We start from the raw sequence: 72,089 nt of genomic DNA, 5'->3' as shown, positions 1-72,089 counted from the left end.
GCGAGTCTGTTCTTAATTGTGGCAAAGAGAACATCAGCGAGACTCATTCTATTCTTCATTTCTTCCCCACAGACTGACAAAAAAAATGGGTACAGTAGTTTGTGCAGGCTGCAAGATGAGGCCACAAGACGAAAAAAGCTATGCACAATGTCATCACACAGGCATCTGAGAAATACCAGAAAGTCAGAGTTTTATACAAAAAATAATCTGTGTGCACATACAAATATGGAGCACAAACATGCCTTTTAATTGACATGGCAGATGTCCCCGGTCGGTCGTTCAGTCGCCCCAGCCAGACTCAGCCAGGAGACCAAGGAGTGGGACTGCAGTGGAAAACAAAACTGTGTCTGGAGCGACCACGACCCACCCCTCTCTTGCTAGGCCTCACAGACTAGGTCTGGGGTTGGAACCCACAAGACTGAAACACAAATCACCATTGTTGCCTAAACAGGACAGACAGACAGACCAATTCACAGGAACAAGTTGTCTTGGGTTTTTGGGGGGATGTTTTTTACCCAGTTCATCATGGTTGTTGTGTTTGTCTGCTACTGTCTGAGTAGAAAAGTAATTCCCGACGATGGCTCACCACTCATCCTACTGGGCGACTTTAACTTCTCGACGCCTGACTTCAATTAATTTAATTCCACCGCTTTCTTTCCACTCCTTTCCTCTTTTGACTTCACCCTTTCTCAGTCACCTCCCACTCACAAGGCAGGCAATACACTTGACCGCATCTTCACTAGAGGCTGTTCGCCCTCTATTCTCACTGCAACACCCCTCCATGTCTCTGATCACTACTTCGTTTAATTTTCTCTCCATTTCTCCTCCAACCCTACCCACTAAGTCCCTACCCTGCTACTCTCTCCTCTTCTATCCTATCGTTCTTCTGCTAAATCCATTCCCCCCGTCTCCGGACTCTTCGACCCTACACTCCTCCCTTTCAGCATCCTTTGACTCTCACTGTCCCCTTTCTTCACGGCCGGCCAGACCTTGCCCTCCCGCTCTTTGGCTGAGTGACTCACTGCGTGCTAATAGAACAGGGCTGCGGGTAGCTGAGTGGAAATGGAAGAAAGGACCTAACATCCTTCCACACCCTCCTCTCTACCTTCTCTTCCTCTGTATTCACTGCTAAAGCCATTTCTATCACTCTAAATGTCAAGCTTTTGCCTCCAACCCTGGGAAACTCTTCTTCACTTTCTCCTCCCATCTTAATCCTGCAACTCCCCCCCCCCCTCCTCCCTCGCTGCGGACGACTTTGTCAACCTCTTTGAAAAAAAGGTGGACAACATCCTCATTCGCTCAGCCTACTGAGCCAACTGGTCCCACCCCCACAGAATGACCATACTACACCTTGACCTCTTTCTCCAGATGAAATCCTGCAACTCAACAATTAACAACTCAGATTAAATCCTGCAACTCAAATCCGGCCGCACAACAACCTGCCCATTTGACCCTGTCCCCTCCTCCCTTCTCCAGACCATCTCTGGATACCTTCTCCAATTCCTCACGTCCCTCAATCCACTCATACCTGACCACTGGCTGCATGCGTTCCTTCTGAATTCAAGATGGCCAGAGTCGCTCCCTCCTCAAGAAACCAACACTCTAACCCTCTGACATCAAAACATGTAGATTGGTATCCCTAAATTATTTTCTGTGCTGTCTCTGACCAACTCTCTCATTACCTCTGTCAGGACGATCTTCTTCACCCTAACCAGTCAGGCTTCAAGGCAGCTCACTCAACTGAGACCGGTCTCTTCTGTGCCACAGAGGATCTCTGCTCTGCCAGAGCGGACTCTCTCTCCTTTGCTCTCATCAACCAAGATCTATCCTCTGCCATCGACACCATGAACCATCAGATCCTACTCTCCACCCTTTCAGGATTGGCCGTCTCTGGCTCTGCACACTTCTCTATTGCATCCTACTTGGCAGTTCATCCCCGACCCCCCCTCTGGATAAGAGAGTCTGCTAAATGACTAAAATGTCAAATGTAAAACCCAAGGAGTGGTTACTGGTAACTTTGAAAGTGAGGCCCCTGGAGAACTCAACCTGTAATCCTAAATGACTTGAAAGTAACCAAGAGTAGATGGGAAAGTGCATTCATGAGGAGGAATTAACAACGAAAACAACTTCAGGAAGTGACTTCATCATGAACTAGGCCGAGCAGCTTAAAGAACCTCAGTGGCTTGAGGAATTTCCTTGGGCGAAATGTTTGCAATGGATACAGACAATAAGTAAGAAAATGAATAGCAGTCAGTTGGTTTCAGACTGTTGTGCTTAATTCAGCCAGAGGGGTAAGAGAAAGGATCCAAGTCTGCCTTGAAATTCTGGGCTCGCCATGGTAATGGGATCTCCTGTTTAATAGTTTACTGCAGTGGGAGAACTGAGCAAGTGGTTTCCATTCTCAGCACTGCTGGTAAACGTATTTCCTAGTGGCCACAACAAAGGGAAAGACAAGTAGGGTGGGGGGCCCGGTCCAGTGTTCGCCCCAGTGTGACTATGGATGAGGTCCCAGAGTTTACCCAGTCTGACAATGGATGGTGGCCCAGAGTTCTCCTAGTCTATGATGGGAATCTCAGGGGATGATGGTCCATTGGGTTACACTAAACCCTTGCTACCCTCAACTAGTCTTGCATGGCCATACCTCCAGAATCACGTTGTTGTCACCCCTCCCCTGGAAGTCTTGTTCTCTACAAGGCTACCCACACCGCTTCATCTATACACACTTAGAAAAAGAGAACCCTTTGAAGAACTTGTTTTGGTTCCTTGTAAAACCCTTTCCACAGAGGGTTCTACATGGAATCCAAAAGAGTTCTACCTGAAACCAAAAAGGGTTCAACCTGGAACCAAAATTTGTTCTACTATGGGGACAGCCAAATAAACGATTTGGAACCATTTTTTCTAAGAGTGTATCAACTCCTATTGCGCATTTCCACTGAGGATTTAACCCAGTGTTTCACCCAAATGCTTTAATCTTTCTGTTACCATCTATGTGGCCCGGCACCAATGTCTGACTAGGCCATGGCTCTGGCGGATTTAGAGCCAATGCAAAGACTTGGGTACTTCTCAGCCTGCATTTACATAACAATGGCTAACTGTAAACTTTCACACCTTCTCAAAAAGCAACAATCTTGAATGATGCAGAGGTTGTTGATTCTGCTCCCCACAAGTCTTCAGTGTCGCACTCCTGATGACAGCACAATAACAGTAGAGCTTACGTTCAAATCAAATCAAATCTGTCACATACACATAGTTCGCAGATGTTAATGTTAAGTGTAGCGAAATGCTTGTGCTTCTAGTTCCGACAGTGCAGTAATATCTAATAAGTAATCTAACAAATTCACAACAACTACCTTATACAAACAAATGTAAAGGATGTGCATATAAATATATGGATGAGTGATGGCCGAGCGGGATAGGCAAGATGCAATAGATGGTATGAAATACAGTATATCCATATGAGATGAGTAATGTAGGATATGTAAACATTATTAAAGTGGTATTATTTTAAGTGACTAGTGAAACCTTTGATAGATCCATTTATTAAAGGGGCCAGTGATTTGTGTCTGTATGTTAGCTGCAGCATCTCTATGTTAGTGATGGATGTTTAACTGTGATGGCCTTGAGATAGAAGCTGTTTTTCAGTCTCTCGGTCCCAGATTTGATGCACATGTACTGACCTCACCTGGATGATAGCGGGGTCAACAGGCAGTGGCTTGGGTGGTTGTTGTCCTTGATGATCTTTTTGGCCTTCCTGTGACATCGGGTGCTGTAGGTGTCCTGGAGGGCAGGTAGTTTGTCCCCTGTGATGTGTTGTGCAGACCGCACTACCCTCTAGAGAGCCTTGCAGTTGACGGCAGTGCAGTTGCCGTACCAGGTGGTGATACAGTCTGACAGGATGCTCTCGATTGTGCATCTGTAACATTTTGTGGGGGGTTTAGGTGACAAGCCAAATTTCTTCAACCCTCTGAGGTTGTTGTGCCTTCTTCACCACGCTGACTGTGTGGGTGAACCATTTCAGTTTGTCCTTGATGTGTATGTCAAGGAACTTAATACTTTCCACCTTCTCCACTACTGTTCCGTCGATGTGGATAGGGAGGTGCTCCCTCTGCTAATTCCTGTTGTCCATGATCATAAGGTGGAGGCGGAGGTGATATGATCCTTGACTAGTCTCTCAATGCACTTCATGATGACAGACGTGAGTGCTACGGGGCAATAGTCATTTAGTTCGGTTACCTTTTCCTTCTTTGGTACAGGAACAATGGTGCCAATCTTGAAGCACATGGGTACAGCAGACTGGGATAGAGAGAGATTGAATATGTCCTTAAACACACCAGCCAGCTGGTCTGCGCACGCTCTGAGGACACAGCTAGGGATGCCGTCTGGGTCAGCAGCCCTGCGAGGGTTAACATGTTTAAATGTCTTACTCACATTGGCCACGGAGAAGGAGGGGGGGGGACCTGCAGTCCTTGCTAGCGGGTCACGTCGTTGGCACTGTATTATCCTCAAAGCGGGCATAGAAGGTGGTTAGCTTGTCTGGAAGAAAGACGTTGGTGTCCATGGCGTGGCTGGTTTTACTTCTGTAGTCCGTAATTGCCTGTAGACCCTACCACATATGTCTCGTGTCTGGGCCATTAAATTGCAACTCCATTTTGTCCCTATACCGACATTTTGCTTGTTTGATGAGAATAACTACACGGTTTATATTTGGCCATATTTCCCAACCTCTTTCCATGGTTGAATGTGGTGGTTCGTGCTTTCAGCTTTGAACGAATGCTGCCGTCTATCCACGGTTTCTGGTTGGGGTAGGTTTTAATAGTCACAGTGGGTACAACATCTCCAATGCACTTCCTAAATAAACTTACTCACCGAGTCAACGTACAAATCAATGTTATTGTCTGAGGCTTCCTGGAACATTTTCCAGTACACGTGATCAAAACAATCTTGAAGCGTGGATTCCGATTGGTCAGACCAGTATTGAATGGTTCTAGTCATGGGTACAACCTGTTTGAGTGCAATGTGCTGGTCGAATTTAGGTTGCCTTGTTCTCAAATTAGCTTTGTTAAAATCCCCAGCTACAAGAAATACAGCCTCAGAATATATGGTTTCCAGTTTACATAGAGTCCAGTGAAGTTCTTTCAGGGTATCTGCTTGGGGGGGATATACGCAGCTGTGACTATAATCAAAGAGAATTCCCTTGCGGTCGGCATTTGATTGTAAGGAATTCTAGGTCAGGTGAACAAAAGGACTTGAGTTCCTGTATGTTGTTATTGTTATAGCATAAGTCATTAATCATGAGGCATACACTTCCGCCCTTCTTGTTTCTGTCGGTGCAACGCATGAAGAAACCCGGTGGCTGTACCGGCTCTGACAACATAGCCCGAGAGAGCCATGTTTCCGTGAAACAGAGAGTGTTACAATCTCTGATGTCTCTCTGGAAGGCAACTCGTGCCCTAATTTCGTCCACCTTGATGTCTAGAGACTGGAAATTGGCGACTAATATGCTCGGAAGTGGTGGGTGTTGTGCTCGCCTTCTGATTCTGACCAGGAGGTCGCTCCATCTGCCTCTCCTGCGGCGATGAGGTTGTTTTGGGTCGGCCTCTGGGATTAGATGTCCAGGGTGGTCCAAACAAAGGATCCTCTTCGGGACAGTGGTATTCCTGGTCGTAATGTTGGTAAGTTGACGTTGCTCTTATATCCAATAGTTCTTCCTGGGTGTATGTAATAACACTTCTGGGCTAAAAATGTAAGAAATAATACATTTAAAAAAATTACTGCATAGTTTCCTAAGGACTTGGAGTGAGGCGACCATCTCTGTCACATAAAACACTGGCGATGCCCTGGTGTGGGGGTAGCCATCCCCCGGCCCTGCTACAAAACAAGCCCTGGCCTCTGGGTAGTGTTCTGTCATGCTAGTAGTCAGGTGGCTATAGTGTCTGAGCACTTCCCAGGTTTGACGAAGTTTACAGGCTACAGCTAAGGCTAAATTATTAGCTATCTTGATGGTCAGATTGACCTCAACAGTTATTCCACACAATTAATGGCGGTGTCTCTAAAACAAGGATGAAATTGTGGCGTCATGGTCAGCAGCCATTGCGGAGGGCGAACTTAAACTTTCACTCATATTGAAATGAATTATAGGTCATATATCATAGAAATCTGGAAACACTGGATAGTTACTTTAAAGGTCGACTTTGGGAGAAAAAAACCTCACAAATAACGGCTTTAAACTGCATAACTGATCAATGCACCATCATACAACGTTATTGATTGCTTAGAAAAGTGGATGAATAAGATATTTGGCTACAGAAGTGTCATTTCTTACCAAGTCCTACAGCTTCCATTCAAAACCAGATCCTGTGAAATAATATCAACACATACTGGAGGAGTTACTGGCTAGCTACAAGTGGCTAGCTTAGCTAAGGAACTAGCTTCGTCGGTCATGACGTGAAGGACCAAAATGACTCACCGATGATCCACCAAAGGCATACCCCATTCCTGTTTGAACATTTTTAAAGAAGAGGAATTGGACTGTTTTTGTGCCCAAAGTAGAAAACGTTCAAGCAGATTTCCTGCAATACATTTTTTGTTGCCATTGTTTATGCTATCTAGGGGGCCCCCAACCTCCAGGAGTCAGGGGTCTCCTTTCCCATATATTTATTATTGGGGGGGACGAATCGGCCTGTTCTGAATATTGTGGGGGACATGTCCCCCCATCTCCGTGGCAATTACACCAATGCTCTAAAACGTAGCTTTATATTGCTGAAAGATGTCTTGTGTCTTGTTTATGATGGAAAGCAAAGAGAAAAAAGGGACCAGTACATTCAATCACACTGGCAGCATAGATTATAAGAGCCATTTCCTTCCCTTTTTTCTCACTATGAACAAACAGCTCAGCTCCACACACTGCACACTTGAGGTAGGAAACTTTGTTCCTTTGTTGAAAGGTGGTGTGTTGGGTGTGGCAGCTCAAAAAATAGATCCTAAGTCATGGGTGATTGAGTAGCATGGACTGCCCCTTTCCCTGGCCGGTGGCAACCTCTTGACTCTTAACGATTAACCACGCTCACTTTGTGCAAAAACAAAAACATATTGACGGATTTTCCTAGCTACGATTATGAACAAAGAACAGACAGGCATGCTTTTCAAAAGGAAATGTGACACACTAATTATTATGCAGCAATAGTGGGCCAAGTTGTTGTTTTGAGTTTTTGTGCTGATATTCCTCATGCCTATTTGACAACTTCAAAGTTCATTAATATCAGAAACGACCATTGTTTTATGGTTAACAAGGGCTGTCTCTGTGTGGTTGCTGGAGAGAGCTAAACAAAGACATTCGCAGAGTGATGCAGAAAGTGAAACTGAACGTTGGGCAGTCAAAGCTCTAACAATGGCAACAGAAGAGATAGAGCGAGGGGAACACTCTGACTGTCGTTAATTCTAAATGTTCTGTTTCTGCCGGCCTAAATTCTTCCCCCAGGGATATTACTGTTGATTCCTGTGAACTATTGAATAATCCTTTGTGTCTTAATCCCGAAAATGAGGGTGTAGTAGGGTGTACCGTATACCGAGACAGTGGTTTGGAACGAACATGCAGATGTCTTGTTATGCAGAAGCATCCACTTAGGATCCATCCCTAGTCAGTAGATATAGTCAATAGATGTGTCCATGTTGCTTTCCTGCATATAATATATTACATTGTTAGAAATTGCAGATTATGACGTATGTGTAACACCTACAACCTGACCGTGGATGGATTGTCTCTCCTATGCACTGGTAGGATCCTGCTTCATTAGGCTATCTATGCAAAGCTGAGACTCTCACACACGGAGCACGTTTTGCTCTATGAGGCGCACAAGCTACACAAGAGTCGTTAGAAGGTATGGGGTTCTTCTACATAGAAGATTGTAGGAAATCCCAGGGTATAGTGTCTGTAATACTGGACTAAGCTCACATAGTTGCTGTCACAAACTAATGTCACTGATTAGTTGAATATTAATTTCCCAGTGAGCAAACATTTTCTGTACATACAGCCTTCATCATTTTGAACAGATTTTTGCTTTAGTGGACACTGATTATTTTTATTGACGTTTGTCAATAACGCTCATGAATGCAACTATTTATGTCTATTGTTTTGTGTTCTACTTGTAGCTCTGGTTGTCCTGAAAATGAAATGGTGTAACACTTCATTGTGGGGCTAAATATAAGGGCTGGACATGAGATAAATGAAAAGCCCATTTTTGCTGGGAGCTCGGGACTGATATGGTTAATTTAAAGGTACTATGTCTCACTTTGCTTTCCCCTTGATGAAGCTATGCAAATTGTAACAACACTTAGGCTGGATATATAAACAACTCTCTCCCCTTCCCCGCATCCAATTTCCCGGCAACATGGTGGAAACTCACTTTCAGTTTGGTCCACCAGCTTCAAACAGCTGAAAATGTATTTTTTTGTTTTGGAAAATATATTTCACAGCGATTTAGATGGTACAATTATTCTCTACACTCAAATGCTTGTTTTCTCACATAAACTGAAATTGAGCGAACAGTGTAGAATTTCACCAAACAGGAAACGGCCATATTGAATTCAAGCCCCTGTCATTATTGGTTGTGCTCGAGGAGGAGATTGCCACGCCTCTCAGTGACATTGATGGAAGAGAGGGAGGGTGCAACTTTCCCATTTGACAACAGAAGCGGACCGTCTTTTGTTGTCAAATAGAAAGGCTGCATTTTCAGAATGCGATTTTGTTTGGGCACAAAATATTTTTGTGTGAATAACATTTATGGGAAACAATATCATTTAACTATTATGGAGATACATTATGGACATTTTCTGAAATATATTACATAATGCTCCTTTATGGTTAGGGTAAGCCATAAGGTTAGCAGTGTGGTTAAGGTTAGGTTTAAAATACACATTTTGAAAGACAAATTGCAGAAATGGGCAGGATTCATGACTTTGTGGATATGGAAGCTAGTGACAATACTCCGGGGACCGTAAAACCCTTGCTATTATAAGGCAATATAATAGCCTCGACTAACCAATGGGATAGCTGCTGAAGAAAAAGCGGCCTCCCTTACACTAATGCAAGACAATTATAATTATCACTGACCTTATGCATAAAGGCGGGGGTTAGGAGACAAAGTTACCTTGGACAACCACAGGGAAAACTGTAGGCACGACTGGTGAACTGTCATCTCCAAGCTTTCCAGCGGCTCAAAAGGCTGATGTGAAATAGCATCTGGCACAATAGATAGGTCCCAAGATGGGACTAAAGACTTGGAGACCGGGCGTGGGTGACACGCTCCCTTAATGAAACAAAATAACAGAGGAAACATGAAACAATAACGGTGTTATTGTCGAAGCCGATATGACTTAACAGTGGAGAATTCCTTCCCTCTGTCCAAAAGGTCTTGCAAGAAGCATAGAACCGTTGGTAGCGAATGATCTGTTTTTGGTCACACCACTTCTCAGAAATGCATCACTTGTTCCATTGAACCCGTTGAAATCGTGTGGCTTCATAACAAACTGCAGTCTGTATGCCTTTGTAACTGTGGACAAGACCCATGTGCACCAGTTGCCTGCTTTTGCGGCTAGTCGCCCACAAGTCGGATGACACTCGCCTGCCAGTGGTGCTGATAGGGCCCTCTGGCGGCATCATGGTGAGTTGCCCATCTGCACCCTTGGCAAGACACGGACGTGGCAGAGACTTTTTTATTGAAAGTGGTTGGGTCAAAACACTGAGGTTCGGAGACAGTGCAAGGTGGAGATTGACATTTGTCTTCCTGCCCAAGCTACTTGAATGAGAGCCAGGGGGAGGGCTGTGGCATGGAGGGCACTTAGGGGTAGAGTGAGCTCCCTCCGTCTTCCCTGTGAGCAGATATGAACCACTGCACGAGGGGCAGGGTTGTAGGAGAACAGATGTGCCTCTCCCCCACTGTGCTCAACCAAGAGTGGACAGGACACAATGTGGACTGTTGACTGCCCCTCTCTGCCACTGGGGATGTACCCCTAGGTCAGTTGGGTTAGATGCGGCTGCAGCGAAGGGCCACTTTCCCCACTGCAGGCCTCTGTTAGGAGGCTTCACAGTGCAGAAAACCCTGGTGTCAGCATGTAGCCTTCTTCCTGCCATGAAGCCTTGGCTCGTGGAGGGGTAGACCGGGTTGCCATGGTTCCTGGGTCTACGGGGCACCCTCTATCTGTCAAAGTTCGCACTTCTGCAGTATGGCAACAGTCACCCCAAACAGATCCTTCGGCTCAACAGGAAAGTCAAGGAATTTGACTTTCTCCTTGTCCGAGTGATTGTACAAGTTGAGCCACAAGGCTCTCTCTCCCACCACAGCAAGGATGATGGAACACCCACAGCCTTGAATGGCACCTATGAATGCCCAGAGTTTAAGATCTGTAATGACACAGATCTCCTCCCAAAGGGCCTAGCTGGCTGGCTGTGCCAATCACTAGTTGATTACCCATCTTGGCCTGGTACTACAACAGGGACGTTACTGAATGTGTCGCAGACACGTAGACTTTCTTGAAGATGGATGTGGAAAAGTGCTCCTTCTCCCCAGGGAGAGAAGTGCCGGTCAGTTACGTGGCACTGGGGTTGAGGTGGTTGGCCAGGGATGGCTAAGGGGTTTGCTGAAGCCCAACTCTTCCATGTCCTTAACATCCATGTTAGCAAAATGTCTGGTTTAGACTTTGAGTGACAAAGGTTTGTCCCAGTTGCTTTTAGATTCTGCAAGCTAAGACTGCTGGGAGGAATTACTTTCCCAGGACGGTGTGAGAGGGGATTCTGCTCCCGTCGAACCAGTCTCTTTTGGCGCTGCCACCCGCTATGGGTGCAGGCCACTCAATACTGAGCCTGACCGCTGCCCCTTTTGCAGACATCGATTTGCCTGCATTTCTCATTGGGCACTGATGCTCCGCTGAGGGCGGAAGAGGGCCTTGAGCAGTCTGCCTGAGACTCCTCTTCCTCCTTTTCCTCCTCTTCTTGGTGGAAAAGGTTCGGCATGCCCTTGTCATCTTCCTCATCGATGACAAGGGCCCCACCCTGCTCCCCAGCTACTAGATCTTGAAACAGCAGGTGGAAGTTCTCGGGGTTCCCACTCATCCCCTCAGCCCAGGTGGGTTGGGGTTTTGGGGGTTAACCTCGGCTGAAGGCTGTGAGGAAGATGAGCCTTGTGGAGGGGCTGCTCTAGGCAGTCTCAGTTTGAGGGCGTTCAAAAGAAAATCCCTACAGTGCACCCAGGACTCGGGGTAGCGAGTGCTGCCTTAGCATACTCAAGCCACAAGCAGGCAACACACAGAGAGTGTGTATCCTTCCCTGCTATAGTGGCCCCGCATGGACATGGGTGTGCCGGTGCTGCGGCAGGAGTCCTGCTCGGTTGTCCCTGTGCAGCGGCAGCAGCCTCCATGGTTACAAGAATAGTATTCCTTGTAGTAGGAAGGAATGCACGTGTGGTGAGCTTGCTTTCCAGCGAGCTAGCCAGGTCAGCCTAAGCCTTGCAGCATGGGCGTACCAAGTGTCAATAGTTAGCCGTAAGCTAGCACTATCAGGAGAAAGCGTGTGTCAATAGTTAGCCGTAAGCTAGCACTATCAGGAGAAAGCGTGTGCTTTGTTCCTGTCCTTCAACGAGAGGATAATCTAGAAAGAGAGCATAGGCTGGTTGACTTTGTTCTTCCCCACAACAATTAGGCCTAATATGTTAACCCCTCTATAAAGAGAACTCACAACAGTTCATCATAGCATTACAAAACCTTGATAGATGTGATAAATGTAATAAAACCATCAATCATCAAATTATCAATCGTGACAATGTCTTTACTCACAACCACTGGTGTGAAGTTCAGCGTGTCCACCGGTGACCATCAACCTTTGTTGTTCTCTCTCTCTGTGTAGGAACATGCAAGGCAGCAGCATGGTCCTCGCCCCCAGGCTAGCGCTAGTGAACTGAAACTCAATAGCGAGATAAACGTGGTAAAGTTTTACACGGGGATCTTTCTCCTTCGTTGCCAGAGGAACTCAAGCCTTTGCCGGTCACAAGAGTGCTGGTTTCCTTGTGGGATCGTCCCTGATGAGGTAGATTATTTACACAGCGGTGATGCTTTCAACATACATACAAAAACTAGTGAAATAACCTGAACGAGTAAACTTAGACCCAATCGATCACTGCAAGTTTTATTATACTCAAACTTTTACGATATGCAAAAACAGAGATCTTGGCGTGCTCGATTTCCCGTGCCTGTGGTGGCTAGCTCTTTTAGCCTCTTTTGTGATTTTCCTTCACCCTGCCCTCAGACCAATTCCTCACAGCTGATTGTCCATGGTTGGTATTTCCACTGGAAGCCCAGTGACTGGCAGTGGGAGAGTACGGAGCAAGATGGAACTGGCCGACATTCTGCAAATTTTCTCATTGATGAAACATTTGATCTCAGTACAGTTTTATGTTCCCAAAACAAGAATCATATACAAACAGAGTGGACTAAGTTTGTAGATTTTACCCTTTGCCAAAGTTTTAAAAAATGACATTGTTTAGGCGTGCAAGGGCAATTTGAGTTATTGCACATGCACACTTCACAGAGTAGGTGTTCCCTAATGTATATATGCAAATACATGCTAGAACGAACCAATAGGATCTCGCTAGTCAGTTCTTGACTCTGCCCACCTCCTTGCTTGTTCTGGCCACTATGCTTCCCTTTGCTCCCTTTGGAAATGACAGGTTATGGTGTTTCTTGGGTTAGTTATACAAATCATTGCCTATACCTCTTTAAAAAATCCGGTGCAAATTTCTCTGGCATATGGAGAGCGATAAATTAAGTATTGTGTGTAGACGCAGCTCCAAACACTAGCAATGTCTCCACACACTAACACACAGTTAGCTACAATTTATTTCAAGACATTTTGCTAGATTATATTGCCTTAAAAGACATCCAGTAATTGTAGCTCAAGCAAGCTTCTCAGCTAGATGTCTGGTTAAGTAGCTGGGTAGCCATCTGGCATAGCTAGCAGCCTACAAGTGAGCGATGAAGCTAGCTAAGAAAGCCTGCTGAGTGAAGAAAAATACACTAAAACAGAGGACATGTGCAAGAGGCACAGAGGTAGGTCAATTGGCACTTGGTAGCTAGTTATTGGATGTTGTTGTGGGAATAACTTTGCCTGCTATGATTTTCAGGAAACCATTTCCTCCTATTTTATATGTGTATTGTGTGTGTGTGTGTGTGTGAGGAGGTCATTCTGCCACTCCCAATTTTTAGATGAGATAACACCCCTGCTGGGTGAACTTGTGCATAAGCAGAGTATGTGGATAAATTTGGAGCTAGGCTGAAAGGAAGTCTTCCCTCTTATTTCGTACTCCCTCATCAGTCATTATTACCATAGGTTAAGTGAGTGATTTGATATTTCATTACTGGGTGTGATTCCAGTCAGTCAGTGTAAAGTGCTGATTGCCAGTGTCAGGTTCTGTGGGCAGGTGGCCTAAACTGTACAAGTTCAAAACAATTACACGGCTGACAACACTTATCAAAACATACAGTGTACTGGTTTTCTTGTAACCAGATGTCAAAACAGCATGGTGACTCCCGGGTTATGTCCGAAATGGCACCGTTCTCCCTATATTGTCCACTACTTTTGACCAGACAGCTCAGTGGGTCTGCAGTGGGAGGACAGTGGGGTGTGTGTACGCAGCCACAGAAAAAGCAACACACTCTTACACAGACACAGCAAACTCTCAAGTTGTTTTCACTACAAGAAAGACTCAAACGTTTTGGTTCAAATGGTTGGTGATGTCAGAGGAGTCTTAGTAGAGGCATGGCGGGGCTGTCGCTCAACGCGGAAGGTTTTATAAACCGTTTTCTCATAGGATTCCTTAATGGGTGCAAAAGTGCAAAAACGTACAAAGTAATCTGCTGTAATGGAGCAACTGTGGTTTCCTCTCCAAAAATTAAAGTTGATCAAGACCTATTCCATATATTGATCCTTGACCTTTAACTCAGCAGACTTGTAAGGTGACGCCTTGTGGTAAACTCCACAGTTGTCAAATTGTGAGTTGTTTCTGTGTCACAGATCAATTGGACCAAAGACCGATAGTCGATTTCATTTATATTCATAATTACAAGTATACAATGTGGCCTGTCTGATTGTCAACCTCAGAATGGGCCTCCATGCTGCTTGCCTAGACACACACACAAAAAAGCCTTTCACATTGTAAGAGCTCTGGCTACAGAGAAAAAAAATACTTTTGAATTCCCATTATTGCTTATTTACAAACCTCGCAGCCAGTATGTCATTTGGCACATGGCTATTTTCTTCAATAAACAATGTGCTATTATTCTTATGAAGAACATATTTGTTTTAAATGTCACCCCGAGCAATGAAATAGAAAAAATATGTGTCTGTAATGAATAGTCATGCTAAAGCCATCCATCCTCTCATCCCATCAACCCATATGAAAAGGGCCACTTTACAACCTGATGTCACTATCTATTTTAGGGTCGTTTGCAACACTATGAGGTACTCAGACCGTCTCCTATCCATCTTTCCCTCCATATGATATGCATCTAGTTAAGCTCTGCGGACGTCACCGTGCGTCTCTCCTCCCAAAATAAGGAGTGGCGGTATGGTGTTCTTTTCAGGAGCTACAACAACAGAAAGACTGTGCTCTGAATTTTCATGAGTACGGCCCGACTCCCTACTCCCCGATGTGATTGATCCAGTGTGTACTCTGGCATCAGGGTGAGTTCAGCACTGGTCATAGGGTGGTTAAGTCTGGAGCAGTAAGTTATGGAGGGTCACAACTCGGGTGTTTTATGTTGTTCTTTGGGGTCAAGGTGGAGCCCGCTGGGTAATTGGTCCACTGTCTCTGCCTCAAAACCACAGAGAGTTTCATTGATCATATGAGAGGGGATATTGCCATGGCCAGGTTCCATGAAGGCCTAAAGAAAGGAATTAGCACAATTTGTGTTGGGTTGGTTTTCCACCATGGTGAAGCAGTTCAGTCCTTGTTAAAGCAGTTGCAGTGGACAGAGAGTTGGGTAAAGGAAGAGTTGTGTTGTATGTGTCTGCCATCTATTGGACTACTGTGAAACACCAAGTAGAAAACCAAAGAGAAGATGGGTGTCGCACTGTACTGACATTTTAGTTGAGAATGTCAGTGAAGTGAATGTGTTGGATGATTTTTTACTACACTCAGGTCTAATATTTACTGTATGTTACATACATTATTGCAGGTTTACATACATTTCTGAGTCAATACAACTACAGTGAATGAGGGGATCATATCACTCGGTGTCAGTCACTACCACAAAAGTTGCGAGGAATAAACATGAATAAGTGTCCACCAATTTTTTTAAATTAACCTATCATCTTCAGAATGGATGAAAAATGACTGTAAGGTCATGTAAATTAAATATATACTACATGACCAAAAGTATGTGGACACCTGCTCGTTAAACATCTCGTTCCAAAATCATGGGCATTAATATGGAGTTGGTCTACCCCATTGCTGCTATAACAGCCTCCACTCTTCTGCGAAGGCTTTCCACTAGATGTTGGAACAGTACTGAGGGGACTTGGTTCCATTCAGCCACAAGAGCATTAGTGAGGTCAGGCACTGATGTTGGGCGATTAGGCCTGGCTCGCAGTCGGCGTTCCAATTCATCCCAAAGGTGTTCGATGGTTTGGGGTCAGGGCTCTGTGCATGCCAGTCCAGTACTTCCACATCAATCTCGACAAACCATTTCTGTATGGACCTCGCTTTGTGCATGGGGGAATTGTCATGCTGAAACAGGAAAGGGCCTTCCCCAAACTGTTGCCACAAAGTTGGAAGCACAGAATCATCTAGAATGCCATTGTGTGCTGTAGCGTTAAGATTTCCCCTCACTGGAACTAAGGGGCCTACCCTGAACCATGAAAAACAGCCCCAGATCATTATTCCTCCTCCACCAAACTTTACAGTTGGCACTATACATTCTGGCAAGTAGCGTTCTTCTGCCATCCGCCAAACCCAGATTCATCCGTTGGACTGCCAGATGGTGAAGCGTGATTCATCACTCCAGAGAACCACTCCAGCTGACGCTTGGCATTGCGCATGGTGATTTTAGGCTGATGTGTGGCTGCTTAAACATGGAAACCCATTTCATGAAGCTCCTGACAGAACAGGTCTTGTGCTGACGTTGCTTCCAGAGGTAGTTTGGAACTCAATAGTGAGTGTTGCAATCGAGGACAGGCGATTTTTACGCCTTACATGCTTCAGCACTCAGTGGTTCCATTCTGTGAGCTTGTGTGGCCTACCGCTTCGCGGCTGTGTCATTGTTGCTCTTAGATGTTTCCATTTTACAATCACAGCACTTACAGTTGACCGGGGTAGCTCTAGCAGGCCCGAAATTTGACGAACTGACATGTTGGATGGGTGTCATCCTATGACGTTGCCACGTTGAAAGTCACTGAGCTCTTCAGTAAGGCCATTCTACTGCCAATGTTTGTCTATGGAGATTGCATGGCTGCGTGCTCGATTTTATACACCTGTAAGCAACGGGTGTGGCTGAAATAGCCAAATCTACTCATTTGAAGGGATGTCCAAATACTTTTATATCTATAGTGCAGATGAGGGTAGGACATTGGCATTCTAGTAGTATCCATCTAACAGCAACATTTTTGTGTTTTCTGTAATGAGAAACAGTGGTTTGTAACCTTAAAAAAATACCCCAACCTTTATTAAAAGAACTCACTTATATCCTATAACATATGTTGCGGTGGTAGCCAGGGTTGGCCGCCAGGAAAAAGCGGGATCAGGCGAGTGCAGGAGTCAGCCCCAGCACGTGCCTCCATGGGCCCTGGTGTCTGTCCTGGCTCCTGCCACAGCCTCTCCTCCTCCACTGAGCCCTCCAGGCTGGGGATCAGGTCACCTCAGTCCCCATACCCCTTTCCTTCTTCCCCCAGAGCCAGACACCACCATGACAACTCACACAGAGAGCCCTAACCACCACAGTGCCACAGTAGAGTACATAAACAAACAGGCCAAACCAGTCCAGTCCACACAGGTCTTCTCTGCTGCTCTGCCATTATGTCGACTCATCAGACCCACGCTAGCTGGTTAGTCATAGGAGCTTCCAGTCTAAGGCAAGCAGCTCGTCTTGGCTTTGCAGAGGGAATCTGGCAAGAGATGTTTGCTCATTTGTCCCCACACATGTATGTGGTTTTGTAGTGCAGCAGCGCAGGGAGTAGGGACTGCTGCTCCAGCCTTTCTTGACTGTCCATATTATTCAGCTTGTTGGAATCTGTGCTGTCCTCCTACACACTCTACTCTGCCCAGTACAGTCTGTACACGCTGTCCCATTGTCCAGCTATACTTAGCTACTCTCACACATCTACCCAATGTGTCTGTCCTATGGTCCTTCAAATAATCCCCCACGTCAGACAGTTTGTAATGTCCTTCCAGATTGGCTAATTGCCTTTACCTCTGTGGGTATGTCTTTACAGATGCTGGTCTAACCATCATATAATTGTCATCTGTTTTCTTGTTTGCGCACGCACGCACACACATTCCAAATATTCCTCCTTTCCTTTTCACATCTGACCACAGGTCTGACCTCTTGGCCTCTATCTTATCAAATCAAAGTTTTTTGGTCTCGTACACGAAATGCTTGTGTTTCTAGCTCCAACAGTGCAGTAATTCCTAATAAAAAAAGAACAATAATCCAGGGAATTATCTCCTCAGTACCTTTAGAGCCGTCCGTGTAGACAGGCTGGGCTCCTGATGAATGTCACTCCTTCCTCCATTGTCTGAAGCATTGGAAAGCTCTGCCTGGGCCTCAACCACGGGGATGATTACAGCCCCATCGTTAGAACATTGCTGTCATCTGCTCCACCAACAGCGTCTCATATCCACTAGGCTGACTTAGTGAGAGTAGAGAGAACCGTTCTGGTTCAGTGACTAACCTAATTAGGGCTGTGGTTCCTGGTTCCTAGTGCCTATGTACCCTTTCTCTCTCCTCTGACTCACCCTTTTTTTCTGCACTCTCAATCACTGTACCAGAAATGACTTCTGTCCCACTTTTCCTCCAAATGAACACAAGTTAAATTCATCAACCAACCTGAAGCTTTCCCTCGCCCGCACACAAAGAAAAGGCTTCATAAGTAAAAACAAGATGGTTTATTTCATACCGTAACACCTTTCGCAGTCTATAAAGTAAGAAAAGGAAATGTAAATACACACCATGAACCTATGGGTAAGTGTTACATTCAACTGTTAAATCCTTCAATGGTTTTTCACCTCTCCATATCTACGCATGCCCTTTCAATTCACAATCACATTCTATTGTCTTTCAGCATGACAGCATGCTTACATTACACAATACAGTATGTGAGTCTTCACGTCAAGCTCTGTGTGCCAGATGCATGCATCCACTCATGGCTTGGCTTGTTACATCAATTTCTATTACATGTAAACTGACTGGGAAGTGTGCCTTAGTTTCATACAATAAAAAAGTGATTAAGCAGCTTGTGGTCTGTTCATCTTAATGGAAACGGAACGAAAAATGAACAAAAGTTAGTTACAATGTGTTGCGTTGGGTTTATCAGGAAGGACTTGTATTATACCTCCCAATGCTGTGCATGCACATCTTTGTAGTTATACACCTAAATAATCTTCCTTTTCTCCTCCATGCACTCAGAATTTGAATTTATCTTCATATTAGGACGGTAAGTTATAGTACGGTGGCAGTACTGTGTGGTAGTAATGTGTAATTGGTAGTACTTTGTGGCTATTATGTGACGGTGCTGGTAGAACTGTGTGGCTATGTGTGGTGGTGGTGGTGGCATGTCCTAAACTCAGAACCAGAACTCGGAAACGAAGATGTGGACATTGACGATGTTCCGATGAGACACCACCCCAGAGGTGACATAGTTCATAGCCAGCTTCAACACCATGTTTAGCGAGCCAATCAGGGGCTTGACCTGTCGGACGACACCTAAGGGAGACACAGAGGGATAGTCAGAGAGTGAAGGGTACCAAACGTACTGGGTAAGGGGGGGGTGTTATGACTGACCATCAAGTTAGCTTAATTAAAACAGTTTTATTTAGTTTGCAGTCATCCTTACAGGGGATAGGAAGCCTTTCTCTACATTTTTTGCATTCCTACTCGTAACATACTGTATGGAAGTAATAGGCCCATTCTAGTTCTATCTCGGGACATTCTAGAATGAAAAGTGGCAGCAGGGATGGATCGATGTTGTTTTCTTCTCATCACGTGCAGCAATACTATTACTGGAGCCTGGTGACGTGCTGACCTCATACGATGAGAGGAATGTCAAACCTATTGATGTGAATCAGGCTTTTATTTCTCTCCTTCATCCCTCCCTCCATCCACCCGTCCCCCACCTTCCTCCCTCCAACCGCCAACCTCCCTTGGAGGACAAGCAAAAGAGACACTCTCCTATCACGGTAACAACGTGGGGAAAACACAACACCACTGCTTTAGACCGAGACCCAAGAATGACCGAATGCACATGGAATTTGTTGGAAGCTCTTTTTAAGTGAACATGCGATTACAGGGTGAAAGAACGACCATGTTTATCCAGGCTGTCAGCAGGCCCTTTCTCTGCGGAGGGCTGGTGACATTTCAGCTCAGTCCTGTTTGAACAGCCATCGCCCAGCGTGCAGCCAGGCAGCACAATCACTGCACTGTCCATTCACTGTTGTCTTTCTCTCTATCTATCCATCTCTCTTGTTCTCTCTCGACGGTTTCTCACACAGAGAGACAGGTATTAGATTAAGTAGGTATTGGTCTCATAATTCAAAAATGTATTGAATTCAATGCGGTAAAGTCTATCAAAAGTACAGCCTGATGAATTATCTTGAATCAAATCAACAAGATGTCCCGCCATCACTCAATGTGACTCATGAAAAGCCTTTGTACCACAATTGTCATAAACCAGTGAGAGACATTTGGTCATGGGTATTTCCATGTTAAAAGCCCCATGAGCACTAACATATGAAGTTCATATGAGCACATAAAATTTGATGTCAAACGAAAGCTAGAGAAACTAAGGCTTTTATTCATTTTTCTACGGTTTCCATCCTAAAAATTAGGAATATGCGAAGGCTTTGACTTCTGGTCAAACAGATGGAAAAGGGGTCTTAGAAAACAGAAAAAGTCATAAAAGGGTATTTGAAATAGATCAAAACACAATCATGTTGGAGTAAAGACCCCTACCAACTAATATCAACATTTTATATTTAGTTTTGCAGAAATTATTTGGCTAAATATACGTTGACTAAATATTGCCTATTGTCTTGTCATTACAAAATCAGTAACATAATGACTGCAACTGAATTGGCTACAGTGGGAATTCATTGTAGTAACAAACCACAGTTGGGTCACCTACTACTGTCCTCCCTTCCACTGGCATTCTGTTATGACCGGTCCGGACTAACCAAATGTGGTCTTGTTTGGAGGTGGAGCTCATTCAAATAATAGCCCTTGTGTATAATAATACCCAAACATGGAAAGGAAGATGTAAACATTTTTCTACCATGAAGAGAAGGACATTCATAATTATGCATTTCTGTATAGTACAGATCAAAGACCCATGATTTCATTCTGTTACCATCAGTCTGTTAATGGGTGTTAATCCACTTCACTTACAGATGTAGAATCTTAATTTGAGCACTCTTTCGTTGCTGAGAATTTTCCTGCACAGAAGGAAATGCAAACTTGTAGTGTATTTGAGGTTTTAAAATGTTTCTAACGTTTGTAATTTCTACATTGACATTTCAGACTTGATTTGCCCCTTAATTATAATCCACATAGTTCACATTTCTGTGTTCACATAGCTGTAGCAAACTGGCTCAAATTAAGAACCTACATCTGTATTATAGTTCAATAACCAAAACATGTTTGTTTTTTTCAAACTTAAGGTGTTATATCATAGCTGGCACCCCCTTTTTCTGCAGATATTTAAGGGTTTTTGTTAAACATGGTCACATAAAAAACAGGGAGATTTTACCGTCCATCTGTTACCAAACTTTACATCTGCACTGTTCTTCGAGTAAATGTGATTTTGGAAACTGTTCTGTGGAAATAAAAATTATTCCTTGTGCATAGAGTTGCATGGTTTGTTTAACTTTGCAATCAATGGTTTTTGTTTGGCATACTTTTAAAGTGAAAAATCAGAGTCTCAGCATCATCCTGTTTCTGTGGAATTGCCCTCATTTCTCACCATAGGGCAAACGATGAAGATCAAGGGTGAGCTGGTTGCTGCAAATGTCCTCTGGGGTGGACACTGGCATGGTGTGGGGTTAGAATCTAGACCCTCTCTAAAACGCTAACATTATTTTCTCTTCTCCTCTCTTGCCTTCTCCCTGTCTCATCTTCTCCTCTTCCTAAGGGCGCCTGCCTGATGTTTGTGGCACCATCATTGAGGCCCGCGAGGGTAAATGAGTCCCATGTGTTGGACGACGGGAAGCGGACTGGTCTGTCACGCGATACAGCCATGAAGGCAGACAGGCATTCCTTCAGGGATCCATCTTTAGACGGCAGCAAGAGAAGCTCAACCAGAGTCAGTCTTACTGAGCCTACCCTCTCGTCCCCTCTCCCCTCATCCTTCTCCCAGTCAGTCTGGATCCCTGCGGCCACACAGAAGATTCCAGAAGATTCCAGCGATAAGCGCCTGAAGAGTGTGGAATAGGGTCCTTCTTACCAGGGTTGCCCCCTTGTTTTGGTGTTTTGGGACTCTGTTGCGTAGTGACACAGGGCTGAGGGGCTGAGGGGAGCGGGACGGGGGTTTTATTGTTTCCAAACCGTCAGCTTCATCAGAGAGAAGGAACCTCTGTGTGAACTCAACGACAGTGCTGCAGCACTAATGTTCAGAAAAATAAAGGACATGGAAAAACAGATTGGGGCTTTGCGTATATGAAACAATTATTATCATCACCAGCAAATCGAGGTGGTGTGCTGTTCAGTTATACAAGTGCCAAATATTCACTCAATACGGAGAGATAATGTAGACATACAGTTGACTGAGTTTGGGAATTGATCCACTGCATGCGAGTCGTTGAAGTACAACAAGATATACTACCAATGCAACATGTGCACTGTGTGCAATGCATGAGAAGAAACAGAGTTCATGAAGTTCAAATTTGCCCATGTAACTTCGAAGTTAGTCAGTTCACAGGGTTCAATATTGGATGAACTGGAAGACCCAATCAAGACGAGCGAGAGCGAGACGAGCACAATGAAACATATCATTCATTATAAATACAGTATGGAGCACCACAATACGGCATGGGTTTCACTTTCACAATAGCCCTGTTTTATTGGGAGTAGAGCAATGGTTTCAGATCATAAATGTGACCCGAATCCAATGGAGGCTCTAAATGTTTTTTATTACAGGGGTCAGCCGGGGCCAAGTTTGCTGCTGCCGCAAACAAAATATCTCAAGGACAAATGAAAATCAGATGGACAAACAAGCGAAACGTTACATTATTTTAAATTTACACGATATAAAAAAAATACACTAGACAATGTAGGATTCAACTAAATGTTGCCATGAGCATCCACAGTCAAAACTCCTCAATATCTAAATGGCATTGCACAACTCTGTTACGCCTGTATCCTCCACAAAGACAAGGCATCTACAGTGACAGCTGGAGCTCAACATACTAGCTATGAATCTGAGGTGAAACCAAACCACCACAACCACATAATCATTGCAAACATTTCACTCGGTCACGAGCTGTGGTGAGGTGAAAACCTCAAAGCTACCAGGTTTTACTTTGATGCAATCATATTTTCAGTACCTGAGGTGTAGGCCATTACACATAATCAATAAAAAAGACCAGATCTCTCACTGATATCATCTCTCCTCTACTTTGTGTATCTAGTACATTCCAGGATATGATTGTACGCCTACAGTACGTCTGAAAGGGCTCTGCTCTGCTATCCCTGGGAGTGCGTTGAGGTAGTATATCTGGGAGTCCGTTGAGGTAGTATATCTGCCGCAGGGTGCAGAGGTGACCCCACCATGTTCCAACCTCCATCAAACACACAGCTGCACAAACCCCCTGTTCCCCAGAACATTCCGGCACACCATAACATAGCCTGTAAGTAGAAAAAAAGCATTAACACTAGGCAGTCATTTTGACTGCATATGAATTTAAAATTGAAATTTCTCTTACATTCTTTTAAAGTCATGCTGCCCTCCTTCCTTGAATTTTCCTAAATAAGTATATTTAACACACATATGTTGTTAGAATTTAGATATCACCATTGGTGATTTTAGCATGTAAATCTTGGTAGGGCAAACTAAAGCCACTACACCACACAACACTAAACAACACATTAACAATGAAAGCTCATACAATATTCAATGATTACTTTCCTCTAAAAATAGGTTATAGGCTACACCACCATGTCAGAACAGTAGGCGAAATTAAGAGGGGAAAATATACCAAATTATTAGGGTGAAGCACATGAGCTCCTAACAGCGTACTACACAACATACACTTAGTATTACATTCTCAGCTACAGTATACATATCTCCCTGGCATATTACATCATCTATGCAGCAGCATACAATACATTTTTGGACTCACCTTGTTGTGATGTGCTCACTTGAATTGGAAGGTGGCGCGGCGGTCCTTCGTGGACAGATTTTGTCATTAAACTTTGTCATCAAAGTCTGGCATTCTCTGGATTTATGGTGCTATCAAGACCACTGAGAACTCTGAAAAAACAAGGTTGAATCATGATGACGTCAGTGATCTTCAGGTCATAGCTCTTGAGCACTGATACGTTTCATCTATAATTTATTTTCATTATTTCTCTTCTTATGACAAGGATTAAAGAAGATTTTCCAGTAGATTGTCGACTTGATGATGACTGCTAGCTAAGATTCAGTCCAATCAAAGCTGCTGTAGATATAACATGATGTAACGTAATTATATCTGTGGCCAATGACCTTGAGCCTTCTTGGATGGGCACTTCTAATGTATCTCTATGGCAGCACCCAAGAGGCTTGAATTTTCAGAGCTCTACCCTTAGATTTGGCGGTGACGTAGTGTCCCCACGAGTGACAGAACACGGAGTCGATCACGGCGCAAATAGAGAACATTACCAACCCCTACACTCCATATTTTCCAATTGGCTGCCCCACCACCAGAGAAAGCACTGAGGTAGTCTGAAACACCTGCATATTGGAGCGGCCATACTCAAGAAAGCAAAAAAATATAATAATTGTTAACTCAATCATTATTATTTAAATTATTATTGCAAACAAATATTAATAACAAAATAACATGCAAAACAGGCAACCCTGATTTTTTTAAGCTAAAAATGTGGGGCTCAAAACAGGATAACTGGATAACACGAACGGAATTTGTGTTATAAGAAGTTTTATGGGGACAAGTCATTTCTTTCCCTGGATTGCCAAAAAGTGCCTTTTTCTAATCATCCTACAGTCACATGCAGGTAAGACATTTTGATTTCTATCAGAGGAGCATGGTGGGAGGAGCTATAGGATGACAGGCTCATTGTAATAGCTGGAATGGAATCAATGGAACGGAGTCAAACGTGGTTTCCATGTTTGATGTGTTTGATACATTCCATTTATTCCATTCCAGCCATTACAATGAACCCGTTCTCATATAGCCCCTCCCACAAGCCTCCTCTGAGTTCTATATAGTATCAGATAGAGCAGATGCTGAGGTTTCCAAAAGACTTACCCTTGCTAAATACATTTCAAAATGTAAATTTTTTCCATGAATAACCACTGTTCTTTTGCGCTCCACACGTGAGATCCCCTACAGTAACATAAACTAATAAAAATGTTATGGTGTTCTTTGATTGTTACCCAAGACCTTCATGAACACAACCAAAGGATACTTTTTCTGATAGGATATGGGAAATGTACTTACACTGCTCAAAAAAATTAAGGGAACACTAAAATAACACATCCTAGATCTGAATGAATTAAATATTCTTATTAAATACTTTTTTCTTTACATAGTTGAATGTGCTGACAAAAAAAAATCACACACATATTATCAATGGAAATCAAATTTATCAACCCATGGAGGTCTGGATTTGGAGTCACACTCAAAATTAAATTGGAAAACCACACTACAGGCTGATCCAACTTTGATGTAATGTCCTTAAAACAAGTCAAAATGAGGCTCAGTGGTGTGTGTGTGGCCTCCACATGCCTGTATGACCTCCCTACAATGCCTGGGCATGCTCCTGATGAGGTGGCGGATGGTCTCCTGAGGGATCTCCTCCCAGACCTGGACTAATGCATCCGCCAACTACTGGACAGTCTGTGGTGCAACGTGGTTGGTGGATGGAGCGAGACATGATGTCCCAGATGTGCTCAATTGGATTCAGGTCTGGGGAACGGGTGGGCCAGTCCATAGCATCAATGCCTTCCTCTTGCAGGAACTGCTGACACACTCCAGCCACATGAGGTCTAGCATTGTCTTGCATTTGGAGGAACCCAGGGCCAACCACACCAGCATATAGTCTCACAAGGGGTATGAGGATCTCATCTCGGTACCTATTGGCAGTCAGGCTACCTCTGGTGAGCATATGGAGGGCTGTGTGGCCCCCCAAAGAAATGCCACCCCACACCATGACTGACCCACTGCCAAACCGATCATGCTGGAGGATGTTGCAGGCAGCAGAACGTTCTCCACGGCGTCTCCAGACTCTGTCACGTCTGTCACATGTGCTCAGTGTGAACCTGCTTTCATCTGTGAAGAGCACAGGGCGCCAGTGGCGAATTTGTCAATCTTGGTGTTCTCTGGCAAATGCCAAACGTCCTGCACGGTGTTGGGCTGTAAGTACAACCCCCACCTGTGGACGTCGGGCCCTCATACCACCCTCATGGAGTCTTTTTCTGACCGTTTGAGCAGACACATGCACATTTGTGGCCTCCAGGAGGTTATTTTGCAGGGCTCTGGCAGTGCTCCTCCTGCTTATCCTTGCACAAAGGCGGAGGTAGCGGTCCTGCTGCTGGGTTGTTGCCCTCCTACGGCCTTCTCCACGTCTCCTGATGTACTGGCCTATCTCCTGGTAGCGCCTCCATGCTCTGGACACTACGCTGACAGACACAGCAAACCTTCTTGCCACATCTTCGCATTGATGTGCCATCCTGGATGAGCTGCACTACCTGAGCCACTTGTGTGGGTTGTAGACTCCGTCTCATGCTACTACTAGAGTGAAAGCACCGCCAACATTCAAAAGTGACCAAAACATCAGCCAGGAAGCAAAGGAACTGAGAAGTGGTCTGTGGTCACCACCTGCAGAACCACTCCTTTATTGGGGGTGTCTTGCTAAATGCCTATAATTTCCACCTGTTGTCTATTCCATTTGCACAACAGCATGTGAAATTGATTCTCAATCAGTGTTGCTTCCTAAGTGGACAGTTTGATTTCACAGAAGTGTGATTGACTTGGAGTTACATTGTGTTGTTTAAGTGTTCCCTTTATTTTTTTGAGTGTATTAGACAGTTAGAATGTTGCAGTCAAAATGGCTGCTCATTGGCGTAGTAAGGGGGGTATTTTAAGTGTTAAATACATGGTAGCAGAGGAGACACTGCCACAAAACAAAGTGAAGCAAATGTCAGGAGGCTGCGAAGGATACAATATTAAAGGGTTACATGTAAACAGTACAATTTCGGGGTTTTCTGGTTTCTACAACTCGGCGAGGAAGTGTATGACAAAATCCAAAATGAACGGGTTTAACACCAGAAACAAATGAAAAGCATGCGTCGGCCTTACCACAGTATTGTATAATGACACGCTGGCCGTGGTGCGATGCATACTCCGTGCTGTAAAACCATTGGACAAAGGCCAGGCAGAGCACACTACGGCCCAGGCCCAGTCCGCTCTGAGAGAGGCATAGGATTAGCATGAAACCCCTTGGGGACCGGACCATAGGGCACGGGCCTGACTGGCCTTTCTTGTGTGTTTGGTATAGCTCCTGATCACAACCAACTGACCGACGGTTGGGCAGTCCAGCCAGGCTGTCTAAACAGTCCCTTGACCACTCCAAAGGAGACGTGAGCACTGAACACCCCCAGTCTGAAAGGCCAGCTCGTGTGGTTTGGTATTTCAAGGTCATTTAGCAATGAGTCACAGTTACAGATCAAATGAACCGTTGGACGCATGCAATCATGCTCCACTGCTTGTGACATCATTGAAAAAGTAGCTACAGTAGCTGGGAGGAAAGGATTGCTGCTTTTCTTGGACTTTCTATGTTCAGTGGTTGTTTAATGGATGAGTAGCATTGATGATATAGTAACATATAGTCACATTATCTTTATTGTGACCTTCACATCGTAGTAAAAGTGACCTTGCACAGTAACCTAAACTACCGCTGAGGAGCATAGGACAAATTAGACAAAAGCAATCTATATCTAGAAACATGACATTAAAACCTACAACAGAAGTTGATGCTGGATTTGGTGGACTTCCTGGAAACATTGATTTCTCAACATGCGCATTTCCTGAATGTCTTTTGGATCCATAATTGATAAACGGATACAGTATGTCAGTATCCCTGGATACCTTTCATCACATTATCTGTATTGGCCAAAAATATATACATAAAGCAGTGGTGGTCGGTGCCATTTAAGATGAGGGAGGACGACTTTTTTTCATGAGACTGGCCTTATTTCTATAACAGCATACTGGATGACTCTCATTCATATTCCATTCACCTAGTTCAATGTAACAGCGATAGGTTTAGGCTACTACATAATATTTAAATGTTCCCTATACCCATCCTGAGGTAGCCTACGAATGAAAGTTTACAACGTAGGTGCAGATGGGTCGAGAGACAAATATGTGACATTCAATACCGCCTAGCACACTCTTGCCTGCATCTAGCTGATATAGGGTGTAATCATTAGTCCAATATTTGCAAACGAGAGTTTCTATTTGTACAAATTAAGGTATGTTAATCCCCGTTTTGTTCCATTTGCTTCCGTTTAAGAAATGTTTTTCAACAGAATTTGCGATCACACATAAACACAGTTCACTTTCATAGCAGCCACGTTGTATTCCTTCTCGCATCTATGCGCTCTCCTCCTCTCACCTCTTCCCTTCGCTTGTTGACTTCAAATGCACAACACATCAGCTATATGTGACCAGGTGAAAAAACCTTTCCAAGCCAAACTTATACACACAGCCAACATCGTTCTCACCATATTCGCTAATGTAACGTCATAGTCAGCATAGCTAATAGAATTAACACGTTACTAAACCCACTACAATCATGCAGTAACATTACAATGTACAGTCAGTAAGCAGTTACACCGGTGGGCCCCAGTGGCAATAAATTAGCAATACCAAAAGCTTACCTTGACTTGGAAAATTTCCAGTGTTGTATTGGAAAGTTAGCCATTAGCTAGCTAACATAGCATCCCTCAGTTTGAGCAGGGTGTTTGAGTAGGCTAAACTAGCTAGCTGCATTTGATAGCTAAGTAAGTGTACCTCGAAGTGAAAACAAATAAGGAGATCTCTCTCACTATTCCTCTTTTGCTTCTCCTTCATTTTAGAAGATATTAATTTGTTCAAAACTATTGTCTTTCTCTCTCTTTGAGTCAACACAACTCACAACATTTTATACACTGCAGTGCCAGATAGATGTAGGTTATGCTTTCAATACTAGATTCATTCTCTGATCATTTTATTGGGTGGACAACATGTCTGTTCATACTGCAATAGTTCTAATAGTCTGGAGGGTGCCCTCTGGAAGTTGTGTAAGTCTAAAGAAGGCGGTGAGAACCATGAGCCTACTAGGTTTCGTATTGAAGTCAATGTACCCAGAGGAGGATGGAAGCTAGCTGTCCTCCGGCTACACCATGGTGCTACCCTACAGAGTGCTGTTTGTATATGTATTTATTATGGATTCCCATTAGCTGCTGGCAAAGCATTACATTACATTACAATACATTCACAGATTTCACAACATACTGTGTGCCCTCAGGCCCCTACTCTACCACATAACTATAGTACTAAATCCATGTGTGTGTGTGTGTGTGTGTGTGTGTGTGTGTGTGTGTGTGTGTGTGTGTGTGTGTGTGTGTGTGTGTGTGTGTGTGTGTGTGTGTGTGTGTGTGTGTGTGTGTGTGTGTGTGCGTGTGTCTGTGCCAATATTTGTATTGCTTCACTGTCCCCGCTGTTCCATAAGGTGTTTTTTTATCTGTTTTTTAAATCTAATTTTACTGCTTGCGTCACTTACTTGATGTGGAATAGAGTTCCATGTAGTCATGGCTCTATGTAGTACTGTGTGCCTCCCATAGTCTGTTCTGGACTTGGGGACTATAAAGGGACCTCTTGTGGCATGTCTTGTGGGGTATGCATGGGTGTCCAAGCTGTGTGCCAGTAGTTTAGACAGACAGCTTGGTGCAATCAGCATGTCATTACCTCTCACAGATAAAAGTAGTGATGAAGTCAATCTCTCCTCCACTTTCAGCCAGGAGAGATTGACATGCATATTATAAATATCTGTAACGGCAGATTTCATCCTCTTCGTCTGAAGAGGTGTAGCAAGGATCGGACCAATACGCAGCGTGGTAAGTGCCCATGACGATTTTAATAAGAAAAGCCTGAACACTATGAAATACAAAACAATAAACGATAACGTGAAATAACCAAACCGAAACAGTACCGTGTGGCGACAAACACTCACACGGAAACAAACACCTACAAACCAACAGTGAAACCTAGGCTACCTAAATATGGTTCTCAATCAGGGACAACGATAAAAAGCTGCCTCTGATTGAGAACCATATCAGGCCAAACACAGAGATAGAAAAAACATAGAAACACAAACATAGACTGCCCACCCAAACTCACGCCCTGACCATACTAAATAAAGACAAAACAAAGGAAATAAAGGTCAGAACGTGACAATATCAGCTCTCTGTGTACATCCAAGGGCCAGCCATGCTGACCTGTTCTGAGCCAATTGCAATTTTCTGAAGTCCTTTATTGTAGCATCTGACCACATGACTGAGCAGTAGTCAAGGTGCGACAAAACTAGGGCCTGTAGGACCTGCCTTGTTGATAGTGTTGTTAAGAAGGCAGGGCATCGCTTTATTAAAGACTACTACTAAAGACTACTACTGTATCAATATGTTTTGACCATGACAGTTTCCAATCTAGGGTTACTCCAAGCAGTTTAGTCATCTCAACTTGCTCAATTTCCACCTTATTATTACAAGATTTAGTTGAGGTTTAGGGATTAGTGAGTGTTTTGTTTCAAATACAATACTTTAAGTTTTAGAAATATTTAGGGCCAACTTATTCCTTGCCACCCACTCTGAAACTAACTGCAGCTCTTTTTTGAGTGTTGCATTGATTTCAGTCGTTGTAGTAGCTGACGTGTATAGTGTTGAGTCATCCACATACATAGACACTCTGGCTTTACTCAAAGTCAGTGGCATGTCGTTAGTAAAAATTGAAAAAAGCAAGGGGCCTAAACAGCTACCCTGGGGAATTCCTGATTCTAACTTGATTATATTTGAGATACTTCCATTAAAGAACAGCCTCTGTGTTCTGTAAGACAAGTAACTCTTTATTCACATTATTGCAGAGGGTGTAAAGCCATAACACATACATTTTTCCAGCAGCAGACTATAATCATTAATGTCAAAAGCTGCACTGAAGTCTAACAAGACAGCCCCCACAATCATTTTATCAATTTCTGTTGAGGCTACTGTCGACCTTCTTTGCAAGATAATGTGTTTTAATCAATTATTTGGTGATGTGATTATATTTAGTATTTATATACACTGCTCAAAAAAATAAAGGGAACACTTAAACAACACAATGTAACTCCAAGTCAATCACACTTCTGTGAAATCAAACTGTCCACTTAGGAAGCAACACTGATTGACAATACATTTCACATGCTGTTGTGCAAATTGAATAGACAACAGGTGGAAATTATAGGCAATTAGCAAGACACCCCAATAAAGGAGTGGTTTGCAGGTGGTGACCACAGACCACTTCTCAGTTCCTATGCTTCCTGGCTGATGTTTTGGTCACTTTTGAATGCTGGTGGTGCTTTCACTCTAGTGGTAGCATAAGACGGAGTCTACAACCCACACAAGTGGCTCAGGTAGTGCAGCTCATCCAGGATGGCACATCAATGCGAGCTGTGGCAAGAAGGTTTGCTGTGTCTGTCAGTGCAGTGTCCAGAGCATGGAGGCGCTACCAGGAGACAGGCCAGTACATCAGGAGACGTGGAGGAGGCTGTAGGAGGGCAACAACCCAGCAGCAGGACCGCTACCTCCGCCTTTGTGCAAGGAGGAGCAGGAGGAGCACTGCTAGAGCCCTGCAAAATGACCTCCAGCAGGCCACAAATGTGCATGTGTCTGCTCAAATGGTCAGAAACAGACTCTATGAGGGTGGTATGAGGGCCCGGCGTCCACATGTGGGGGTTGTGCTTACAGCCCAACACCGTACAGGACGTTTGGCATTTGCCAGAGAACACCAAGATTGGCAAATTCGCCACTGGCAACCTGTGCTCTTCACAGATGAAAGCAGGTTCAGACTGAGCACATGTGACAGACGTGACAGAGTCTGGAGATGCCATGGAGAACGTTCTGCTGCCTGCAACATCCTCCAGCATGACCGGTTTGGCAGTGGGTCAGTCATGGTGTGGGGTGGCATTTCTTTGGGGGGCCGCACAGCCCTCCATGTGCTCCCTAGAGGTAGCCTGACTGCCATTAGGTACCGAGATGAGATCCTCAGACACCTTGTGAGACCATATGCTGGTGAGGTTGGCCCTGGGTTCCTCCTAATGCAAGACAATGCTAGACCTCATGTGGCTGGAGTGTGTCAGCAGTTCCTGCAAGAGGAAGGCATTGATGCTATGGACTGGCCCGCCCGTTCCCCAGACCTGAATCCAATTGAGCACATCTGGGACATCATGTCTCGCTCCATCCACCAACAGACTGCACCACAGACTGTCCAGGAGTTGGCGGATGCTTTAGTCCAGGTCTGGGAGGAGATCCCTCAGGAGACCATCCGCCACCTCATCAGGAGCATGCCCAGGCGTTGTAGGGAGGTCATACAGGCACGTGGAGGCCACACACACACTACTGAGCCTCATTTTGACTTGTTTTAAGGACATTACATCAAAGTTGGATCAGCCTGTAGTGTGGTTTTCCACTTTAATTTTGAGTGTGACTCCAAATCCAGACTTCCATGGGTTGATAAATTTGATTTCCATTGTTAATTTTTGTGTCAGCACATTCAACTATGTAAAGAAAAAAGTATTTAATAAGAATATTTAATTCATTCAGATCTAGGATGTGTTAGTGTTCCCTTTATTTTTTGAGCAGTGTATATACAGTGCCTTGCGAAAGTATTCGGCCCCCTTGAACTTTGCGACCTTTTGCCACATTTCAGGCTTCTAACATAAAGATATAAAACTATATTTTTTCGTGAAGAATCAACAACAAGTGGGACACAATCATGAAGTGGAACGACATTTATTGGATATTTCAAACTTTTTTAACAAATCAAAAACTGAAAAATTGGGCGTGCAAAATTATTCAGCCCCCTTAAATTAATACTTTGTAGCGCCACCTTTTGCTGCGATTACAGCTGTAAGTCGCTTGGGGTATGTCTCTATCAGTTTTGCACATCGAGAGATATTTATATATTATATATATATATATATATATATTTAGCTTTATCAAAAAAATGATAACTTTTAAAATGTTTTGCCATTTAAATTTTTATGAAATTCACAGAGGATGGTCGTCTTCCCCTTCCTCCTCTGAGAAGCCTCCACTGACATAATGTGGAAATAAATTTGTAAAATATAAATAATCAAAATAAAGCTGAAATAAACAGCTGCGTGGCTGTGGAGATACTAGTAGGGAGTGATGATGAACAACTGTATACAAATCAAGTGGAGCGCAGAGGAGAGGGAGACAAGTACTTAGTTAGCTATGTCTGGCAAATTATTGTAATACACTTACAGTAAGAATCCATGGTGTCTCAATGTGTGTGGGTATAGTATGTGTGTGAGGATGTGTGTAGGCATATTGTATGTGCAGGCGTATGCCGAAGAGTGCAATATTGCATGCAAGCTTACATACATTCTGTGGGCGCATGTGTGTGTGACAATATCTAGCATCGGTGTAGACCAACCCGGGGAAGAGAAGGCGTTGTGTGTTTGGCTGTGCTGTGGGGTTGTCGGGTGGAGAAGACACTGTTTTGATTATCTGTACTAATCCCCTCAGTGACAGGCAGGCAAGCAGGCAGGGATTCTTCATGGGCTTGGCCCGCTCTGGTGGGGCCTGCTGATGCCATGTCATGATTCATGATCATCCCCTGACAAGCCAGCCTCTCTCTTTTTCTCTCTCATTCACTCTCTCTTTCTCTTTATCTCCCTCTTTCTCTTGCTCTCCTTTCCCGCTCTCTGCTTATCACCCTACAGTTCTGCCGTCAGCTCCACACGAACCACACAAAGACAACACAAACTAGATTGCACCTGAAATGGCAACCTATTGCCTTCTTGAAAATAGAAGAACAAAAAAAGATCATGATTTTGGGGGGAATTGTATCCTTAGAAGGGTCCTTTGGGGGAAGGATTGTTGACATGTGTATCTTAAAGCATAATTGAGAAATAATTAATTGGTTTTGGAATATTTGTGATATTTTGGTCTTACCCAGGCCTCCTTTAAGACTCCATAACGTTTCATCTGTAGTTGCTTTTCTGCTTGTTCTGTAATATGAGTAGTATTTCAATTTCAAAAATTTGAAAAATATAAACATGAATATTGAAAACATTTTATTAGGCCAATTTTTCTATATACTCTATGGGAATATCAAAGTTCCACAGTGGGATCTATGGTACTTTATGATCCATTACCAACAGAGTGAATGTCAAAATGGATTCAAAATGGTCGATGATGGATGTGCAATGATACAAATAAAAGGAGAGCTGTGATTTGTTACATTGTCTACTATGTCAATTTCTCTGTATAAAATGGGCCATAACTTTAAAACTAGCATAGATCCCACTTGGGAACTTTGATATACATGTAGATTATATTTATTTCAAACACTATATTGAAAAATTTGCCAAATCTGAAATGTTATATTTTCAATATTCATGTTATATTTTTCAATATCCATAAATGTACGTAAGAAATGTGTGGTTGAAATCAAAAATAATACTCATATTACAAATCAAATCAAGTTTTATTTGTCACATACACATGGTTAGCAGATGTTAATGCGAGTGTAGCGAAATGCTTGTGCTTCTAGTTCCGACAATGCAGTAATAACGAACAAGTAATCTAACTAACAATTCCAAAAAAACTACTGTCTTATACACAGTGTAAGGGGATAAAGAATATGTACATAAGGATATATGAATGAGTGATGGTACAGAGCAGCATAGGCAAGATACAGTAGATGATATCGAGTACAGTATATACATATGAGATGAGTATGTAAACCAAGTGGCGTAGTTAAAGTGGCTAGTGATACATGTATTACATAAGGATGCAGTCGATGATATAGAGTACAGTATCTACGTATGCATATGAGATGAATAATGTAGGGTAAGTAACATTATATAAGGTAGCATTGTTTAAAGTGGCTAGTGATATATTTACATCATTTCCCATCAATTCCCATGATTAAAGTGGCTGGAGTAGAGTCAGTGTCATTGACAGTGTGTTGGCAGTAGCCACTCAATGTTAGTGGTGGCTGTTTAACAGTCTGATGGCCTTGAGATAGAAGCTGTTTTTCAGTCTCTCGGTCCCAGCTTTGATGCACCTGTACTGACCTCGCCTTCTGGATGACAGCGGGGTGAACAGGCAGTGGCTCGGGTGGTTGATGTCCTTGATGATCTTTATGGCCTTCCTGTAGCATCGGGTGGTGTAGGTGTCCTGGAGGGCAGGTAGTTTGCCCCCGGTGATGCGTTGTGCAGACCTCACTACCCTCTGGAGAGCCTTACGGTTGAGGGCGGTGCAGTTGCCATACCAGGCGGTGATACAGCCCGCCAGGATGCTCTCGATTGTGCATCTGTAGAAGTTTGTGAGTGCTTTTGGTGACAAGCCAAATTTCTTCAGCCTCCTGAGGTTGAAGAGGCGCTGCTGCGCCTTCCTCACGATGCTGACTGTGTGAGTGGACCAATTCAGTTTGTCTGTGATGTGTATGCCGAGGAACTTAAAACTTGCTACCCTCTCCACTACTGTTCCATCGATGTGGATGGGGGGGTGTTCCCTCTGCTGTTTCCTGAAGTCCACAATCATCTCCTTAGTTTTGTTGACGTTGAGTGTGAGGTTATTTTCCTGACACCACACTCCGAGGGCCCTCACCTCCTCCCTGTAGGCCGTCTCGTCGTTATTGGTAATCAAGCCTACCACTGTTGTGTCGTCCGCAAACTTGATGATTGAGTTGGAGGCGTGCATGGCCACGCAGTCGTGGGTGAACAGGGAGTACAGGAGAGGGCTCAGAACGCACCCTTGTGGGGCCCCAGTGTTGAGGATCAGCGGGGAAGAGATGTTGTTGCCTACCCTCACCACCTGGGGGCGGCCCGTCAGGAAGTCCAGTACCCAGTTGCACAGGGCGGGGTCGAGACCCAGGGCCTCGAGCTTGATGACGAGCTTGGAGGGTACTATGGTGTTGAATGCCGAGCTGTAGTCAATGAACAGCATTCTCACATAGGTATTCCTCTTGTCCAGATGGGTTAGGGCAGTGTGCAGTGTGGTTGAGATTGCATCGTCTGTGGACCTATTTGGGCGGTAAGCAAATTGGAGTGGGTCAAGGGTGTCTGGTAGGGTGGAGGTGATATGGTCCTTGACTAGTCTCTCAAAGCACTTCATGATGACGGATGTGAGTGCTACGGGGCGGTAGTCGTTTAGCTCAGTTACCTTAGCTTTCTTGGGAACAGGAACAATGGTGGCCCTCTTGAAGCATGTGGGAACAGCAGACTGGTATAGGGATTGATTGAATATGTCCGTAAACACACCGGCCAGCTGGTCTGCGCATGCTCTGAGGGCGCGGCTGGGGATGCCGTCTGGGCCTGCAGCCTTGCGAGGGTTAACACGTCTAAATGTCTTACTCACTTCGGCTGCAGTGAAGGAGAGGCCGCATGTTTTCGTTGCAGGCCGTGTCGGTGGCACTGTATTGTCCTCAAAGCGGGCAAAAAAGTTATTTAGTCTGCCTGGGAGCAAGACATCCTGGTCCGTGACTGGGCTGGGTTTCTTCCTGTAGTCCGTGATTGACTGTAGACCCTGCCACATGCCTCTTGTGTCTGAGCCGTTGAATTGAGATTCTACTTTGTCTCTGTACTGGTGCTTAGCTTGTTTGATAGCCTTGCGGAGGGAATAGCTGCACTGTTTGTATTCAGTCATGTCACCAGACACTTTGCCCTGATTAAAAGCAGTGGTTCGCGCTTTCAGTTTCACACGAATGCTGCCATCAATCCACGGTTTCTGGTTAGGGAATGTTTTAATCGTCGCTATGGGAACGACATCTTCAACGCACGTTCTAATGAACTCGCACACCGAATCAGCGTATTCGTCAATGTTGTTATCTGACGCAATACGAAACATCTCCCAGTCCACGTGATGGAAGCAGTCTTGGAGTGTGGAGTCAGCTTGGTCGGACCAGCATTGGACAGACCTCAGCGTGGGAGCTTCTTGTTTTAGTTTCTGTCTGTAGGCAGGGATCAACAAAATGGAGTCGTGGTCAGCTTTTCCGAAAGGGGGGCGGGGCAGGGCCTTATATGCGTCGCGGAAGTTAGAGTAACAATGATCCAGGGTCTTTCCACCCCTGGTTGCGCAATCGATATGCTGATAAAATTTAGGGAGTCTTGTTTTCAGATTAGCCTTGTTAAAATCCCCAGCTACAATGAATGCAGCCTCCGGATAAATCGTTTCCAGTTTGCAGAGAGTTAAATAAAGTTTGTTCAGAGCCATCGATGTGTCTGCTTGGGGGGGGATATATACGGCTGTGATTATAATCGAAGAGAATTCTCTTGGTAGATAATGCGGTCTACATTTGATTGTGAGGAATTCTAAATCAGGTGAACAGAAGGATTTGAGTTCCTGTATGTTTCTTTCATCACACCATGTCACGTTGGCCATAAGGCATACGCCCCCGCCCCTCTTCTTACCAGAAAGATGTTCGTTTCTGTCGGCGTGATTGCGTGGAGAAACCCGCTGGCTGCACCGCTTCGGATTGCGTCTCTCCAGTTAGCCATGTTTCCGTGAAGCAGAGAACGTTACAGTCTCTGATGTCCCTCTGGAATGCTACCCTTGCTCGGATTTCATCAACCTTGTTGTCAAGAGACTGGACATTGGCAAGAAGAATGCTAGGGAGTGGTGCACGATGTGCCCGTCTCCGGAGTCTGACCAGAAGACCGCTTCGTTTCCCTCTTTTTCTGAGTCGTTTTTTTGGGTCGCTGCATGTAATCCACTCCGTTACACTGGTTGTAAGGCTGAACACAGGATCCGCATCGCGAAAAACATATTCTTGGTCGTACTGATGGTGAGTTGACGCTGATCTTATATTCAGGAGTTCTTCTCGGCTGTATGTAATGAAACCTAAGATGACCTGGGGTACTAGTGTAAGAAATAACACGTAAAAAAAACAAAAAACTGCATAGTTTCCTAGGAACGCGAAGCGAGGCGGCCATCTCTGTCGCCGCCTGAAGCGCTAGCAAGCGCTAGCAAGCGCTAAAGTGTCATATGACACCAACAGCTTTGTGCACCTACCGATGAAACATTATGGAGTTTTAAAGCAGGCCTTGGGTAAGGCCAAAATGTCACAAATATTCAAACTTCAATGAACTATTTCTCAATTATGCTTTAAGATACAAATGTCAAATCAATTTGAACAATCCTTCCTCCAAAGGACTTTGTGAAAATTCAGAAAATCATGGTCTTTTTTTTGTTCTAGTTTCGTGAGGAATCACCCTAGTGCACTATACAGTATAATGTGCCATTTCAGACACATTCCTAGACTTAAGCCTCAAGCCCCACTCTTCCACAGTAACACTCTGCTAATATTTTATACACCACGGCCAAATTACACCAGCTACTGTGGAAGACTCCATTGACACAGACACAGACAGGTTACTTACTCCATGGTTCCCTTCACAGCCCGCCATCTCCATGACAATAACATCAAAAAATAGGCATTCCAAATTGTTTGGGAAGAATTGAACCACAAGCATTTTTCTACCTGCTCTCTACAATGGTTGGAATCAAGCTGTGGCTTCTGGGCCCTCTGGTCAGTCCAGGGAAGCTTTATATGGACCATTGTTGGTGGTTTTGACTTACTGTCGGATGATACTAGCGTCACCAAAGGATGAGGTTGAGGAACTACCCTGCGATGGTTGGCTCACTTCCCCACTCATGGTGGCCAGAAGGAAAGCTTCGAACCCTTCTGTGGAGAATCTGGAGATGCTTCTCCCACCCTCTTTCTTCTCTAATATAGATCACATGTTGCTACTCCAGCTCAGCCCCATCCCTATTCTCATCTTCATTCCCACCCTCAGTACCAGCCCCAGCCAAGCCATGGCTACCTTTGCCTGCTAACATGAGCATGACGTGAGCTCAGTACATCCACACCATGTGTTCACTGGGAGTGGTGTTAAAACAATATTAGTCCCACTGGGAAAGCATGGCCTGGGAGAGGAAGTCAAACAGGGGGAACCACCAACACCACTGGCGAGACCACCATCAATCTGTAGCACACCACACATGCACACATATACACACATCACTACCATCACAACAAGCTGCAGCAGAGGAAAGCCCCTGATTCTGGACCACCACCTGCTCCCTGTGCTGCAGACCACAGAACCACAAAACCCTTGTTTTTAAATGGAGTAGCTCTGCAGTCCACCTGCTGGCTTCCAGAATCAATCATCCTATCCTGTCCCTTCAAACAGACGTTGTCCTCAATCTGACCAAATCAGAAGTGCACGTGTGATAGTGCAAGATCGTCTCAGTAATGCATACCTCTTCCTTCACCGTTTGTCTTTCCGAATATGCGTCATCTGATGTGCCAGTGATGATGTCCCAGTCATGACACACCATCAAGCTGGATCTACTTTATCTCTACCTGTAGTGCCGTAAGACACCATGTACTGCCACAGTGTCCGTTGTGCGGTAGTGGCAGTATGTGGTGCTGGGCTAGGCCCTGGGCTCCAGGACATTGGATTCGGTGAGTGTTTTATTGGTTGTGATCATGTTTTCTCGAGCGTTGGGGGGGGGGTTGTTGTGTTAGCACAGATGCGGCTGGCTGTCAAGGCTGTCACCCAGACGTGACAGAGCTGGGAAAACCTCTCCTATGACACTGATGGATGACTACAGAAGAGTGGTGCGGCTCTCTCGCAGAGTGTGGCTCGTTGTATAGCCAGTGTGAGAGTGGGTGAGACTGTGCGTCACTGTGTGAAACAGAGCCCCAACTCAGAATCATTTTCCCAAAGTAGCAGTATACCAAACTTAAACGGTTTACGCTGGTCAAAGTGGTCAGTCTATTAAAAGCGGTATTGGTGAATACAAAGGAGGACTTTCCTCTCACTCACAAAGTAGATTTATACGCAACTCGTACGGATAGTTTACACGTCAGCTAGCTACAGAGCTAAGCCACAGTCAGTAGCAGTCACTGACCGAAGCCTTTGTCAGCAGAGCACGTCAACATGGCCGACTAAGGCTAACACATGAGAACTGCATCCAATAAGCATCCTAGGGTTTGGGAGAGAAGTGGCTCCTCACAAACAGGGCAGCGAGGCCTTTCATGTGGTAGTCAGTTAAAGAACTCTAATGTTCCACGAGACACTGAGGGCTAGTGGGGGAAATGGAACAATACATTTAACCACATGAATCACAAGGGCCTAAGATTACTTCTGCACACATTGGGCACGCACGCACGCACATACACACACACACATTCATTCTCACATACGCAAGTCACACACATTCTCTCGCATACATGCACCCGGTTTAACTTCTGAGGAGTGGTGAAGTAAGTACCAAATACCAAAGGATAGTTCATTTATACCCCCAAAAGCAATGACACGATAACCACTGAACTCAACAGATAGTATCTGTACTCTATTGCGTGGTTGTTAGAGTTATGTTTGTGTATGCTTGTGTGTGGGCACCTGTGTGTCTGTGTGACTATACACATATGTATGTGTGCAATGTGAGACCTTGCGTGCGCCCATAGCCTATGAGCTGATGACTGCTTGGCACACTCTCTCCATTTTTTCCCTGCTCAGTTCTGGGAAGAGACAGATGTATGTAGTGACAGGCCATGCCTTCATCCATCAGCACAGTGTGCATCTCTCACTCTCTATCCCACTGTCCCCATCCCGCCATCCTCCCATCGCAGAGCCAAAACATCCAAGAGGGCCAAACTATGTGTCACCGGTACACCCCCGTCCTCTTGGGGCCAGGCTTCGGTTTATCTCCCCCAGAGACCGTGAGCAGCGCTGGATCTTCACCAGACCAGTGGAGGCCACAGTAGAGGGATGGGCTCCTAAACAACAGAGGCTCCACATGCAGTCACACCCATTAGGGCTCCTCTCCTCTCTGTTGTACATGAACAGACTTAGATCTGAGCCTTGATTGCCGCTAGTGTCCATGACTGTCTCAAGGCCTGTATAAGGACTGATATTAGTCATAGACATGTACACACGCATATGGAAAGATATTATGCATATCCAGACTGCTTGATATGCAAAAGTATAAGGCCATCTCTGTACATCGTAGCCACAATAATCTGTCAGGGAGAAGAAGGGCTTTGTTGCTTTAGAGGAGTGAAAAAAACATGGCGGTCAATAAGTTCATTAAATGGTGCTTTCCCACAAGTGTGGGACAAACTGTCGCCAAATGTTTGGTGGATAAAGAAGAGAAAGCCGTCCTTCATTGGTCTCCGAGGACAACCCAAAGGACAGCTCTCTAGAGGGAGACATAAAGGGCTACAGAAGACGCTGACAGCTCCCAAATGCCACCAGAGTGCAAATGTTATTAGAAGTGCGTGTCAGATGTACTTATGTCACAGGAGCATCCTTATGACGGAGAATTTCATGCTTTTCAATCCAAGGCTTCTCTTTCTTCTCCTCCCCACTCTGCTCTCACATGGAGACACATGCATTTGGTTAATAATAAAAAAATAAGAAAAAAGCCTTTTCGTAATGCGAAATTAGGTCAGAAAACCACTATTTTTTTGGGTCTCAGAGCAAATTAAATATCCATCCGTCCAGGCCTCGGGACTAGGGAGAACCCATAGTGGTCTCCTGCTATTGTTATTTGTCTCTAGTCATTTGAGGAGTTACTTATAGCTTAATAACCAAGTCAAGCGACGTATGGCCTAGCTAGCTGCATCCCTTCACTCCACTCACCCACGATTTGTTCCTAGCCACCTTCCCTCCTCCTTTCTTTCCACTCACCCACAATCATGCCATGCTCCTGTCGCTTGACGATGTCGAAGGAGTTCTGGACGTTTCCCTCCAGAATGTCGAAGACAATGTCAGAGCTGAGTTGGGGGGAGGAGTGCGCCGGCGACATGGTTCTCAGGAAAACGATCTCTGTTGGAAGAAGATAACAATTAGAGACAAAAGAGCTTTACAGAGCTTTAAACCCTCATAATCAGGCTGGGATTGAAACAGCCAGGCTCGTGCCAACTTCTCCTCGGGGGAAGACAATTAAATGGGAGGCGGCTGAGCTCTGGGTTTATTGTGTGCAGAGGGGGTTATGACGGGGCAAATGGGTGTTCAGTGCTGTTGTTCAGTTGGAGGCCTGCAATTCCTAAACACCCAGATGAGGAGCTCATGAGAAACAACAAGGATTTAACTTCCCATGAAGTTGAGGATGAGTGTGTCTGAAACATGCACCACATGTAGGACCAAGTTTGTCTCGGTTTGTCTGTGTGTGATTACAGTGGTCAGTCAGTCAGATCCATCCTAAGTGACACTTAGTCATTGGTTTTTGGGCTAGCGGCTAGCCAATACTTGATAGTGTTACCAGTACATTAACCTCATCCCCAGGCTTTGGATGAACACAGCTCAAATATATACTGAGTTTGGGAGGACATGTCTGGTGGACGACATTACAAGTACACTGTCAACAACACTCTTAAGCATTGGCTGATTTGGGGCAAGAGGTAACATAAAAAGGACTACACATGCAATAATTTTTTTATATAAAATGCAGTGGAAAAAAAACACTGGGACTGAAAACAAGAAAGTTAGCTGTAATCCAAATAAGTGTCTGAGATTGCGCCCCTACCTTCTGGCTTGGTGAACTCCCTGAAGGTGGGCAGGGAGATGACGGTGTGGGAGATGGAGTGTACGGGGTCCAGGACACAGCCGATGTCGTTGGGCTGGCATGACTTCACACAGCGGATGGTGTCTGAACGCTCAACCCTCGCCCTGCTAAGAGAAGAAAAACATGCACACACAGCCTCTGACCTTTAGGGGTGAGACTATAAATAGCCTTTAGGCACCAACCGCCTTCAGTTCCTCCCCTGGTGGTCACAATGACAGGGCATCCTCTTCAAAGGGTGAAGTACAACCGCACAATCAAGAACTCAGCAGGGCCTGTGAAAAGACCGCTACACAAACACGATCTGTCCGACGACAGCGGGGGATGCTGGGTATAACGTTCGACATTAAAAAAATTATAAAAATGGTACTGAATGTGGCTAGCAAGAATAATAAAACAATGACGGCCAAAGATCACATAGCAGGAAGATTGTGCCTGCTGGAGGCTTTGGTAGACGTGGATGGTTCAGTTTCTGATATGGTTCAGTTTCTGATGCACCGGTTGTGGGGGGGGGTTTTCGGAGAGAAGAGGAGTGAAATATGAAATACTAAGAGGAGATGGGAGAATGATGCACGACCTGCTCGCGGGAAAATATTTTGGATTTGTTGAGCGTGTGTCCCCGGCTTCGTATCTGATAATCTCCTGAGGAGAATTTATGGGACGAGGGGGGTTCTAAAAGTCTCCTAAATTGTGAAGAACATGACTAGACAACTCCCAAGTGCTCCAAGCTGCTCTCATCCCATTATTTAAGACGGTTTATTTCACAGTCTAATCAGTGGCAGCTCAAGGGGAGACCCCGCTGAAACAAACGCCACCCACCAGCATACCTACAACTACAGGGCCGCTACGCTGCCAGGAACCTGTACTGGAATCTGAGAGGAACTGCTTCTTCACCACCAAGCACCAGGGACAGAGCCCCGTCTTTAAATCATCAAGGCCCTGGGGATGACGAGAGAGGTCCTGGTTACAAAACATATCAAAACAAATTCTACAACTCAACGTCAGCTGTTATCTCCTCAGATTGGTGGAGTGTAAGGATGTATCATGCTCTTCCCAATGAACTCAGCTTCTCCATGAACCTAGTCCAAACAGACAAAATACCCTATATGCCGCTTAAATAGTCTTGTGTGGATGGGCTTCAAACAGAAATTTATGCAATGTGCGTCACCCTGTAAGTAGCTGGCCAGTGCCTACATGATTTGGCTCTGGTTTCCAAGAGTAACATGTATAGATCCAGTCAACGTCCACCACTGCTCCAGTATAATATATAATGTAGCTACATAGTGGTTCATTATCTCTCCTCGTGGGACCTATAGGCAGCAGCTCAACCCCAGGCCAGAAACTGGCTCGGGTTGCACGGCTCCTTACATGGAGAGAGGGGAGAAGCCCCTGACAAAAAGTAAAGCCGCCACTGGGTAGGGGCTTGTAATTAGCAATTAGCGGCTGGGTCCAAGTTTTGCTTTGGTCCAGGCCAAAGCCACAAAATGTTCTCCAAGTTTATAATACTTCGGCCTGCAGCAGCGAGAGGAGAGAGCAGACCCTGGAGGACAGGGTGAATGCTCTGCTCCGCTGGGCCACAGAGTAAATTGACGAGATTATAATGACCCAGGGTGAACTGCCCCTCGCCCAGAGCGGGGTACATCAAAGACAAGACAGCAAGTGGAGAAGAGTGCTAATTATGGCCTCTCTGTGTGTGTGTGTGTGTGTGTGTGTGTGTGTGTGTGTGTGTGTGTGTGTGTGTGTGTGTGTGTGTGTGTGTGTGTGTGTGTGTGTGTGTGTGTGTGTGCCACAGGAAGGCCCTTGTGTCCCAGTCCTCTCATCTCTCTCTCCAGCTCACGTGGCCCGGAGAGACCCAGCCCTACAGAAAAAAAACCAATACATCAAGACCAGAAAGGAAAACAGACTGTTGGATGGGATGGAAGTCCTCTGGTCAAGCGCTGCAAAGTTTTCTGGGTAATTATTATTTATAGTCTGCTCATTGATAACGCCCCAACACAAATACAGCAGGGCATCATTCATTCTCCGAGCGGTGATGTTGCTCCGCCACAAATTGTTCAGACCACCGGCCAGAACCCAGATCCCCATAACTCAGTGTCAGAGTAGAGAGGAAAACCTAGTGTTCTGTAGCTGTGTCCCGACCGCCATGTTTTTTTTATTTTAAGGATATCCCCAATAGAGAGGTGCATCCTTACTGCTCTGACAGGTCAGGAGGAACCTGGTACCCACACATGAATTTACAGTTATTTTAAGCCACAGCCCAGGCAGGCTCTGACTAGTGGCCTAACGGCACGTCAGGCTATTTATACTGTGTCCTAGACCTATTTCCTTGTCTTCCATGACTGCATCCCATCACCTGTCACTTGCCCTGCCTTGTATTTGATTCACTGTGTGCTTGGTTTTCTACACGCAGTATACAGTAGAATCTGTCTGTGCATTTCACATTATTCCTAAAATATCAATAGGCTGGTGCAGGATGTGAGACCGGTTTAGAAGTATGTACATCCAACAATTAACTGCTTCCACCAAATCAACCATGACTTGACAGTGCTAATACGCCATATAAAACATTGATAATCACCTACGGGAATATCACAGTTCTATTAAACAGATGTGCCACTGAAAATACGTTTTTACAAATCACATACTCTTGCCCCATACATTAACTGCATACTTAGGTTACAGGTCATAGTGCCCCCAGCTATGTAATTCTCCTATTCAAAATGAGATATCTGATGCTGTCCACAAAATATACTGTATGTTAGAAAGTAGATCCGGATTGAACGTCTGATTCAATTTATTCAACAAATCAACACTAAGATATTAGGACTACACCATGTAAATGATCATTCACAATACTGTACAGTAATCAATAGGCATCCCCAGGCAACTACCTCAATACCCTGCCCTAGAGTGCCACCTAGTGGCCATTCAAACGCCATACCTCCAACAGAGGACATTACATTTGGCCTGTCTTGCTGGGGAATACATGGAATAAGCTACAGTAATCACAAAAACAAAACAGGAACAAAAACAATGAGACAAATGACAGCTATGCGGCTTTAGGTCTATGTCAGCTGTGTTAGTGTTTGCTTATCGTGGCAGTGTTTGCTCTTTTTTTGCTGTTGTCATTACAGACTATTTTTGTTGCTATGCTACTACTCTCTACTCTGGAACGGCATTATAGGGTGCTCCTGGACAACAAACACAAGGACTTTGGCTAGGTAGGTGCTGGTGGTGCCGTAACGCAGCAGTCTCATCTCCAGAGACAGCTCAAAGTCCTGTGGCTCAGTGATGGGCTGCACCACAGCCATCACGCCACCAGAGGGTACTCTCTGAGCGCTGAAGAAGCTGCCCTCGTTGCCGCCGACGATGGCAATCTGGACGTGGTCTCCGGGCACGGTGTTGGATGGGCCCATGCGAAAGACGTTAGTTGGCACAGGGATGTTGGTGGGAAAGGTGAGGTGGTAGTAGGTTATTCTCAGAGGCGAGGCCAGGCACTCGCCAGTCTGATTGCAAAGCAAGCGTTCACAACGACTGTAAGGAAGGACAAGTGCCAGGGACAGAACAAGACAAGACAAAGACGGACAGATAGAACAAACAGAGAAACAGAGAAAATAGAGAGGTATAAGTTTGATTTGCCGTGCATGGCATGCAGCTAGCTGGGTGGGGCTAGGTTGGTAGAGACAAAGTCACACCAGAATCAGCAGCCTCATGTGTTTCTGTGGAACGGCAAGTGTCACTCTGCCCCCTGTAGGGTCATGCAAGAACATATCAAAGCAAAGTAATTACATTTCGTCACTCAACTGCCTGCATTAACACGGAATATAACAGAACATGCTTTAACTGAATCCTAACTGATTCCATACAGAGGTAGGAGTTGGAGATGGGGTTTAGGTTGTGTATACACTATAGAGCAGTGGCCATAAAATAACTGGTGCCTGATCCACACTATACCGACCCGACCATGCCGTGCTGGCTCTGATATTTTTATTTTCACATTATCCTTTCCATCCACACCCTGGATGTGTAACCAGGCCAGCCCAGTAATGCTTGACTCGGCTCAGTAGAGTGAAAAGGCTTATGTTCTCTTGACCAACAAGGAGTTCCCTGAAATCATGAGAATATAACTGAGAACTTCTTACCTGACAAGCTTGTGACGTTGGCCATACTAACATACTGCATACTTCAACTGCATACGACACAGTAAATCAAGTAAAGTTGAAATGACAAAGTAAAAACATTTAGAGTTAAATTTACTCTACTGGATTTAACCCTGAACAGAGTGATATGCTCCCGGGAGTTAGTGTTGATAACTGGAGTTAATTGGGACTGAGTACTTTGAACTCCATTAACAGTAACCAGAGACAGGGAGTTAAAACTAGTGATGCAGAACAAAGCTTCTTGAAGCATTGAGGTTTTCCAGACAATTCTGTCGAAAATAGGTTGTTTACTCAAGGCATTGATCAACACAGTGTACACTAGCGGCACCTGCTAGTCAAAATAATTTAGAGCAGCCAAATTATTATAAATGACGTCCCACACACTATAGTGCATACACAGCATAACCTTTTTGTCTTCTACCAAACCAATCAGGTGGTTAAACTAGTGATGTTACATTTAATACCAGAGCTCCGAGGCATGTGTCAAAATCGCAGTGTACTTCGAAGCAGTGTGCCGATGCCTGTATCACATTACCAGAAGCACGTGATCAATGACGTCCGGAACGTCGTTTTGTCGGACAACCACCTGATTGGTTTGGTAGAAGACAAAAAGGTTATGCTGTGTATGCACTACAGTGTGTGGGACGTCATCTATAATCACTTGGCTGCTCTAAATTATTTTGACCAGCAGGTGCCACTAGTGATCAATAATAAACCTATTTGACACAATTGGCTGGAAAACCTCAATACTTCAGAAAGCTTTGTTTCCCCATCACCTGATAAAACTATGGAGTTATCCACAAATCTGGGAGTTATTGTCATATTTCTCAGCATGCTCTGTTGCAGGTACATTTTTTGAATTGTTTGTTTCAATATCTGTGTTTTCACCATAATTATTTCTGATCCACACAATGTTATATGTAACATACATTTTCCTAAACTAATCTAATCTGTAAGTGGTTGGATTTATTGCAACTCTTACTGAGAAGGCTTCTCCAGTTTACTTTATGTAGGTAGTCTCTAACAGTGCTCTTCTCCCTGCTCTGACATGCATTCTGAATGCAAGCCAAATCAAATCAAATGTTATTTGTCACATGCGCCGAATACAACAGGTAGTAAAACGCTGTTTTTTTTTGTTAAAAAAAATAAGAAGTTGTGGGTGATGTAAAATTGCTGGACAATCCTCACTTTAAAATCTATACCAACAAAGATTGGATGTCACATTGCAAGCTACCTTTATATGACACATTAATATCACACCCTGAAATGTGCCCATGTAAACCTCCAAATAGTTTTGAGTTTGACGACACAGGAGTTGAATTAACTCTAAATAATGAACTCTAGAATAACGAACACCCCTGCAGAGAGTTATAAAAGTAACTGATTTATTTTCAATTAATACTGTACAAAGTGAAACGCAATGGCGTAGAGTTAAATATCAACGTTAACTTCAGCATATACAACTGTGAACAAATAACTGTTGCCAGGGTACATTTGACTCTTTTAGACTGGTACCAAATGTTATATGTTTATATGTGGCAGAGTAAAATGTTCTTCAATTACAGTTAACTTTACTCTGTCATTTAAACTGTGTATGTACTCATCGTAACATACTATTTAGCACATACCGTTTAGTAAAAAGTATGCAGTATGACACGGCCGCAAAACAGTAGTAGCTCCTGACTGGCTGAGCAGGTGGAGCGGGGCCGAGTGTGGGTGGATTTTTCCAAATTCAACAGACGTGCATCGCATTAACCAGCCTGATAATAACCAGCCTGATAATAGCTAAATTCCAATTAGATTAATTTCTCTAAGCTCTGAATAGATTAAGAATGGCTTTACAGGCCTATTCAGGTTGGTTATAGGCAGACTATCATATTCGACCTATACCGTAGCCCATGTAGCCCATCTAAAAAGGACTAAAGACAGAAACCGATAATTTGGTTTCATGTCAACATATTTATTAGTGAAACCAAAGTGCTGTAACACATATAAAGGAAATGAAACAGCCTAGAACACACCCTAAAACGTTTCATATGCTCAAATCAAAAGGCTATTGGACCGAAAAACGTGGACAGTCAGTCGGGTGCATTGCAAATTCAGAACAGCTGGACAGCAACATAATAAACTGAAGCACTGATCATTGGGAACGAGATCTGAATGACTGCTAAAGGCTTGAATAATTAAATAGGTAGCCTACAAAAACAAAAAACAATCCAGACATTCAAATCAAAAGGCCTGATTAACATGACATCAGTACCGCAGCCACATCCCGAGTCCCCGGTGCAGACACATTCAGAAATAAAATAAAATGCAATTGTATTGGTCACATGCGTCAAATACAACAGGTAGAACGCTTACTTTTACAAGCCCTTAACCAACAATGCAGTTCAAGAAATAGAGTTTCACTAAATAAAATTAAAACTAAAAAATTACAATAAAATTACAATAACGAGGCTATAAACAGGGGGTGCCGGTACCGAGTCAATGTGCGGGGGTACAGCAGTGTAAAAACAAAGGGAGGGGGGTGTCAATATGTAAATAGTCCTGGTGGCCATTTGATTAATTGTTCAGCAGTAATATGGCTTGGGGGTACAAGCTGTTAAGGGGCCCTTTGTACCTAGACTTGGCGCTCTGGTACCGCTTGCCTTGCGGTAGCAGAGAGAACAGTCTATAACTTGGGTGGCTGGAGTCTTTGACATTATTTTGGGCCCTTTGACACCGCCTAATATATAGGTCCAGGATGGCAGGAAGCTTGGACCCAGTGATGTACTGGGCCGTACGCACTACGCTCTGTAGCGCAGTACGGTCGGATGTCGAGCAGTTACCATACCAGGCGGTGATGCAACCTGTCAGGATGCTCTCGATGGTGCAGCTGTAGAACTTTTTGAGGATCTGGGGACCCATGCAAAATCTTTTCAGACACCGGTGTGCCCTCTTCACAACTGTCTTGGTGTGTTTGGACCATGATAGTTTGTTGGTGATGTGGACACTAAGGAACTTGAAACTCTCGACCCGCTCCATTACAGCCCCGTCGATGTTAATGGGGACCTGTTCGGCCCTCCATTTCCTGTAATCCACGATCAACTCCTTTGTCTTGCTCACATTCAGGGAGAGGTTGTTGTCCTGGTACCACACTGCCAGTTCTCTGACCTTCTCCCTATAGGCTGTCTCATCGTTGTCGGTGATCAGGCCTACCACTGTTGTGTTGTCAGCAAACTTAATGATTGTGTTGGAGTCGTGCTTGGCCACACAGTTGTGGATGAACAGGGAGTACAGGAGGGGCCCCAGTGTTGAGGATCAGCGTGGCAGATGTGTTGTTGCCTACCCTTACCACCTGGAGGCGGCCCGTCAAGAAGTACAGGATCGAGTTGCAGAGTGAGGTGTTTAGTACCAGGGTCCTTAGCTTAGTGAGGAGCTTTGTGGGCACATGGTGTTGAACGCTGAGCTGTATTCAATGAACAGCATTCTCACATAGGTGTTCCTTTTGTCCATCTGTGGATCTATTGGGGTGGTATTCGAATTGGAGTCGGGAAGATGGTCTTGATGTGAGCCATGACCAGCCTTTTAAAGCACTTCAAGGCTACTGACATAAGTGGTAGCGGTAGTAATTTAGTCAGGTTACCTTCACCTTCTTAGGCACAGGGACTATGGTGGTCTGCTTGAAACATGTAAGTATTACAGACTCAGTAAGGAAAAGGTTGAAAATATCAGTGAAGACACTTGCCAGTTGGTCCGCGCATGCTCTGAGTACATGTCCTGGTAATCCGTCTGGCCCCGCAGCCTTGTGAATGTTGACCTGCTCACATCGGCTATGGAGAGCGTGATAACACAGTCATCAGGAACAGCTGGTGCTCTCATGTATGCTTCAGTGTTGCTTGCCTCGAAGTGAGAAAAAAATGCATTCAGCTCATCTGCTAGGCTTGCATCATTGTGCAATCAGCGGCTGGGTTTACCTTTGTAGTCGGTAATAGTTTCCAAGTCCTACCACATCCGATGAGCGTCAGAACCGGGGTAGTAGGATTCCATCTTAGTCCTGTATTGATGCTTTGCCTGTTTGATGGTTAGTCTGAGGGCATAGCGCAATTTATTCTAAGCGTCCGGATTAGTGTCCCGCTCCTTGAAAGCGGCAGTCCTAGCCTTTAGCTCAGCGCGGATGTTGCCTGTAATCTATGGCTTCTGGTTTGGATATGTACGTACGGTCACTGTGGGGACGACATCGTCGATGCACTTATTGATGAAGCCGGTGGCTGAGGTGGGATACTGCTCAATGCCAATGGATGAATCCCGGAACATAATCCAGTCTGTGCTAATCGAAACAGTCCTGTAGTGTAGCATCCGTGTCATCTGACCACTTCCGTATTGAGCGAGTCACTGGTACTTCCTGCTTTAGTTTTTGCTTGTAAGCAGGAATCAGGAGGTTAGAATTATGGTCAGATTTGACAAATTGAGGGCGAGGGAGAGCTTTGTATGCGTCTCTGTGTGTGTATTAAAGGTGGTCTAGAGTTTTTTTCCCTCTGGTTGCACATGTGACATGCTGGTTGAAGTTTGGTAAAACTGATTTAAGTTAGCCTGCATTAAAGTCCTTGGCCACTAGGAGCGCCACCTCTAGATGAGCATTTTCTTGTTTGCTTATGACCTTGTTGAGTGTGGTCTTAGTGCCAGCATCGGTTTGTGGTAACAAATAGATGGCTACGAATAATAGATGAATAATCGATGAATAATAGATGAAAACTCTCTTGGTAGATAGTGTAGTCTACAGCTCATCATGAGGTACTCTACTTCAGGTGAGGAATACCTTGAGGCTTCTTAAACATTAGACATCGCGCACCAGCTATTATTGACAGATAGGCACACACCCCACCCCTCGTCTAACCAGACGTAGCTGCTTTGTCCTCCCGATGCACGGAAAACCCAGCCAGCTCTATATTATCTGTGTCGTCGTTCAGCCACAACTCAGTGAAACATAAGATATTCCCATTTTTAATGTTCTGTTGGTAGGATAGTCTCGATCGTAGATCATCCAGTTTATTTTCCAGTGATTGCACGTTTGCCAATAGAACGGATGGTAGAAGTGGTTTACCCACTCGCCAACGAATTCTCACAAGGCACCCCGACCTCCACACTCTGTATTTCCGTCTTTTCTTCACGCGAATGACAAGGATTTGGGCCTGGTCTCAGGGAAGCGGTATATCCTTAGAGTCGGACTCATTAAAGAAGAAATCTTCATCCAGTTCGAGGTGAGTAATCGCTGTTCTGATATCTAGAAACTATGTTCGGTCATAAGAGATGGTAGCAGCAACACGTACAAAATAACTTACAAAGAATGCAAAAAAACTAACAAAATAGCACAGTTGGTTAGGAGCCCCTAAAAAGGCAGCCATCCACTGCAGAACTGCTGGACAGCAAAAGATGATTTCGTATTTAGTTTAAAAGCTCTGACGAAGGCCAAGAGAACAAAACAAATGTTCAATTAGGAAACATTGTGGAAAAGCATTGTGGAAAAGAGTGCATTGAATTTTACTAGACGAAGAGCCAAAATTAGTATAACATCCTGGCATTTAAACATACCAATTTTCGCACACTGAGAATGCATCATGCGCGATTGCTTTGTTTCCCGCTAATAGTTGATTTCGGTAGCACATCCCCATATCTAATTGATCAGCTGTTGTCAAAGTCAAAATGAGCCTACTATTTAGGACGCAAGTACAAGTATGTGAACTTAAAACAGATATATACCCCCATTATTTGAGAAAGAGACCTCAGGTAGGTAGGTACTCACATCTCCCCTGCTTGGCGGTAGTTGGGCGGACACTCGAATGACAGGCATCTGAATCCACCCTGCACATTGAAGCAGCTCTCTGTCACAGAGCATGTGTGTGTTCCTGTCACACATTCATCAACATCTGGACAGGAAGAGAAACAAATAAACTCAGAACCACAAAAATGGAAAATCCTTTATATCAAACATAAAACCCTGGGTTCAAACCTTGAATGTGTTAGACCGCTAATCTAAAGCCTAGGCATTAGCTCAGAGAGCTAGCATACATTTTCAGGTCTCAGGCGAGGTTACTCATGTACCCTGAATCATCACTGTTACAATATGCCTTCTGATCTGAAGTATGACCATGACCACATGCTGTGGACTCCTGCACCCCCCTGAGGAGTGAGGCCTTACCCTGGCAGCTGCGTCCATTGGGAGCCAGAGTGTAGCCGGTGGCGGGGCAGGTGCAGTAGAAACTCCCAGGGGTGTTGTTGCAGCGGTAGGAGCAGATGTGACCCCCGGTGGGCAGGGCACACTCATCAATGTCTGGAAAGGTCAGAGGTTAAAGATCAGAGGTCAAACATGGTGGATGTAAAGGGTACAGGAAGTAAAGATAAGAAATACCTCAGTTATGGGGCTCCTGATTGGGTTTGACAGTAGGCTATGGCTCATCGGATACCGTTTTAGCATCTCCTACCTTCACAGTTGATGCCATCTATGTCACTGAGCTGGTAGCCACGGCGACAGTAGCACTGGTAGGAGCCATACACGTTGGCACACTCTTGACTGCAGGGGCTGCTCTCACATTCATTTAGATCTACACCCAACAATATAACTCAGTTAGAGATAACACTAGTGACACAATGTATCTGATGATTTATGCATATGTACAGTCGCTAGTGAAAGTCTACACACACTCCTTACACAGACTTCACATTTGCTGCCTTAAAAGGGAATTAATTCGATTATTTTGCTACTGATCTACACAACCTACTCCAAAATAAAGAAATGACGATGTCTTAATTGCGTATGTCTTCACACCCCAGAGTTAATAGTTGGTGGAAGCATGTTTGGCAGCAATTATAGTGGTGAATAATTTTGAATACGATTGTACCAACTTTGCACAACTCTTAGCGCAACATGTACCAATTGTTTTTGTCAAAATTGCACAAGCTCAGTACATTTGTTTTGGGGTCATTGATGGACAGCAATATTCAAATCTTGTCTCAGATTTCCAAGCAAATATATGTCAGGGTTGAGACTGGACCACTCAGGAACACTCAACACCTCTTGGAAAGCCATTATGGTGTGCCTTTGGCATTCACTTTCTTGTAATTGTCCTGCTGAAAAATACAACTTTATCAAATGGTTCGGTTTTCAGAAGACTGAGATGGGTTTTCCTCTAACTTTATATCTGGGCTTTGCTCCTTTCATATTTATTTTGATCCTGACAAACTCAATAGTCCCTGCTGGTGACAAGCATACCCATAACAAAATGCTGCTACAGCAATACTTGAAAATACAGGGTTTCACTCTCTGTTTTGCTGTATTGGATTTGACCCAAGCCTGTAGTTTTTAATTTAGGCAAAAAAAGTGTATTTATTTGCTGTGTTGTCTTGCAGTATTACTAAACAGCCTTGTTGAAAACATCATTGAGGATTTGGTGTGGATTTTTTTAACACAGACTTAATTATTTTCACTTTGTCACACAGGCCAGTAATGTGGAGTGAATGCAATGTTGTTGATCTGTATCTTCAAGTATTGTGGCGGCAGCATTATTTATGGGTATGATCGTCACCGGCAGGGACTGGTGATTTTGTCAGTGTCACGACTTCCGCCGAGGTTGGCTCTCCTGCCCGTTCAGGCGGTGCTCGGCGGTCGTCGTCACCGTCCTACTAGCCACTACCGATCCCTTTTCGTGTATCTGTTGGTTTTGTCTGATTGGTTTCACCTGTGTGTTGTTTAGTTAATTAGTGTCTGTATATAATGTAGGTTGTCCCACCCTTGTTTTGTGCGGGATTGTTTATTTTTGTCATTCATTTTCGTCTGTCGGTGTTATCGTGTTTCTTATTCTCCGGTTAGTCTGTTATCCTGTGTTGGATAATTTCACCCTGTGTGTGTTTGGGTTGACCGTGTTTGTTTTGTTCACCGGAGAATAAACTTTATATCGCATTCTGCTCTCTGCTCCTGATTCCACCCACCTTGATTAGACGTGACAGTCAGGATCAAAATAAATATGAACGAAGCAAAGGCCAGATAAAAACCCTGACTCAGTCTTCTGAATACATAACCCTGGGATAGAGTTATATTTTTTACACAAATGTTAATTCCAAAGACACACCATAATGGATTTCCAATAGGTGTTGAGTGTTCCTGAGTGGTCCAGTCTTAGTCCAGACTTAAATCTGCTTGAAAATGAGAGACGAGGTTTGAATATTGTTGTTCATCAATTACTCCCAACAAAATGTATTGTGCCCCCCCAAAAAATGGATATACGTTGCCCTAAAAGTTGTGCAAAGTTAGTAGAGTCTTATTCAAAATGATTCACAACTGTAATGGGTGCCAAAGGTGTTTCCACAGATTATTAACTCTGGGGTGTGAAGATGTATGCAATCAAGACATCTTTGTGTTGTATTTGTTATTCATTAGGAAAATGTTCAGAAAAAGTTCTTGCACTTCGAAAATGTGAAGTATGTTGTGTACACCGATAGAAAATGTGAAGTATGTTGTGTACACCGATAGAAAATGTGAAGTATGTTGTGTACATCGATAGAAAATGTGAAGTATGTTGTGTACACCGATAGAAAATGTGAAGTATGTCGTGTACACCGATAGAAAATGTGAAGTATGTCGTGTACACCGATAGAAAATTTATACATTTTGGAATTATATTTTAAGACAGCAAAATGTGAAAACTGTGCAAAGTGAGTGTGAACTTTCTCTAGGCCCGCATTGATCGTGTCCCCGCTTCTAAATATCTGGATGAGTTAGTTAAGAAGTTAAGAAATAAAATGGTATTTATTTCTAGGAATATGGCATTTCTTTTTGTTAAATAACAGAAAACAAATCATTCAGTTGACAGTATAGATTATGGTGATATCGGCTATATGAACGCAGCTGCCACTGTATTGAAGACATTGGACGTAGTTTATCATGGCGCACTATGCTTTATTAAGGGCGACAAGTTCAGTACACCTCACTGCCTTCGGTCTCAGAAAGTAGGCTGGCCCTCAGAGGTCTCGTAGATCGATGCATTGCACTATTTCTGTTTATACAGCCCTCTTACACAAACTTCCGCCATAACTTACTTCATTGTTAACCTACAGACGTACGAGCTACCAGACCCGGTCTCAGGGATGGCTACCTTTGGAGATCCCTTCCATTTCCACTAAATTATGTAAATCTGCTTTTAGTTTTTTCGCACCTTACTTGTGGAATAATCTCAAAACTCTCTAAAATGTGATGTTTTAGTGCCTCCAGATTTCCATATCTATACAGTTCCTGTACAATAACGGGGTATACGGTATTACCAGCAGTGCACACAGGAGGTGCTATTTCCTTCCAAGTGTTAAAATAAATGCTGACAAATGCTAACAAAGTGTTTTGTATCTCTGCTCTGCTTTTCTACTGTATTGATGTGTATATCTTCTTCTTTTTAAAGATACTGCACATGATCTTGAGAAAAAGACATGACCACAAACTTCAGGAAGGCAAAACAAGAGATGGCCAATGAGAGAAGCCCAGATTTGAACACCTCTGTTATCTTTCGAAGGTTGCCTTACCGTCACAGTTCCTGCCGTCACTGGCCAGCTTGAAGCCTTGGGTGCAGCTGCACTTATAGGACCCCAGGACATTCTCACACTTGTGGGCACAGAGGCGCCCAGGGTAGTGCCTGCACTCGTTGATATCTAAGACACAGAAGAAAACGAAACTAACTTGAACATCTACAGTTTGAGCAAGCACAGATGACTGTATCCAGTATCCTGGTCCTATATGACACATCTACAGACCCAAGCACAGAGGACAGTATCCTGGTCTTGTATGACTCAGTTGACAGAGTATGGCGCTTGCAATGCCAGGATTGTGGGTTCGATTCCCGAAGCCACCAATACATAAAAGAATATATGCATGATTGTCAGTCGCTTTGGATAGAAGCATCTGCTAAATGGCATATATTCAATTATTTTATAAACTGCTGGTTTGAGAACTGCTCTAATTACATTGGTAACCAGTTTATAATAGCAATAAGGCACCTCAGAGGTTTGTGGTATATGGCCAATATGCCACGGCTAAGGGCTGTATCCAGGCACACCAAGTTGCGTCGTGCATACAAACATCCCTCAGCTGTGGTATATTGGCCATATATCACAACCCCTCGTGCCTTATTTTTAAAATAACATTATTGTATAACAGCCACCCAGTCTTGGGTGACCCTTAACTTGAACCCTTTGTCATAAGACCTACATAACACTGTGATAACACTGACATGACAGATGCCTTAAACAGTCATGACTGTTGGCGTCCTGCTTACGTCAACTGACATCACACTGCCATGTAACTACTAGGAGGATTAAGTCAGTGCGTACCTTCGCAGACGCGGCTGATGCTGTTGAAGATGAAGCCAGTCTTACACTCACAACGGAACGATCCTACCAGGTTGATACAGCCGTGGCCTGCACACGCTCCGTCAGGACCCTTACACTCATCGATATCTGCACCAGGGGGGAGCGAGACCACAAGATATTACAGGAAGAAACAAGCACATTCTTAAGCAAAAGAATGCATTCCAAAGGATAGCGAGGCCACAGGAAATACATGGAAATGTAGGCTACAGTATCCGGTTGCTGATGCTAATCAATGGAGGTGAACATGGCAGAGATCCATTCTAGCAGTGCTGCAGTGTACACTGGCATGTTGAGGCTCCCCTGGACAGAGGTGTCCAATATAGCCCAGGAGCGGGGCCTTATGGAGGCCTTATCCCCAACTGGCACGATGAGGTCTAAGTATGCAAGTGAGGCAGCTGTACGTACCCACGCAGCGGTTGCCGCCGTCGTTGAGGTGGTATCCCCGGCCACAGTTGATAGAGTTCCTCTGGCAGGTGAAGGAGCCCATCGTGTTCATACATAACTGGCCAGGACGGCACGGCTCTGTCTGGGCCAGACACTCATTGATGTCTGGGATAGAGGTCAGAGGTACAGACGGGCAAAGATTATCTATATATTGACAAGATATTGGACTGTCTGCTCTAATAATGGGAATGAATGTTCGCAAATACGGAAGGCAGGCGGGAGGAGGAGGAGCTTGTGGGAACATTCTAGCCAATGAGAGGCTAGAATGACATGCCCAACATGCCCAACTCTGATATAGAATTGTTTTTTCAAAGTTGCCGGGATACCACATGAGTCCACTTATATCAGTACATTCGTAACAACCTAAACATTATGAAACTTCTATTTGATCAAATAAGCCTCACTTAGAAAATGTGCAATTAAATTTTGTGTTGACCGAATTCGACACTCTCTCATTGACCTTCATACAAAAAAATCCCACTTGGTCTGCTTTATGCTTATTTCTTGCAAGGACAGATTTTGGGGCGCAGTCAGACCTCTCGCTTCGCCTCTTCAACTCTGATATGGTTCACATAGGGCACCACAGGGTCATATCACTGAACCCCTTGTGCCCCTTCCTCCCCGCCACCACTACGATGATGAGTTCCTAAAATATGCCATGTATGTCAGAGAACACTGTGAACTGTACTTTGAAGATACTGGGTTTGGGGTTACATGTGGGATGGATGGGGTTATGTGTTGCCTTGATGATAGGTTGCCATGGTAATGTCTGTCAGGGTCCTGATGCTCACCGATGCAGCTGCCCATGGCGTCCTGGATGTATCCATCGCCACACTGGTTCTTGGGCAGACAGCGGAACGACCCCTGAGTGTTCTGACACTCAAAGTCCGGGGAGCAGTTGTGGGTGCCCGACTCACACTCGTCAATGTCTGGGGAAAGAAGGCATGTTGTACGAGGAAAATCAAACTGTATGTGATTCAAATCTATTCTCATAAATATTCAACAATAGTTTCATTGCAAGTCAAATTCTACCAGCAAATTCTACCAGCTGGGAATAGATCGAAAGAGACAGACAGATTGACAGACGGACAGACAGACAGATCCAGTTTATCATGGATGTATGAATCATGAATCATACATATTGATCCTTCCTTATTCCCTTTCCCCCTGTAGGAGGAATTGTGTTGTGACCTCTGACCTTTGCAGTTGTTGCTGTCCATGAGCTCGTAGCCAGTACCACAGCTGACCTCTCTCTGGCAACGGAATGACCCCACTGTGTTGATGCAGTGCTCGCCTCCTCTGCAGTTACTGGCCCCCAGCAGGCACTCGTTTATATCTGGGAGATGGAGGGAGGAAGAGGGGCGGATAGTATCGAAGCCGTATCTAAGAGGTGAGAAATCCTAGTCCTGGGGAGCTACTAGATGTTTTATTCCAGCTCACTAACTTTTCAACAAGATATGGCTGGTACTGTACCTCCAGTCTACTCACCCTCACAGTTCTTCCCATCTGGTTTGAGTTTGTAACCTTTGAAGCAGGCACAGGTGCTGTTGCCCACACATTCCTGTGCACACTTGGCTAATCCTGTGCACATTATAAACAAACAGAAGATAAATGACTCGTGTTCCTGACTTTCTCTGTGAGGACACAGTCTATTACTAACATGTGAAGGTCATGTGTGGAGGGGTTGTTACCGCTGCTGCACATGTTATTCGGTAAGGGATTCTCCTTCTCAGTGAGGGTCTCGTTGTCTTTGTCAGAAACTGTGGGGAAAGAAAGGAGAAGATTGACCAGTATTGGCCAAAACTAAGTTCGCAAACAAAGAGTGTTGAAACCAATGAATGCATCAGGACAATGGAGTTCTTTACTAAAACGACAGTAAGACCCCTGTCTCCTAATGACCACCAGAGGGCAGAGTAGCATTGGACATACACTAGAAAGAATAACGTTCCAAACATCCTTCCACTCTCCACTCTCTCCACCTCTCTACTCCAGCGTTCACCTCCTCCCACCGCTCCACTCGCTTGACTTCACCTCTCTTCCCTCGATCCCTCCACCGTCTCTTAACCCTCTACCATTAGTCCTTCCCTCGTCTTAGAGTTGATTCTCTTACCCAGGGAGTTTCTGGTCTCCACATCAGGGGCTCCGTCATCGCAGCAGGCCCGGGACACCAGGCCACACTGATAGCCCAGAGACAGGCTGTGGTCACAGGTCAGACCATGCTCGCGAGCAGCCCGGCCCAGCAGACAACAGTCACAGCACATCTGGAGGGGTCAGACCAGAGATATACGATTACTCAATGTGTTTATATGCATAATTTGGCCAGAATGACAGACGGACGGATGGACGGGGGGAAATTACATCATCATCACCACCACTTTACAACTTCCCCACCATCATCTATCACCATTTTCTGAAGGGGATCCATCCGGGCTTGTCAAGTGGGAGGAATCTAGTTTGAGTGTGTCTGTCTGGTCTGTCTATCATCTCTGTCCTTGAGGTGTTGAGTGGTGCGGTTGTGGCAGGCAGCCTAGTGGTTACGAGCGTTGCCCCAGTAACCGAACGGTCTCTTTAAAATAAAATAAAACGATGTGCCCTTGAGCAAGGCACTTAACCCGTAATTGCTCCTGTAAGTCGCTCCGGATAAGAGCGTCTGCTAAATTACAAAGAAATTAAAGTGGTAGTGTACTGGGAGCTTTTAGGGGGAGCTTAAAAATGACCATGGTATGCTATGGTTCTTCCCCCACTCTAAACTCCCATTCATCAAACACCTCAATGCAATCAGCCGACACCTGCAATTCGGGGGCGGATCAAGTAAAGGCATGTTGCTGCCTGCACTAACAACGACCTCATTCTCCTGGGAAAATGTACTGTGGCTCACTTGGCAAAATGCTTCAAGGACCTTGACTGATGCCATGGTGTGCAGCGGGATGGGGGCATAGAGGGTTGAGTAGGATCCTGAGGAAGAGGACAGTCAGGTGTAGAGAGCCCACCTTGGCAGAGAGTATCTGAGGGGAATTGATCATCTACCTGTCAGCAACAAGCTCCATTCCTCAGTCCTCCCCAGAGTGACATGTTTCAACCTGCTCACCAGGCACACACACACGCTGACACTCAATCTCATTCACTCTCCTGCAAAAATTGCACGTCCATTGGAGTGATGTACGGTGATCAGCGTGAGGTTCTTGAAGCGGTCAATGATTACTTCCCCCGACACACTTTTGATACACACGCATGTAAACACAAGTATTTGGCTGTATGCGCACACGCGGACAGTCTTTCACACACACACACACACACACCTTGGCAGTCTTGGTCTCGCAGGTGCTTCCAGTGAACTGTGTGTCACAGACCCCCTGCTCTTTGGCCATGTTGATGCCACTGGTGCAGATATTGTCCTCCAGAACCGCAGCGCAGCACTGCTCCTGCACTATCCTGTCAGACAGGAACAGGAAAGACACAGGGGGCACAGTTTATTCTTAACTCCATCACTGTGCTCCTTAGTGGAATATAGAGCTCTGTCTCAAAGTGCTTCCTGTTAAAAAGAGCCCCGGGCATGCCTACTGGGGATCTGCTAATAGTCCTGGTTGGTGCAGCTGCTGTACGTGGGTTGAGTGAAGAAGGAAAGCCCTGTGTAAACTCAAGGTGGATTAAAACTTTGTTTTGTGTTCATAATCTTCACTTTACCAGAGTTGGGTCAATGCAGCACTGTTTCCAATTGGCTTACCACGCTAACTGTTATGGGTACAGTGAAGCTAACTTAAGAATCCATTATTTACCGTCACTGTTTTAACCCTCCTACCTCCCATTGGATGTCCCTCCTCTGATGGACACAGAGGGCTGTAGGGCGGCAACACTTCCTAGATAGAGTGTCAAAATTCTGTTAACCTTCCCAAAATTCCCAGGTTTTACCAGAAATCCTGCTTGGATTTTGTAACCCGAATTCCCGAACAACATTACTGGAATTACATCCCTCTCTGAGTCTGGACCGGCCAGGGAGAACTTCCTGACAGCAGAATGACCAGTGATTTCCAACTATCTGACCTGTCTCTCCAGTGTGGATTCATGAATCTTTTACAGTAAAACCAGAAACCAGAAAACCAGAAATCAGATCTGAAGTGAGTGAGAGCAGGCAGAACACCTCTTTATCATACCATCAACTGAGACTGGGTTACGGTGCTCCAGCTGGAGAGATGGTTTGCTACTCTGAGGAAGGACAATAAGTTCAGGGGTGTTTGTGCCTGTCTGTCAGTGTGTCTGCCTGTTTCTGCCTGTCTGTCTGAAGGGAGGGAGTGAAACCCATTGTCTGTTTTACGAGATTGGGTACAATGCAGCACTTAGATCTCCTCTCCACTCCACTCCTCTACCAACTAGCCTGTCTTTATCAACCCTCTTACCAGAAATTCTCTTTCCCTATAATCTAGATCTGTCCCCACGACAACTGCACTCACGTCACCTCCGCAGAACCTTTTAAGGGCACAGCAGTGCTCCTGTCTGCCTTTTCTCTTCTTGTCTTTTTTTAGTGTCTGAAATAAGCCCTCTGATTTCCTGTTCTTCCCTCTCTCCAGTCCTTTCCAGTCCTCTCTCTATAGTTTCACCTCAGTGGTATTTCCTGGATTTGGCAATACCCCCTCTCTCTAAACCCTAAATCCAACACCCCCCCCCCCTCCCCCCTCAACCAAAAACCATCACACTTCCACCCTTACACTATAATTTGAAAAAATTCTGGATCACTTGGGTAGCCAAGGTCAATACATTTGCCATCAGAGAGAAGATGGAGCGACAGATCTCCTCCTTATTGGCCTTGAACCTGTGGCAGAACACCTTCTACTCTTACTACCAGAGCTGTTATTACCCTGTTATTACACTGTTATTATCACTAGTGTAATGTCTCCTGCTCTCACGTCAATTCAAGAATGTGGCTGGGGATTTACGACCGGGGGTACGGTAAAGTCATCTCACACTATGGCCTACCACCATACCTATTGCACCATAGTCTATCTATCCCGTTTACAGTCAACCCCATGGGACTAATACTGAGGTAAGCAGTCCCCCCTATGGGCACAGAGGTTAAGACCATAGAAATATAATCTATTTTCTATAGTCACTGTATTTCTCTGAGTAAGGCTGTTCAGTCAGAGAGTACATTAACTACTGTAAAAAAGGTCCCACTCACCTGCACGTGGTGGACTCAGAGATGAGAGGGATGGCTGTGCAGTCCTGGTTGTCAATGCCCCGAACCCGACCGTCCTTACAGCACTCATCTATGGAGATCTGTTTTCCACCTGTGGATGGACACAACCACAAACAAACAGCGTGTGTTATTCATGAGCTTATGCTGAATGCCGTGGCTTGGCCTACTGAAGCGAGTGCAACAGTATCGGTGTGGGAGATCTAGAGACCCCAAATGGAGTGTGACTCATCAGTCCTCTAAAACAGTTAGAGACCCATGAGAGCTGTCAACATCTGCATCAGATCTCCCATGATAGGGGTGTTAGCCTGCTGAGCTAAAGCCCAGGCACTAGCGCCGTGAGCTAACGCTAGCCTTCAGGGCTCAGGTTACTCATGATGCACAGAGCCACCTTCTATGTTACATAAGGTGACAGTCAACCCAAAGGGATAAGAAACACTCTCACATGAATTAGAAACTAAACTGTTAGAACAGAATAAATCAAGGTTTCAAGCCATGTCTTGCATACAACGGAGTCTATTTTGCTGGGTGAGTAATACATGAGGATTGACATGTTTAGAACGATTATGCAAAGTATGTTTACAAAAAGTGCAACAAAAATAGTCCAAAACACAAGTATATTGTTGTCACCCAATGCCACTCACACTTTCACAGTATTAGCAATTTGTCTTCCAAATGATTGAAAAACTGTTTGGAATGTTTTTCTAAATGCCTGTAGGCTTTTGCCAGCAATACTGAATGATGGATATGTTGTGTAGAAATAAGAGGTGACGACCGGAGTTGGACTAACTCTGTGGCGCTCCGTCTGCTTCTCCATGTGTATTAAAAGAGCTCGGAATGCCTCGACTCTGTAAACAATTCAGCCATCGCAATCAGATCAAATACATTCATTTCCTTGTGGTTAGTGTATTCTGCCAAACGTGAAATAGCTTTGGCAGGTTGGCTGGTCCTTTCTTGCTTTAGGCTTAAACAAAGGCCTGTCTGCCAAATTGGTTTTTATTAATATAAGTAATCCTAAAGGACTCCTAAAATTCCTCTGTAACTCAGTTGGTAGACCACGGTGCTTGCAATGCCAGGATAATGTGTTCGATTCCCAGGACCACTCATACATGAAAAATGTATGCATGCACGACTGTGAGTTAATAAGTGTCTTCTAAATGGCATATGTCATTATTAAAGAACACTCAAGAGTAAAATCATAGTTGTTCATCTAATAAACCAGTTGTTGGAACAAGGAACAATAGTGTATTCAACCACTGACTATAATAACATATATCATAGTGGATCAGGGGATGTCTAACTGCTAAATCTAGCTTGGCTAACGAAACAGGATCAGAGGTTTCAAGTAAAGGAGGACAAGTGCATGGAGGTTTTATCTTAAATTTACAGTTCCATAAAAAAAAGTATACAAATATATATATTTTTAGTTCCAATTATTTCTGCCAGAGGAGGGAACTTTGTTTACGGTGCATTCGGAAAGTATTCAGACCTCTTGACTTTTTTCACATTTTGTTACGTTACAGCCTTAATCTAAAATTGATTAAATTAATGTTTTTTTCCATCAATGTACATACAATACCCCATAATGACAAAGTGAAAAACAGGTTTTTAGAAATTTGTGCAAATGGATTACAAATAAAAAACAGAAAAATCTTATTTAGATAAGTATTCAGACCCTTTGCTATGAGACTCAACATTTAACTCATGTGCATCCTGTTTCCATTGATCATGCTTGTGATCTTTCTACAACTTGATTGGAGTCCACCTGTGGAACATTCAATTGTTTGGACATGATTTGGAAAGGCACACACCTTCCTATATAAGGTCCCACCATTGTCCATAGAGCTCCAAGACAGGATTGTGTTGAGGCACAGATCTGGGGAAGGGCACTAAAACATTTCTGCAGCATTGAATGTCTCCAGGAACACAGTGGCCTCCATCATTCTTAAATGGAAGAAGTAGAGAACCACCTAGACTCTTCCTAGAGCTGGCTGCCTGTCAAACCTGAGCAATCGGGGGAGAAGGGACTTGGTCAGGAAGGTGACCAAGAACTCGATGGTCACTCTGACAGAGCTCCAGAGTTACTTTGTGGAGATGAGAGAACCTTCCAGAAGGATAACCATTTCTGCAGCACTCCACCATTCAGGCCTTTATGGTAGAGTGGCCAGATCGAAGCAACTCCTCAGCAAAAGACACGACAGCCCACTTGGAATTGTCCTTGAGTGACCCAGCCAGAGGCCGGACTTGAACCCGATCGAACAGCTGTTGAGAGACCTGAAATTAGCTCTACAACGACACTCCCCATCCAACCTGACAGAGCTTGAGAGGATCTGCAGAGAAGAATGGGAGAAACTCCCCAAATACAGGAGTGCCAAGCTTGTAGCATCATACCCAAGAAGACTCAAGGCTGTAATCGCTTCCAAAGGTGCTTCAACATAGTACTGAGTAAAGGGTCTGAATACTTGTGTAAATGTGATATTTCTGTTGTATTTTTATACACTTGCAAAAAAATCCCCCCAAAACTTTTTGCTTTGTCATTGTGGGTTATTGTGTGCAACTTGACGAGGGAAAAAAACCAATTGAATCCATTTTACAATAAGGCTGGAATGTAACAAAATGTGGAAAAAGTCAAGGAGTCTGAATACTTTCCAAATGCACTGAACAGTATATACTTGAATATGGTAACTGCAGGCAGGGGCCAAAGGTGTGAACAAATGAACTTAATATAAAAATAATATGGTAATTTATCCAAAGCAAATTCGAGAACTGTCAACATTAACTGTGGGAAATAGCAATGAAAAGATGTGGACAGATTCATAAAAAGCAGTGTCATTATATAACAACCATGCTAACTTTTCCTGCAAGTGAAAGTCATTCTTATTGTAAAATAAACAGCAGAGTGTATAATCAAACAACAACGTAATAGGTAGTATAATAGATGCATTACCAAGCCAAGAAACACTATTTTGCTGACTCACTGAACAAGCCTGTTGAGGCCAGCCAGACTAACAACTGCAACAGTCGAGCTCCTTGTCCCGCCGTGAACTGAGTAATAAAGCTCTTAGCAACAGGGGGAGATGAGAGGGCATTTTAACAGGCCCCATAACCAGCCTTCATTGGGCCTCAGTCTGACTAGAGCCACAATCTTCAACAGTGATAAGGTCTAACTCTGCTTTCATCTGAGGGCAGGAACCAACACCAGGATGCTCTTGGAAAGGGTCAAAAGTGTTGCTCAGAGAGAGAACAGTTACATACATAAAAAAGTAAAGAAAATACATCTGCTGGAAGAGTAGGGAATGGTCGGAAATTGTTAACACCTCCTGTGGGGAACAATTCTCCTTGCTTGGCTTCCCCCCAGGCCAGTTTTTGCCAGTCTGGACATTTTCTTTTTCTTGAACATTACCACTGCCATTAACTGACATCCCCTTGCCAAAACACCCTAGAATCAGGAAACCTCCGTATGTCTTTAGAAACATCAGACAAACCCCCCAGGGAACAACTACCATGAAGCACAAAGCTCTAGAATGTTCCCTTCCAAGCTCAGAGGAGGCATAGAATGAGAATGTCATACAATGTCTCACTTTCAGTCTCAACTGACGGAAAGAGGTGGTCACATGACTCACTCCCTGGTGTGTTCTGGTGTTTTCACACTACTCTCTCTCAACATTACGAGAGCGAGGCGTTCACACCTCTCAGCGGATTGCTGGCATTTACACGCCTAATTATCACCCTCTTTTCCCCTACCCTAAAGAGAATCTGGGATTAGAGCCTGAGTGATGTGTGTGGTTTGGGGATTGTTCTAGAGGTAGTTGTAGTATGAATAGTGGGGGAAGATAAAAAAATAAATTTAAAAAAAGATATTCAGTACGGGTTAAAAGTTTGGACAAACCTACTCATTCAAGGGCTTTTCTTTATTTTGACTATTTTCCACATCGTAGAATAATAGTGAAGGCATCAAAACTAGGAAATAGCACATATGGAATCATTTAATAACCAAAAAAGTGTTGAACAAATCAAAATATATTTTATATTTGTGAGTCTTCAAAGTAGCCTTGATGACCGCTTTGCACACACTTGGCATTCTCTCAACCAGCTTCATGAGGAATGCATTTCAATTAACAGGTGTGCCTTGTTAAAAGTTAACTTGTGGAATCTTCTTGTTGCGTTTGAGCCAATCATTTGTGTCATGACAATGTATATTTATTAAACCAGGCAAGTCAGTTAAGAACAAATTCTTATTTACAATGACGGCCTAGGAACCGTGGGTTAACTGCCTTGTTCAGGGGCAGAACAGCAGATTTTTACCTTGTCAGCTCAGGGATTTGATCTAGCAACTTTTCAGTTACAGGCCCAACGCTCCAACCACTAGGCTACCTGCCGCCCCAAAGGTAGGGTGGTATACAGAAGATAGCCCTATTTGGTAAAAGAACAGCTCAAATAAGCAAAGAGTCTATCAGTACTTTAAGACATACAGAAAATGTCAAGAACTTTGAAAGATTCTTCAAGAGCAGTCGGCAAAAAAAATAAAGCGCTATGATGAAACTGGCTCTCATGAGGACCGCTTTAATAAAGGAAGACTCAGAGTTACCTCTGCTGCAGAAGATAAGTTCATTAGAGTTAACTGCACATCAGATTGCAGCCCAAATAAATGCTTCACAGTGTTCAAGTAACAGACACATCTCAGCATCAACTGTTCAGAGGAGACTGTGTGAATCAGGCCCTCAACCCAATTGAGATGGTTTGGGATGAGTTGGACTGCAGAGTGAAGGAAAAGCAGCCAACAAGTGCTCAGCATATGTGGGAACTCCGTCAAGACTGTTGGAAAAGCATTCCTCATGAAGTTGGTTGAGAGAATGACAAGAGTGTGCAAAGCTGTCATCAAGGCAAAGGGTGGCTATGTCAAAAAATATTTTGATGCCATCACTATTATTCTTCAATGTAATAAATATAAGAAAATATAGAAAAACCCTGGAATGTGTAGGTGTGTCCAAACTTTTGACTGGTACTGTATATACAATATGTTTATTTATCTTCCCTCACTATTCATACTACAACTATTTGCAAATGTTATATTTTGCATATTGTTTATTTCACTTGCTTTGGCAATGTAAACATATGTTTCCCATGCCAATAAAGACTGACTGACAGAGAGAGAGACAGAGAGAGACAGAGAGAGACAGAGACAGAGAGACAGAGAGAGAGGGAAAAAAGACATTGCTGGCCCATGTCTAGACTTCTCATGTAAACACTGCTTAATGAGCCCAGTGGAGCTCTAGTCCCTCAGCCTAAGCCCACAGCAAAGGCCTCTCGGAGACAGACCCAGACATCACAGCAGCACAGTCCACTTCCATGGGTCACATCCCTTATCTAACACGCTTCAGTCAGTTTACCCTACTGTCATCATCGTGACACAAATGACCTTATAATGTAAATGCTTAAAATCTTTATCGTTTGTAATTTGACTAACGGTCTGAATAGCCTGTAGCAATGCATTTGTTGGCCATATTATAACATTCGATTTACAGGTATGTATTTGTCTGACTGAGTCTAGTAAGTTTGAGTTCATACAAAAATATGTGAATAAGTGATTCATGTACATGGACGGTTTATATCCTGATTCTATGGGACCATCTTCAGATCTTGGATCCACCCTGACACCATACCTAATGGAAGTGATACACCACCCTGACCCTTGACACTCTCCCGTGTAGCATTGAAGCTGAGAAGAGGAGCAAGGGGCGCTGATAGGTGTTGGAGGGAGGGTATGGCCCCAGTGAGACATGCCCAATAAATTCAACGGAGGAGGGGTGATGTCAAATTCTTACATTAAAGTCAATGGGCCAGAATTCCAAAGCACACCACCGACACGAGCCCCACAGACTGTGAAATCGGCACCATGTGTGTCCAGGGGACCCTGATCTGGGATATATACAGTGCATTCGGAAAGTATTCAGACTCCTTTACTTTTTCCACATTTTGTAACGTTACAGTCTTATTCTAAAATCTATTAAATTGTTTGTTTCCCTCATCAATCTACACACAATACCCCATATTGACAAAGTAAAAACAGGCTTTTGATTTTTTTGCTAATTTATTACAAATAAAACACAGAAATATTACATTTAGATAAGTATTCAGACCATATACTCAGAACTTTGTTGAAGAACCTTTGGCAGCGATCACAGCCTTGACTCTTCTAGGGTATGATGCTACAAGCTTGGCACACCTGTATTTGGAGAGTTTCTCCCAGTCTTCTCTGCAGATCCTCTCAAGCTCTGTCAAGTTGGACGGGGAACGTCGCTGCGCAGCTATTTTCAGGTCTCTCCAGAGATGTTCGATCGGGTTCAAGCCCGGGCTCTGGCTGGGCCACTCAAGGACATTCAGAGAGTTGTCCCGAAGCCACTCCTGCATTGTCTTGGCTGTGAGCTTAGGGTCATTGTCTTGTTTGAAGGTGAATCTTCACCCCATTCTGAGTTCCTGAGCACTCTGGAGCAGGTTTTCATCGAGGATCTCTCTGTACTTTGCTCTGTTCATCTTTCTATTGATCCGGAAAGATCAAGGGAAAGACTGAAAAACATCCCCACAACATGATGCTGCCACCACCATGCTTCACCGTAGGGATGGTGCCATGTTTCCTCCAGAAGTGATGCTTGGCATTCAGGCCAAAGAGTCCAATCTTGGTTTCATCAGACCAGAGAATCTTGTTTCTCATGGTCTGAGAGTCTTTAGGCGCCTTTTGGCAAACTCCAAGTGGACTGTCATGTGCCTTTTACTCAGGAGTGGCTTCAGCCTGGCCACCGTACCATAAAGGCCTGATTGGTGGAGTGCTGCAGAGATGGTTGTCTATCTGGAAGTTTCTCCCATCTCCACAGAGGAACTCTGGAGCTGTGTCAGAGTGACAATTGGGTTCTTGGTCACCTCCCTGACCAAGGCCCTTCTCCCCCGATTGCTCAGTTTGGCTGGGTCGGACAACTCTAGAAAGAGTCTTGGTGGATTCAAACATCTTCCATTTAAGAATGATGGATGCCACTGTCTTCTTGGGGACCTTCAATTATACAACTTGATTGGAGTCCACCTCTGGTAAATTCAATTGATTCGCCATGATTTGGAGGCCATCATTCTTAAATGGAAGATGTTTGGATCCACCAAGACTGCTACCCTTCCCCAGATCTGTGCCTCGACACAATCCTGTCTCGGAGCTCTACGGACAATTTCTTTGACCTCATGGCTTGGTTTTTGCTTGAACATGCACTGTAAACTGTGGTACCTTATATAGACATGTGTGTGCCTTTTCAAATCATGTCGAATCAATGGAATTTACCATAGGTGGACTCCAATGAATTGTAAAATCATCTCAAGGATGAGTCTCATAGAAACAAGCCTGAATACTTATGTAAATGTTTATTTATTTAACTAGGCAAGTGAGTTAATTAAGAACAAATTCTTATTTTACAAATCCGGCCTACCCTGGCCAAAACCTTCCCTAACCCAGACGACGCTGGGCGAATTGTGCGCCGCCCGATCACAGCCGGTTGTGACACAGCCCGGGATCGAACCAGGGTCTGTAGTGACGCCTCTAGCACTGATATGCAGTACCTTAGACCGCTGCACCACTCAGGAACCCCAAGGTATTTCTGATTTGAATTTTTTATAAATTTTGAAACATTTCTAAAACCCTTTTTCACTTTGTCATTATGGGGTATGTAGATTGATGAGGGGAAAACATTATTTAATACATTTTTTAATAAGCCTGTAACGTAACAAAATGTGGAAAACGGGAAGGGGTCTGAATACTTTCGAATGCACTGTAGGTCGTCCCATGCCTCTGTGACCCATGGATGGTCCCCCTCTTAAGGATCCACCCCTTTTTTTTCAATTTTTTTTTTCAATTTGCCAGCCCAGGCACCGTTTGGATTTTGTCCACTAGATGGCAGCAGTGTATGTGCAGAGTTTAACCACTTTAACTAGTATTGACGTGATAATTAAATCACAATGGATTAGCTAGTTTGAAGTTTCCATGAAACGGCTGCCTGTGTTAACTGCTGAGTTAGTGCAGTGTCCTTAACTAGCTAGCTAGATATGATAACATTGCCTAGCTAGCTAAACATTGGGCTGTGGGCTAACACTGGCAGTCTGGTATGGAATAACTTGTTTCTTTGTCATTTTGCTAGCTAGTTGTCTAGTTGTAGGCACCTGGCTAGTATCAACAAGGGCTTTCTACAAAATAGCAACATTAGTGCAGATAGCTTGGAATCTAGATCATAAGCAATATGCACTGATATGCGCTGTCAAGCGCTACTGCCACCTTCTGGTTTGGAGTAGTTTAACAAGGCTGAGTGGCTGACGACATCCAAGTCTTTGCTGTGTGAGCACACAAGTGATTGACAATCCTACTGGTGTGTCTGAGTTTTAAGGAGAGACCTGCCCTGCATCTGGTTGGCTGGTTGAGCAGCAATCCTTTTGGGCACATTGGCGTACTCTAAACTTTAAAACCTTGTTACGGTTTCAGCTTGGGAAATCATTTCCAGTAGTCTGAGAAATTTCTACTGGTGAAATTAATCCATATTTTACACAACGCAAAATACATTTAATCCCTGTCAAAACACTTTAAGACAAATTGGGAATGTTGAAATCTTCCCTAAAACTGGTAATCATGGGCAGATGTTTTACTGGCAACAAGACACACACACACACACACAATCAAAGCAAACCTAAATCCAAATGACACACACACTGAACAGCATGTAACACAGTAGGCTTCAAGTTACTACTGTAATATAACTGCCATAAAGTGTTCATGAAATCACATGTAAACACTTTATGGGAACTTTTTAACTCCAGTGCTACCCGACCTTATATCTGCCCATACAGTGATAGTGCAGTAGCCTGCTTAGGGTGATACGTTTGAAATATCTAACATGCCTGAGTGAATTTATACGGTATTCCAACCATATGCATCACGCATGGGCATGGATTGATTCTCATGGGAAGAATTCAATCTTGAAACAGTAGGTTAGTATCCTGAAGTAAAACGGTAACTGACCTTGTCCGTTGAGAACTCCGAACAGAGAGAAAAGTATAACTATCCCGGGACCCATTGGATAAAGAAGATAATTTTTTTGCAAAAAGTTTGACACCAAAAAGTGTCAAACAGTCAGATCTGTAATATTCTGCACTAAGAGCGTGAACCAACAGTACAGTTTCTCACGGACACGCAGATTATCAAGCGAAAGGTAGAAAAACGGTGAGCTCACGCTGGACAGGAGTAGTCTATACGAGTGTGTTTGTGCTTGTGATGGGGCTAGTGAATCGCAGCGTCATCGTGTCTGTCTCGGAACGCAACCTCGGAACGAGCGTCTATCTTGCTCCTAGGGGCGGGTGAAGCTAAAAAAAAATCTAAACTCCAGAAACCACAACTGTAGTGTATTGATTTCCACTTTACAGTAGTATACGTCCAATGTCTTATAGGACACACTCATTTAATTCACGCCGTTTCATTGACTTTCCATTATGACAGATAAATAAGTAGCCTAAAATATAAATGTATTAGTTTGACTGAAAATCTGTAATGATGACATTATTTGACAATGTCCCC

At 44.3% G+C, this 72,089-nt stretch overlaps 1 protein-coding gene across 3 annotated transcripts; it reads right to left on the bottom strand.

Annotated features, from left to right (window-relative positions):
* Window positions 1-18,127: 18,127 nt before the first annotated feature.
* Window positions 18,128-71,874, bottom strand: fbln1 (fibulin 1). Of its 3 annotated transcripts, none has more exons than XM_020456696.2 (17): window positions 71,538-71,874; window positions 62,480-62,588; window positions 60,606-60,738; window positions 59,417-59,567; window positions 58,998-59,066; window positions 58,795-58,887; window positions 58,505-58,642; window positions 58,098-58,235; window positions 57,268-57,411; window positions 56,824-56,949; window positions 56,020-56,145; window positions 52,935-53,054; window positions 52,652-52,783; window positions 52,256-52,379; window positions 42,278-42,423; window positions 41,440-41,577; window positions 18,128-18,963 (listed from the first exon to the last, which is right to left on the bottom strand). In XM_020456696.2, exons 1-17 carry the CDS (start codon window positions 71,590-71,592, stop codon window positions 18,824-18,826), a joined length of 2,082 nt encoding a protein of 693 aa, XP_020312285.1. In that variant the 5' UTR covers window positions 71,593-71,874; the 3' UTR covers window positions 18,128-18,823. The 3 variants fall into 3 exon arrangements, with proteins under 3 accessions (XP_020312285.1, XP_020312286.1, XP_020312287.1); XM_020456697.2 differs by having other exon boundaries at window positions 42,278-42,420; window positions 71,538-71,761; XM_020456698.2 differs by lacking the exons at window positions 18,128-18,963; window positions 41,440-41,577; window positions 42,278-42,423 and adding an exon at window positions 45,080-45,847 and having other exon boundaries at window positions 71,538-71,761.
* Window positions 71,875-72,089: the final 215 nt, after the last annotated feature.

The sequence above is a fragment of the Oncorhynchus kisutch genome, linkage group LG22, assembly GCF_002021735.2.
Source record: "Oncorhynchus kisutch isolate 150728-3 linkage group LG22, Okis_V2, whole genome shotgun sequence".
NCBI lineage: Eukaryota > Metazoa > Chordata > Actinopteri > Salmoniformes > Salmonidae > Oncorhynchus > Oncorhynchus kisutch.
The sequence above is the reverse complement of the archived record's forward strand: the minus strand, read 5'-3'. Positions and strand labels throughout refer to the sequence as shown.

Bases quoted from the DNA above. Each gene is read 5' to 3' on its own strand.
- fbln1 (XM_020456696.2), bottom strand. From the start codon at position 71,592: ATGGGTCCCGGGATAGTTATACTTTTCTCTCTGTTCGGAGTTCTCAAC. The intron at 59,568-60,605 runs GTGTGTGTGTGT...TGACCCCTCCAG, and splicing joins GCGAGACCAAGACTGCCAAG to ATGTGCTGTGACTGTTGTCT. The intron at 52,380-52,651 runs GTAAGGCCTCAC...CTTCCTGTCCAG, and splicing joins CAATGGACGCAGCTGCCAGG to ATGTTGATGAATGTGTGACA.